We start from the raw sequence: 72,089 nt of genomic DNA, 5'->3' as shown, positions 1-72,089 counted from the left end.
TCACAGAAAAAAAGAGTGCATTTGAGGCCTTGTTGGCTGATGGAATTCATGGATGATAAGGGTGTTAGAAGACTCTTCAGACTGGATGACCAATTTAATATCTCTAGCAATGAGACTCTATTGGAAATGCAAGAAAAACTAGATCTATCTGAAGCTGATGAACTTGAATTCCACAGACAACTCCAAAATCAAATAGAAGAAAACAACAGGAAGCTTGGGAAGAAATCCAGACAGTCAAGGAAATAGAATCATCTGCTCAGACTAGAGGAACGCCTTGATTATGATTGTGAGAACTCTTTGTACACTTTGCTTTGTTCAATTTTCAATAAATTTGTAGCACCTATCAGTTTTATCTACTACATTTTAATCTGTACTTTTAGGGTGTTTTGTTATCATCAAGTTTCTCTTAATTTATGGCTACAATTTCAGTAGACATAAATTAGGGGAGATTGTTAGGAATATGTTATGAACTTCATGATAAGTTAAACAAAACACCTTAGTAGATTTAACTTAGTGAAATTTATAGCTCTCGATGGATGATCTAATATAGTCCCGACAGATGAACTTTATAGTCCCGACGGATGACAATTTGACATCCATCGAGAGTGTAGCTTATGTAACAAATAAGTACTGTAGCACATTTCTGCAAACAACATATTTTAGTCTGGTAGATTGTGTAGGGTTCTCTGAGTCATATTGACTACTAGATTGATATGCATAATAGGTTGACTAATTATAAATATGAGATGTCTTATAATTCTGTATAAGTGAAATAGAGTCAAGTGGCAGATAGACTCCCGACAGATGATCTACAAGACTCCCGACGGATGACCTGAAAGGAATATGTCCTAAGTCCAATCATGTATTAGGATTTAGGAATAACTTTTATGTAATCTGTTTTGATTTCATTGATATTAATAAAAGACTTGTTTTGTTTTTATTACGGGCTCTATCTATTTAAGTGTTTAAATAAGATATACCATAGTTTAGAGTAAAGCTTTTATGGATTATGATGAGATCATAATAGTGAGACCTAAAAGATGATAACTCTAAACTTAAATAGTTCCTGATCATAGGATTACTAACTGGTAATTAATAATCCGCAAAGATCGGTACATACTATGCTTGCTTCATTATGAAGGATGTCTGTTCTCATAGACATTTGTGTGGTGATACTATAGCTAGTATGTAGGTGCTTATTATAGAATAAGTTCACTGAACATGACTTGCACAGCTGAACAACTGATGGAGTTCACTCACGTGTCAGCAGTTGTTCACATAGTGATAGTTGTACAAGTATCCTTAGACTTGAGGTCATCATAGTCATCTTGTGTACACTGAACTATGCTTTGGTTTAGTTCTTAGTCTCCAGGGATAATTATTAGGGCTCTACTGGGTATAGGAATTTGTACACGAAGATAGTGTATGATCAATAAAGGATCTACCCCTTCCAGTGAAGGAAGCGAATGTTCAAGGCTGATCCACTTATGCTAGTTCAGGAATCTCTGGCCAGAGTGAATGAAATTAGAAAGGAGTTTCTAATTTGCATAGAACTAAGCATAGTAAATGGTAAGCAAGTGATTAAATTAGATAGGCTTGACACAAGATCCATGCCTTGTATTTAATCAGGACATTGTAGGGTAGAAGGAGTTTATTGTACGGTAATTATTCACTGAATAGGTTCTTGGTATTCTAAGCAGTGAATTCGTATTATCCGGATAGTCGCGATATGCTGAGAAGTATCCCTCACGATGTAGAATAAATATGATTAATTAATTAATCATATTTAATAAATTAGAGAAATTATATAAATAATGATAAAATAGTTTTATTATTATTTATTTCTACTACCGGCTTAATATTGAACCTACAGGGTCACACCATAAAAAGAGAATGATTTAATGGTGGAGGAATTAATTAATAATGGCTGATAATTATTTATTTATGAAATAAATAATTAATTGGCAAATTTAATAATTGATTAAATGTGATTTAATTGATTATAAATTAATTAAGAAAAGTTCTTAATATTATTAATTAAGAATTTAATTTTTGGAAATTAAATCAAGAGAGAGAATTATTTCTAAAGTGTTTAGAAAAAGGATTAATAATTAAAAGGTGCTTTAATTATTAATGAGAATAATAAATGGGTTAATAATAATAATATTTTATGGGAAAATTTCAGCTGAAAATTTTGCCTATAAATATACTATTATAAACCCTATTTTTATTCTAACCCAAAAATTTTAGAAAAACCTAATTCTCTCCACCTCCTCCTCCTCCTTAACGTCGTTTTCTTGGTGGATACCGGTGGAGTGCTTCACGTTTGAGGGGCAGCTGCTAAGGATCTCCGATCGTTGCTTTTGGATCGCTATTAAAGGTTAGTAATCGATTCATATGTTTTCATCACGATTTATATGCTTTTATTTGGATTTTATATGTGTAAAAGTGTTTTACCATGCCTCCGCTGTGATTAAAATCCAACAATGGTATCAGAGCTTAGGTTGTATGCATATAGATCTGTGGTAAAAATTTCAGAATTTTATGTGCTTGTATGAATTAATTATGATTTTTACAAGTTATATCATGGATTAATTTTGTCTGATGAGAAATTGTTTCTCAGAATAATTTTGAATGTTGATCTGGGTTCTACAAGTATTGTAGATTGTCTGGGTATTTTTTTCATAATTTTATGATGTATAGATTTTTTATTATGAATTTTTGAAGTTGTTGCAATTAAATTCGTAATTAAATAATCATATATATATATATATATAAATTGTAAGTATATATATATTATGCATCTGCTGCTTGTCTGCAATTACCTATTGAATGCACGGAAGACAAAGAAACAGAACTGTCAGGTGCGGCGATCGAGAAAAGACGGCGGCTGCTGCAGGCGCGTGTGGCGCACGCGCGCGCGGGGGGTGTCGCGCATTTCGGGAATGCGTTACACCCTGTGGCGCATTCACGGAATGCGTTACACCTTTTAATGGCTTAAAAGGGTTGTAACGCATCACCGGAATGTGTTACAGAGCTAGTAACGCGTTCCTGTAATGCGTTACAGCCCATCTGTATTTTTAAATTTGATTTCTGGGAGTTTCGTTACATAAGCAATTTCATGCCTTATGTGCAATATATCGTTGGATTCGTTTTTCCGAGATGTATCTAATGGTGTGATCAAATTTTAGTTTATATAAAAGTTTTGAACTGATTATATTCCATGAAGCGTTTTAAAGATGTTTTTGACTGTTTTAATTGCTTTTAAATGCTTCATGTGATACATAGAGATGTATAATGCTTAGACCAATATGCTAGATGATGTAACATGCCTACCTTGATGTTTATTCATGTTGATATATGTGATATATGCTTAGTTTATCATGCGATGATAGATTTAGGTGAACTTAAATGAACATAAGGCATTTGTTACACAACCTAGTATAGTGAAATTGTTTCATAACCTTAATAATAATATTATGAATACAATCAAGAGATTCTTGTGTTTATGAAACATGTAATTGAATATGAATTTTCGATATGAGAGAAAGGATGATTCTGTCAACAACAGATTTCTATCTGTAAGAAAGGGTTATTAAGTGACGCCTCTTGACAATGCTCCACCCGATCTGGGAATCATCTGATTATTGATTATTGATTTGAAATATTTAATTTAAAAGGAAGAATCTCTTTATAATATGATTATGATTGTAACATAATATAATCCCTCTAAAATTAAATAATATCAAGTAGTAATTGGCCAATGACACAACGGGCTTGTGTCGGTCATAGCCTTCCAACATGATAGAAAAGTAGTTCTTATTTTTGAATCATTGTCGGTTCGTGCTACAGCCGAGGGCTTTGATTTCGAAATAAGAAATACTTGTCTATTACATAGAGATGTGTACATTGAATTAGAATCTAAAGGTCGGTACGTGCCACAGCCGTGGGCCGTTGGAGACTGATTCAATTGTACGGAATGTTGGGTTAGACTTGACTTAGAATATTGAGTTTGTCGTGCCACAGCCGTGACTCAATTATTCAAGAGGCTAAAGTTTGATTAGGGAATAACATAAGATGTAATTGACAAGAGTTGTCTGCCTATTGAACATTACATAGCGGTTCGTGCTACAACCGGGGTTGTGTAATGGAATGTAGGATCCCTATTCCCACTAGCATTATGAATGCTTAATTTTTCACGTAGGGGGTTGAATAAATTAGATAAACTAGTGGGAGCCACTTATGAATAAAGTCCCGATTTATATAGTGTTTTAAAAATGAAATCGAATATTTGCTAAGTGTTGTTATGTGTTTATCATTTACAGATTTACAATATACATTATATCTTCTGCACTATCACTCAGGAGCATACTGGATGCTCACAAGTTGACTGGTCCTAATTATGCTCACTGGCTTCGAAACTTGAGAATTGTTCTCAGGATTGAGAAGCTGGAATATGTGATTGACTCACCTAAGCCTACTGAACCTGCTATTGATGCACATAATGATGAACATGTTGTGTATCGTAAGTGGGTAGATGATGCAAATGTTGCTCAATGCATCATGCTAGCTTCCATGAACATTGAGCTACAGAAGCAACATGAGCATATGGATGCTCACACTATCCTCATGCATCTACAAGAGTTGTATGATGTGGCAGGGAGGATAGCTCGATATGAGATATCGAAGGAGCTGTTCGGTTGTAGGATGTCTGAGGGATCATCTGTGAATGACCATGTACTTAAGATGATCAATTTGATTGAACGTCTTGGACAACTTGGTTTTGCCATGGATGGGGAGCTGAGCCAAGACCTGGTCTTGCAATCGCTTCCGAGTTCGTTCTCGCAGTTTGTTGTAAACTTTCACATGAATAAGTTGGATGTCAGCCTGCCTGAACTCCACAACATGTTGAAGACTGCGGAATCGAATTTTCCCCCTAAGAAGAGTTCTGTTCTTCTAATTGGTGAAGGTTCCAATCCTAAGAAAAGGAAGAGGAACCCTTCCAAGAAGAAGAAAGTAGGTGAGAAAACGCCGGTTCCACCAAAAGCTGAAGACCCCAAGAGCAAAGTTGTTTGCTTTCACTGTAACAAGGTGGGGCACTGGAAGAGGAACTGTAAGGTTTACCTTGCAGAATTGAAGAAGAAGAAGGGTAGTGAGACTACCGCTTCTGATTCAGGTATGTTCATGATAGAAGTGAATATGTCATTAAATCAAATTTCTACTTGGGTATTAGATACCGCCTGTGGTTCTCATATCTGCAATTTGTTGCAGGGACTAAGGAGAAGTAGGACTCTTGAGGAAGAGGAGGTGATTCTACTGATGGGAAATGGAGCAAGAGTTGCTGCTAAAGATGTAGAATCATTTCATTTACATATGCCTACGGGCAAGACTATTGTTTTAAATAATTGTTATTTTGTTCCCTCGATTGTGAGGAATATTATTTCTATTCCCATGTTAGACTTGGCTGGATTTTCATTTATTATTGAGAATAATGAATGTTCTATTCTTAGAGATAATATTCTTTATGGACGTGGTACTTTAAATAATGGTCTGTATAAATGTGACATAATTTACTTCAGATTGAACAAACTAATAAAAGAAAAGGGATGATGAAAATCTCACTTCATTGTGGCACTGCAGTCTCCATTTAGTAGACATGGAGAGAGGGATTCAAATTTGCTAGGAATGGTACACACAGATGTATGTGGACCAATGTCTACGCAAGCCATGGGTGGATTTTCATACTTCATTACTTTCATAGATGATAGATCTAGATTCGGATATGTGTTTGATGAAACACAAGTCTGAAGCCTTTGAAAAGTTCAAAGAGTATAAGTATGAAGTGGAGAAACAAACCAAACATAGTATTATAATTCTTCGATTAGATCGAGGTGGTGAATACTTGAATGGAGAGTTTCTGGATTATCTCAAAGTAAATGGTATAGTCTCCTAGTGGACGCCTCCAGATTGGTATCTGAAAGGAGAAATCAAACTTTGTTAGATATAGTTCGGTCCATGATGAGCTATGCAAATCTTCCAGTATTCCTATGGGGTTATGCATTGGAAACCTCAGCATATTTACTGAATAAGGTGCCTTCCAAATCTGTTCCTCAAACTCCGTATGAGATATGGAAAGAAAGGAAACCGAGTCTTAAACACGTTAAGATTTGGGGATGTCCAGCTTATGTCAAGTAAGTTGACCCAGATAAGCTGGAATATCGATCCGTAAAATGTAGTTTTGTGGGATATCCTAAAGAGACTTTAGGGTATTACTTTTACACCGATCATCGGGTGTTTGTATCCAGACATGCTACCTTCTTGGAAAAGGAGTTTATCCTTGAAGGAAACAGTGGGAGCAAAATTGAACTTGATGAAGTTCAAGAACCACAAACTACTACGGATCAAGTGGAAACACCTGTTCTGACTCAATAACCTTCTGTGGAACAGCCCATTCGTAGGTCAGGGAGAGTGTCTCGCCAACCTGAGAGGTAATATGGCCTTGTCATTGAGAATGACAATGAGTTATCGATCATTGATGATGACGACCCTGTGACCTATAATGAGGCTATGAGTAGTGTTGACTCAGAGAAATGGCATAGTGCCATGAAATTCGGAATGAAATCTATGTATACGGGATACAAAAGAATGATTAGAGCAGATGGCCAGGTGGAGACCTTTAAGGCCAGGCTTGTGGCAAAAGAATTCAAACAAAGGCAATGGATTGACTTTGATGAAACCTTTTACCTGTAGCCCTGTTATAATCAGGTTCGAATTTTGCTTGCGAATGCTGCTTACTACGACTATGAGATCTGGCAAATAGCCAGATGGTTTTCTTTCCAAGAGAAATGAAAAACCTAGTGTGTAAGCTGCTGCGAACCATATGTGGTTTAAAGCAAGCTTCTCGTAGACGGAACATCCGTTTTGATGAGACAATCAAAGAGTTTGGTTTTATGAAAAATGTAGATGAACCATGTATCTACAAAAGGGTTAGTGGAGCGTGATAACATTTCTTGTGTTGTATTAAAATAGAGTTGACACACATAACAACATAGCAGACCCACTCACAAAGCTACTTTATGAAAGTCACTTTGATCGTCATAAAGACAAGATGTGTATTAGATACCAGAGTGATTGGCTTTAGTACAAGTGGGAGATTGAAAGGAATATGTCCTAAGTCCAATCATGTATTAGGATTTAGGAATAACTTTTATGTAATCTGTTTTGATTTCATTGATATTAATAAAAGACTTGTTTTGTTTTTATTACGGGCTCTATCTATTTAAGTGTTTAAATAAGATATACCATAGTTTAGAGTAAAGCTTTTATGGATTATGATGAGATCATAATAGTGAGACCTAAAAGATGATAACTCTAAACTTAAATAGTTCTTGATCATAGGATTACTAACTGGTAATTAATAATCCGCAAAGATCGGTACATACTATGCTTGCTTCATTATGAAGGATGTATGTTCTCATAGACATTTGTGTGGTGACACTATAGCTAGTATGTAGGTGCTTATTATAGAATAAGTTCACTGAACATGACTTGCACAGCTGAACAACTGATGGAGTTCACTCACGTGTCAGCAGTTGTTCACATAGTGATAGTTGTACAAGTATCCTTAGACTTGAGGTCATCATAGTCATCTTGTGTACACTGAACTATGCTTTGGTTTAGTTCTTAGTCTCCAGGGATAATTATTAGGGCTCTACTGGGTATAGGAATTTGTACACGAAGATAGTGTATGATCAATAAAGGATCTACCCCTTCCAGTGAAGGAAGCGAATGTTCAAGGCTGATCCACTTATGCTAGTTCAGGAATCTCTGGCCAAAGTGAATGAAATTAGAAAGGAGTTTCTAATTTGCATAGAACTAAGCATAGTAAATGGTAAGCAAGTGATTAAATTAGATAGGCTTGACACAAGATCCATGCCTTGTATTTAATCAGGACATTATAGGGTAGAAGGAGTTTATTTTACAGTAACTATTCACTGAATAGGTTCTTGGTATTCTAAGCAGTGAATTCGTATTATCCGGATAGTCGCGATATGCTGAGAAGTATCCCTCACGATGTAGAATAAATATGATTAATTAATTAATCATATTTAATAAATTAGAGAATTTATATAAATAATGATAAAATAGTTTTATTATTATTTATTTCTACTACCGGCTTAATATTGAACTTACAGGGTCACACCATAAAAAGAGAATGATTTAATGGTGGAGGAATTAATTAATAATGGCTGATAATTATTTATTTATGAAATAAATAATTAATTGGCAAATTTAATAATTGATTAAATGAGATTTAATTGATTATAAATTAATTAAGAAAAGTTCTTAATATTATTAATTAAGAATTTAATTTTTGGAAATTAAATCAAGAGAGAGAATTATTTCTAAAGTGTTTAGAAAACGGATTAATAATTAAAAGGTGTTTTAATTATTAATGAGAATAATAAATGGGTTAATAATAATAATATTTTATGGGAAAATTTCAGCTGAAAATTTTGCCTATAAATATACTATTATAAACCCTATTTTTATTCTAACCCAAAAATTTTAGAAAAACCTAATTCTCTCCACCTCCTCCTCCTTCTTAACGTCGTTTTCTTGGTGGATACCGGTGGAGTGCTTCACGTTTGAGGGGCAGCTGCTAAGGATCTCCGATCGTTGCTTTTGGATCGCTATTAAAGGTTAGTAATCGATTCATATGTTTTCATCACGATTTATATGCTTTTATTTGGATTTTATATGTGTAAAAGTGTTTTACCATGCCTCCGCTGCGATTAAAATCCAACATGACCAACATAATCCCCGATAGATGACCAACATAGTCCCGACGGATGACCAAATTTAAAATAGCTGTTGACAGTGACAACACAGTCACATGCGTTGGGTGTTTGCAAAAGGAATGTGGTAGCCTGTTAAGCAGGATTTTGAGAACATAAAAGTGATATCATTTCCATGTAAATGTGAAGATATTCAAGGATGCTGGAATAGAGTTGGTAAAGTAGCATGGAGTTAGGCTAGATATATTTTGTTTTATTATCTTATCTTACTATCATGTAACTTGGTGATATATAAACCAAGAGTAGCAAGTAGAACACTTAACAACAAAGTAAGTTTATTTTCAGAGAAACATATCAAGCTGTATTCTGTAAGTATTTATCTATAGTTTATTTGTTCAATTTGTAAAGCAGCTGTGAGTTATTAAAAGCTTCACAGAGTTCGCATTCTGATATATATATATATATATATATGGTGGATACATTCAAATCCACCATAAAGTTTTAAAGCCTTGTGTTTTATTACTTAGTGTTTTGATTTCAATTATCTTTCTATTCTGCACTTCTGCAAATCAATCACTGTTATATGTATTAAGTAAGAACATTTTTAAAATCAAGAAAAGAAGCCAGAATTACATTCAACCCCCCTTCTGTAATTCTTGTTGTATTGTTAGGGATTAACAAAGTGTTTTCTTAGTCTAAAGTTTGAAAGGGGTTTTGACCACTGCTTTAGTTGGAACCCGGTTAAGGATATAAATTGTGGTCTTTAGTGCATCTCCCCAAAGTGACTCGGGTAAAGAAGAATGACTTATCATAATTCTCACAATATCCTTAAGAGTAGGGTTTAGCCTCTCAGCAACACCATTCATATTTGGTTTTCCTGACATAGTGTACTGAGGGACAATTTCATACTCCCTTAGGAAGTATTCACCATCACGATCAGATCTGACAGCCTTAATACTACTATTTAACTGAAGTTCAACTTCAGCTTTATATTCTTTATATACCTCCAGAGCTTGTGACCTCTCATGTATCAAGTATATGTAACCACATCTAGAATAATTATCAATGAATATGATAAAATACCGTTGACCGTTCCAAGAGGCCGTAGGGAATGGTTCACATATATCGGTATAAATCAGCTCCAGGACACTTGTAGCTCTATTGGCACCTAAATTTCTCGAGTTTGTTTGTTTTTCCTCAATGCATTCTACAAGAACTGAAAGTCACTTAAATCTAAGGGATTAAAAATTCTGTCATTCACAAGCCTTTGAATTATCTATTTAGAGAATGATCTAACCGCTTGTGCCATAACATGGCAGAATTCACAGTTAACTTACGTTTTGTATCTCTTGCACTTGAGTGCAAAATATCATTATTAAAAATAACAGTTTCAAGCATATAAAGATTATCAATTAAAGAACCAGTAGCAAATCACATTTGAATTTAAAGTGATTTTTTTTTATTATTATTTCCAAAAGAACAAATGTAGCCATATTTGTACAAATAGGAAATATAAATAAGATTCCATCTAAAAGACGGTGCAACAAATGTCTCAAACAAATCCAAATAAACAACAATTTTTAATAATATTCTAAATGTTCCAACAGTTTCAACTGAAACTTTATTGTTATGGCCCACATAGATGAATTTTTCAGTATCAATTGGCGGTCCGCTCCAGATGCAACCCTGCATTGATACACTTATGTGAGTAGTAGCACCATAATCTACCCACCAAGTATTTTTAGGTATAGAATCCAAATTAACTTCAGAACTAACAAAAACATGAGTCTTAACCTTCTTCACACACCAAGCAGCTTATTTGGAACACTATTTCTTCATGTGTCCATCCTTCTTACAGAAGTAGATGGTTGTTCCCTTATCCTGCTTCTCTTGCAACTGATGCTTGGGTTTTCCACTTGCAATATCCCTACCTCTCTTTCTTTTGTTATCATGAGAGCTTGATGCCAAGTGAACAGTCTCAGTCTTCTCTAACAAAACCCTCTCTTCCTCTTGCACATAGTGTGAAATGAGCTCATTAAGAATCCATTTTTTCTTTTAATTATTGTAACTCACCACAAAGTATCCAAACTGAGGAGGTAGAGAAATAAGAACTAAGTGAAAAAGTAACTCATCTGAAAGTTCTAACTTAATTTCCTTGAGTTTTCCAGCAAGATTAAACATCCCAATGATGTACTCCCTTATGTTCCCCTTTCCCTTATACTTCATGGTCATGAGTCTTGACAGAAAATTACTCATTTCTACTTTCTCATTCTTAGCAAAATATTGCTCAATTTCAGAGAGAAACTTCTTGGCACTTTTGCTCTTAGCAATAGAGCCCCCAAAACTAGTTGACATCGTTCGCTTCATGATCGCCAAACACATACGATTAGAGCATTCCTATTACTCAGTTTGATCCATTTTGGGATCATTCGTAGCGGGAACTGGTTGCTCTTTTCTTAGCGCAAATTCAATATCCATAAACCCAAGAACGATCTCAATATTCTCTTTCTACGTGACATAGTTTCTCTCATTCAACATTGGAATCATGCTCAATTGAGCAGAAGCAGAATTAACGGAAACAATGACTGAAATAGAAAATAAATATACAACATAGTGCTCAAAACTGGTATATATAATAATGTGATAAATTTTAAATATTGTCAACACCATCACAAGATACCAAGAGCAACATTAAATTTTAGTTTTTTGACATAAAAATTAATTTACAACTGGTACTCTTCACACAATAATCAAGTATTAACAGTTAACTTATGTCAAATAATATGCATTTCTATGAACTGACTTATTATTCACATGAAAAAATTTAATATTGTTATATACTTATTATCACAAGAATATATTAATTTTGGCCAAATATTACCTTCCTTTGAGTCGATAAAATTTGCATAAAATCAACATATTCAATCGTCTTAACAATATATTTAAATCAATTAATCTAGAAAAATGAGGTTACTTTGGCAACATATTATTTCAATAAATTAACTTAAAAATATTATACCACTTATGTAAATAAGTTAATATTAATTTATCTTAATTAAATTAACTCAAAACACACATGCATTCTTTATTCGAATATTAAATATATAAGCGAAAGAACACATGTAGCTCTAGAACACCAGAAGCATTTCCATGTGATATTAATATAGTAATATGTCAAGTATCTAAAATCCTATCAAAAACTTTTATAGAGACAATCTCAATTAACAAGACATGTACCGTACTAATATCAAAATAATGGTCATGTCTCATGATTGCTTTATCCATTTGACATAGAGAATTGGTTTATGATTTATACCAAAATAAAATATATCAACGATTACTTTATCTGTTGTAAACAAGAAAGAAAAAAAGAAGAACTAACTTGCATACTGAAACATAACTGACATATACAATATATAGTTCATCTCGAAAAATAATAACCGAATGGATTCAATCATGTATAAAACAAATCGAATGAATCAATACCCGATAACTAAATATGAAGTGGCTCTGATGCCAACTGATAAAATCTAACAATTCTATAAACACACAATTCTCTAGAATAGAGACAAGGATCGTAATTTTTATCTAATTATCAAGATTAAACTGAAAGTGGAAAAATACCTGAATCCATAAGGCGATAATTATGACGGTATCTGAATCACATAAATGTTTTTGATTATTATCTTCCTCAATCAAATACTCCTTAGGGTTTCTCAATAGCTTTATCTGATGGGTAGAAGATAAGCCGTGTAACGTACTTGATATATTGAAGACTATAACCATTTTTTATACCGCCTAATTAAATCTTTCATTATAATTTAATTGGGTCTGGTATTGGGTATTCACTTATTTAGTCCATATAAAAAAATTAAACTTTAATTGGGTATGAATTTGGCCACTTAATTTAATCCAATAAGATAAATAGCTAAATTTAATTGATATATAAATATGTAGCCCATATAAATTATTATTATTATTAAAATACTAATAACATTAACCTCAATAATGTATTATTATATGTTAATATATGTAAATATATATATTCGTATTTTCCCTCAACCTCATCCATTTCTTCTTTTTTCGTCAGACCCGCCTCTAACGACCTCTCTCCAGGTGGTTCCCCCTCTCTTCTCTTTCTTGTCCATATATACACTCATAGTTGGTAACTTGCTGTTACGAGTCACTGAACGAAATGAGTTAATTAATATCTCAATTAACATTAACATCATTAATTTTCCACCGCCTTCAATTGATTTTATTATTTTTTACCCTTCTTTTGTACTCATACTTTTTTTTGAATAATTTGAAAACTCAAGTAGTATACATACAAAAATTTATTGGAATGAATGTGAACTTTGCTGCCATATCTTATATACGTAATTACTCCTTATTAGAGTAGGCACTCTACATTTCACGTACACGTTGTTATTTATAAAGTATCATAATTTTTCGAGATCATGCGTAGCGTATGAATGCAATATGTTGTTGATGTTCTTATATGTAAATTGATTCGATATCTAGATTTTCATGACATAAAGATACATTAATTAGCATGACATATTTAGTTAATAAGACACTTAGTTTGTCGTGTTTGCTTAGTATTTTGGTCACCTCCATCCTGGATTTAACAATTTGGCCGTTCTTTTCTTATTTTAGTTATATATTAATACTTTTGTTGGAGGGGATACATATTAATACTAATGTAATCTACATGATGTACGCTAAATTTTCGTTTAGACAATATTAATGCATTTATGATGAATTGTACAATAATAATTTATATCTAAATATTTATGTTAATAATGTGTTAATTTACATATAAACATTAATATAGTTGTCTAAATGAATAGATATTAATGCTAAAAAGAATCTTTAATGAATGCAATAATGATTAAATTTTGTTATATAATAATAAGTTAATTAATGTGTGGAAATAAAATATTTTATGAATATTCATTAGAGTATTTATGATTAAATTTGCTCAGCAAATGTCCCATATTGTTGTATTATATATATAATAGATAATAGATAATAGATAATAGATAATAATCCCTCCGTCCCCCTCATTTTTCACATTTTTCATTTTGGGCCATCCCACCAATTCTTTACATTACCTTTACTAGAAACTTTTATATACTAAAATAAAGGAAAGTAATATTATTATAATAGACAAGTTGATAGAGTTGATAATGATTAACAGTGGGGTAATACTGATAATTAGTTTAACTCCAATTTTATTCTTTATATGAGGGAGCTTGTTACTGTTATTGCCACCATTTTTTAGTACATCGGTCATACAATTATGTAGAGATAACCAAATGTAATTTAAAGTAGAAGGTTCCACTCCTTCATATGCTTCAATCACTGCATCGACTAGCTCATGGACTATTTTAGGGGCTTTCTCGTGTTGTAGCCTTGTATAATTCTAAAGAAACCCAAATAATTGAGATTCAAATCTGGACTATTAGTCGGTTGATTATCCAATGTTATGTTAAACCCATCATATTTTGCGGCTTCCATGAACTCCAAGTCATCACATTGATATGAGGCTTAACATTATCTTGTTGTATAATGATATGTTTAATGTTGTCTTCTGGCCATTTGGCATTAATATCTGGAAGGATTTTTTCGATTATACATTGTATAACCACAAGTTTATTTATATTTTCTATAGGCTTGAGTTCGATAAAATCCTTTACACGGTTCTTACTTGTTCTAACAACGGGTTCTTCTTTAGTGAATGGAAATATGCCTATTTTTCCATCAAAAATACAATTTCCATCTTGGTCAAACCTAGGCCTAGCTACTACACTCTTAAACATAACTTTGGTAATAAATCTCTTGGACTTACAAGTTCTATATGGTTCCGTTTCACTAGGCAATAAGTAGTACTTTTGTGAAGTTCTAATCTTATAAAACCACTTATCATCTATATGAACTATAGAAAATATTTCTATATATGTTGGGTTTGTACGAATTGTAGATGTTTCAATATATTGTAGACAAAATCTCACCCTAGTTTCCATATTTGTAGGAGTTAAATATGGCTTTAAAGTATTTGAATGCGATTTAGTACTTCACTTTTGAATCATTCTATGCACAGTAGACTTACCTGCCTTTAATTGACAAGCTAGTGTTCTAATATTAGGTTTTAGATGCAAAGGTATGGATCTTACCTTTTTCAAGTTGAAATCATATTTTTTGTTGCCACCTTTATATTTTATGTCCACATTAGGTAGCTCCTTCTTTCCATCTTTAATTGATTGTTGAACATCTTTCCATATATTGGAGATAATCACTCTGCTCACTTTAAAGTCACTGGAAATCTTGTTAATTGATCCACTCTGCAGCTTGTTTTTGCTAAAGTTTTATGACAACATGTGTATTATTTCCCTTTTTTGTGAATTTGACAATTTTTTGATTTTTGCAAATGATGACAGTGTAGAAGTGTTGATATGCTCCCCATTTTAGCCTCTCCCCAAATCTGGAAATATAGACCCTCTTTCCATTATTTAGTCTGCTGTGTTTTGTAAAGTAGCTAGTCATATTTTTGTATAAAGTTGGTGTTTTATAGTAGCAGCGTGTGGGTGCATATGGAGGCAAATCTAAAACTTTTGTAATCAGAATTAAGTTAGGCGGGTGTTCTTAAACCTTTTTCCCTCCATACTTTAATCATATGATGTAAACTTTATTTAATGCCATGTGAAACACATAACTTTATTTAAATATTAGTTCTCTTACTAGCTTATTTTCTTTTATAATATTCCTTGGTTTTTGTGTAAAAACACAATGTAAAGATATCACAAGGGACGGGACAGAGGGAGTAGATAGATTTCAAGAAAACATAATATACATCCGAATTAAAAAAAATGCCCAAAAAAATGGGTTACAAAATGTCAATTACTCTTTAAGTTATATGACTAACACTGTTAGAGTTTATAATCAAAATTTGAATTTTTAGATTAAAATCGTTGGAGATGGCGTTAGAGAGTTAGTTACAGTTCAAATTCAACTCGCCTAGTTCTAATATTATTATTCGAGGGTTGATTGGTTGTACACTTGTAGATATGTCACATTAGACAACTATAGTTATGTGGGAAGAAAGATGAGATTTAAATGTTACCATACTCATAGGTGTAATGAGTCATATATTTAGCGAGCTATTCGAACTTAACTCTTAAATATTTGAATTTGTCCCGGTAATAATCTAGTCGTACTCGATCCGGAGCTATTCGAATTTTTTACCCGAGCTCGAACTTTAAATTACTCGGCTCGTGACGTTTGTGAGCCTTATCGAGTCTCTATTAATTTTACTTTATATATATATATATATAATATTTTATTTATATTTTATGCATTTAATCGAATCGAACTCGAGCCGAACTGATCATATTTCGAGTTTTTATCAATATTTAGTCAAATTAATTCGAGTTTTCGAGCCGAACTCGAGCCTATTAAATTTTTTTACGAGTCGGGTTTCAAACATGAAATTTAAGACTCGATCTAACTCGAGTTCAAGTTCGAGTCTGAACTTTTTAATCAAGTTCGATCTGAGTCTGACCATGTTCGACTTGGCTCGGCTCGATTACTATAACTATGGTAATGATTCCTACATAAAAAATTGAAAAAAAATCTGAGTAAATCAGTTCTTAGAGAGAAATGAAAATTTTTGGACTCTTTGCAATTAAATTAAAAAAAATAATAAGTGTAACAAGATAGTCTAGCAAAAAAATTTATTCATATTCGATTATCCGATAAAACATTTTTGTCGAAACTAAAAATAAAAATTAAACATAAGGATGGAGAAGTAAATGCGAGACAGAATCATGGAAGAGATTTGATTCGCAGCAACTATGATTATATAATATTGACATTCGTTAATTTTGACATGTAAAATATATTAAACAATTTTTTTTAAATAGTAAAAGATTTCATATAAAACACATATTAATAACCATTCACCCACTTAAATAAAAAACACACATTATATTTTTTAAACTGAAACTGAAATTGAATCCGGGCTACAAAATGTCAATTGCTCTCAAAAAAACAAAAAAGAAAAAAGAAAAAGGGGGATATTTAAAGGAAGGGGAGAGAGTGTTGAACCACAGGACTGAGAAATAAAAACGGACTCTCGTTTCCTCTCCCCTAACAAACATCCTCATCCCCCAACCGAACTCTTATTATTTCTGTATGTAAGTTCCCCTCTCATATTTTTCTATCCCCCCCCTCCATTTCTTTCTACACACACTCACACACACACACATAATTCTATTGCTTATAAATCTCTCTACTTTTATTTCTATTGCTTTTAGTCATTCAGATCCATTTCTTTTATGTGATCCGTTAGATTAAATTATTATAATATGTAATTATCATCGATCTGTTTGGATCTGAGAGCTTTTATTATTTGTCAGAATTTAACTGTTTTTTTGGCGATCGATTAGATGGGATTTGTTCAAAAGGTCCGTTATTAGGGTCCTCTCTTTTTTTGTTTGTTTGTTTTTTCGGGTTTTCCAAGATCATCGTTGTTTGTTATTGTTAATTTGTTCAGAATGTGGTTGTTTCTTATTATGTTCATAATTCTACACGCCTGAATTATTGTGGAAAATGTCTGTTTGTATAGATTCGCTATGTTGAAAATTGTTTGCGTAGAATTGTAATTCGAGAGTCAAATGTAGACAGGTAATTTGGTAGGAAATCGTTATTTTGTGTATCAGTGTGACCACTTTTTATAAATGCTAAAGGCTTGAAAGATTGATTATCGATTTACGTTTAGTTGTAACCTTTCGAATCCTATATTTCTGGAAAGGATAATGCCCATTTTTAAACTTGGTAATATTTTGAAAGTTTTTGCATTTTTTGGTTCCCGATCAAGAATCGCGTGTTCATTCAATGTTCGAGTGTCTGACTTGGGTACACAAGGTGAAATGTGGAGTCGGGTCAACTGTCAATGTAATCGGAAATTGTTGAATATTCCTTTTTTGAGCACATGATTTTTGCTGAATGAGTAACCAGATGCCTAGTAAATTTTCCCACTACACTATTCCTAGGATTAATCCTGTTCTGCTTCGACTTTATTTCATTCCCTTGTCCTGTTTTTTATTTGCTTAACTTAAATATAAGGTTTGATTTTAATTACTGGCCTAAACAGATATTAGGAAAAATGGGTTTGTCTTTCACCAAGTTGTTTAGTCGGTTGTTTGCAAAGAAGGAGATGCGTATACTTATGGTCGGTCTCGATGCTGCTGGTAAGACCACCATATTATACAAGCTCAAACTGGGAGAGATTGTCACTACCATCCCCACAATTGGTATGTTTTTTCTGTTTGTGATCTATTCTGAATAACTGCTCTATGATACGTTTTTATATTGGGAGTTCTACTACAGCCTTTATCCTGCAAAGGGTAGTAGAATATATATGAAAATAAAAGCTCCTCGGCAGCAGAAAATTTTATATTTTTAGTTGTGTAGTTCTGGTGATTAAGTTAACCTATTGATTGCTATCAATATATTAGTAATTGAATTCAATTGCATATTTGCACAGGATTTAATGTTGAGACTGTAGAATACAAGAACATCAGCTTTACAGTTTGGGATGTTGGTGGTCAGGACAAGGTAAACGGTGTTTTGTTTTAATTAGCTAGGAAAGTTTCCTTGTGCTACATGTGCTTGTTGCGATCAACATTAACTACTATGACAGTGGTTAAAATTGTTATGATTTTGATGTATGCCTTGCTCATAATTCATTTGCAAATAACATATATCACTGAACGTGTTTACGACATAATGATAGTGCATAACATTCAGGTCTCTTTTCTTTACAAATATATATGTATAAATCAAAAACTTCAAAGATCAAACAAAATTATGCTTGTAAGCGGGATTAGTGAATTGTATACTTATAGAATTTCAGATATTTTCTAACTGTATCTTGTTTAGATTATATGTTTCCTATTTTTCCCATGATGTTCAATTCTATAAATTGTAAAGGTTTGTGCTGCGTAGTTTGATAGTCTTAGGCCACTTTTTTTAAAAAAAATCATCTTTATTCTTGTTGTTATACCAATTTTCAACGTTACAAATGTGCATTGCTAATTGTTTTAATTGTAACCGAAGGTTGATTAAAAACTTCTAGTCTAAAAAATGTTCAATGTGTAATGTGTAATGCTTGTGTAGATCCGGCCCTTGTGGAGACACTATTTTCAAAATACCCAAGGCCTCATCTTTGTGGTTGATAGCAATGATAGAGATCGTGTAGTTGAGGCTAGGGATGAGCTTCACAGGATGCTGAATGAGGTAAACATACATTTAACTTTGATTCCTTAGCCTTTTCCTATGTAAGAGTTCCATTCCTGGAGTGATAATGGATGATAGTTTTATTATATTAATGTATCCTCAAAAAATGATCAAATTTAATTATTAATATTCGGAACTTGTCCAGTCATGTACGTGGATATGCTGATACTGGGAAATTGTGATGAATAGTTACATATGCTTATGCCAGAGCATGCTTGTACAGAGTAGCAACTCCTTTATTTTATTGCAGTACATATTTTTTGCAGTCACATCATAGTCACCAACTTGTTCACATTCATAATACTTTCGCATTCTAAATATATACTGTGACTATTTTATTGATAGGATGAGCTGAGGGATGCTGTACTTCTTGTATTTGCTAACAAACAAGATTTACCAAACGCCATGAATGCTGCTGAGATAACTGATAAGCTTGGTCTTCACTCCCTCAGGCAGCGTCACTGGTATCTCTCCCACTCTTGATCTGTTTATGCACTGTCATGCTATTTTCTGCATGTTTAGTACTTTCAGTATTGAATCATGTTGTATTTTTCATTTCTTAGGTACATCCAGAGCACATGTGCGACATCTGGAGAAGGGCTGTACGAGGGTCTGGACTGGCTCTCCAATAATATTGCTAACAAGGTATGGAGATGTAATGATTTTGTTTTCTATGTCATTTTGTTTTGGAGGTTCTATATACATATAATGTTTTCCATTGTTGCAGGGTTGATGACATCTTGAGTGGAAGCTGTCGGATAGGATTCACAACCCTTTTTCTTTTGGATTTATGTTTTGTTCATGTTACTTTCGTGAATGATCTGTTTGGTTTTCAGCTTATTGTTTATAGCACTATTATTGTATAAGTTTTGACCTTGGCATGGTTAGGACAAGTGTTGCCTTTTAGTCCATGAGTTTTTTCAAACACTAGTTGTATCAAGGTTATTATCAGTAATGAAACTATGCTTATGGATACCATTTACATGGTAGAAAAATGACATTAAGATTTAAGAGGAGGGTACTCAGTAGGCTGCACATGTTCTGTAATATGACCTATCAAATTTTATGGGAAAACACATAGATTTTGTTGGAAGATTAGCCATGGAGCAATACTCACAATTGTGGATAGTTTTAAACAATACTCTCATACCACTGTTCATAGCTTTGGACGACCTCTAATAACTGTTATACATGAATGTTAGATTATTTGTGGTCTGAATCTATCACTGGGCATGTGCAATTGCATCAATGATTCATCTTCATTTGAGACCTTCCTGTTTGTAAGCTGTTGATTTTGATTTAGAACTAGTCTAGATTCTTGTCCATGTACTTGACAACGTCAGCACAAGTTTTTCCATATATTTCTTTCCAGAAATTATTTTTACAAGATAATTTCCAAACCGACCACATATCACCTTTTCCTAAACAGATGCTATGTACCCTACCAAATAAAAAAAGTTCTCGGTCAAGAACTTTAATTTTTTTAAATAATTTCAATTTAAAAAAGTTCGTTTTAGAACATCTGTTCATTTTGATCTTTTTTATAAGAGATAATTGCACTTTACACCATCTTATTTTGTTTCAAAAATAAATGTGTATTACGACTTTTGATAATTCAGGTTATACCCCTCAACTTCAACAATGCATTTCACTAAGCACCCCTTTCCCCGAACTCCAGTTAAATCATTCCGTTACCCTTAACTTTTAAGGGTAATTTAGTCTTTTCCAGATGTAAAAGAAATTAGCTTTATGTATTCTGCCATTGCTAGCCGGTTTCTAAGCTGCAAGCTACATATTCAGGCACTCATTGCTAGCCGGTTTCTAAGCTGCAAGCTACATATTCAGGCACTAGAACTAGAGAATTATCATCTGGAAGATGGTAGCTCGGCTAACTTTGATGCCTGATGTAGAGGTATGGTAGTTCGGCTAACTTTGATGCCTGATGTAGAGGTAATAGATTGTCATGGCGATGGATGGTCAGTCGTGGAATGTGTATGAGCATTTGATGAGATGAACCATCATTTCATCACTTTATTTGTCAGTATGCAAGCTCATACGCAAAGGGGATGGCACTTGCATAGCATATCAATAAGTTCAAGAGACAGGGTACAGATTTTGCAATATATCAGATAATAAGTTCAAGAGTCTGTCTGGGTATAGATTTTGCTACATAGCAAATGACAAGAATGAGGTTTAGCTTACCTGTGTGGCTGTGTAGATTAAAAATATTGTGGAGTTGTGGTATCTATTTATCTTGGACAAGTTAAAGAGTACAGATATTCAAGATATGCGATAGTGATGTATCACCTCAATTATAACGGGAGCAATATTTGCTGGTACATTGCTTTTTTACTTCTAAAAAATCAAAAAAAAAATCTTATTTGTTGAAGATTCTTTCCAACATTTCCCGGATACAAGGCATGGGTGTTCATATTTTACGGAGATTGTACTGTTAGTTCTGCTTATGGTCCGTGCTTAAGAAGAAACTAATGGTTTCCGGAACACTACAGTTTGAAAGTTAGGCTTCTGAGTAAAATTCTAAGATTTGATTTATATGTAGTATGCAAATTCTAACATGGCAAAGACCTTCAACTTCAGATATCATGAGTCCTACTTACTCCTGTAACCCTGCGATGGATCATGGCAGCAATGACTATTCGATCTCGGATAGTTCTTTTGCTTCTTCCTTACCATCACATCATCAAATATCTTCCAACTTCTATGGGACAGAGTCTTATATGATTGCTGTAGGGGATTCAAAATATCTGAAACCAACCCAGTCCCTTCTTGAAGAAGCTATTAGTGTTTGGTGGAAAATTAGTCCAAGTGAGCAATGAGGAATATATCAAATAATTACCTCCCATTGACAAAAAAGGGTCCTTAGGGGTTTCTTCTGAACTAAGATCAGACTTGCTCAGCAATGTGTTATCCTCGCAGAAACCACAACTTGAAGCTAAACTATCAAAACTCATTTCTTTGTTGGAGGAGGTGTGTGTTGAAGCACCAAGAGAATTACCTATTTTGAAATATTATATAGTATTTTTTAGCACGTTAGTTTTTAATTGAGGGAAGTGATGATTATTCCCGGTATACCCCTGCAGAATTTAACATTAACCACCGGATTTGACGGAAGGGGTGCACAGTGAAATGATGGGTTGAAGTTGTAGGGTGCAATCTGAATACGCAAAGTCCTGATATACATTTATTTTTGCAACAAAATAAGAGGGTACAAAGTGTAATTAACCCTTTTTATAATGTCAAATTACATGAATTCAGTAATCACTGCATGTTAAAATATACATACAAATTTGTTATTTGTTATTATGTTTCATTAGCAATCTAAGAAAAAGTTATAATACACAGAACAATAAAGGATTAAACTTCAAATTTGCAAAAAATAATAATAATAGTATATATATTGATCATCATTACAAGAACTTTCAAACGGGTAATCCACACAAAACAAACCATACAAATTAATATTACACTCATAGGCAACGAGCATTGTAGGTCTTCCCTCTGAAAAACTAGAAAGACAAGATCAATACAATTAACATGACATGTATATGACATAATACTCTGTAAACTATGCAGCCCGAGGAGCTGAAACCAGCTTAGTAATTCGGGCCTTGGACAAAGCCACCTGGATCTCTGCAACGCTTTCATCATCCGCAGACGGGACAGGGTTCGGCTTGAAATCCAAGGACTTATCATCATAAATATCCCACCACATTTTAACTAGTATCTTGATGTCTCTTCTGTACATGTTCTCTTCTTCTCCGGTGTACCTCCACGGCTTAGAGCCAGCAGCACAATAATGCACAACTTTCACATTATTTAGCTTTATGTTCTCGGGATGGTGCCATAACATAGCCAAAACCAAATTATAGTCTGATGGAATTGGCCTGTAAATATCCCTGAAGAATATGTTGAGAAAATCCTGCTCAGCAAAGGAAGTCGGAGGGGTAGTTTTCAGAGAGGAGAGGAGATCATAATAAGTGGAGAGATTGGGCTCATAAACAAACATGTTAGAAAATTAGGATTTTAGAGCTTAATTTAATTATGTTCTTGATATTAATCCTAAAATCTAATGATTGGAAATTGTTCAATGATACTTGAACTTAAATTTTCATGTATGGTTTTAAGAATTTTCTTAATGAAATCCATAGAGAAATAGAGTTGAAACTAGTAGCTTGTAAAAACTTAAAATGGAGAATGTGTAATTTGTCCCACATTGAAAATAAATAAAGTGAGGATTTTATTTATTTGTGATTTAATTTTTTAATTAGAATTAATTTATCAGTCGGGCTGGGTTATTGTCTCTGTTGGGCTTGATCACTTTGTAAGTGGGCTGAGTCAGATTCAATGAATCTAAACATGTAACTGATAAATAAAGATTCATAATTAAAAACATTAAAACTGATTTAATGTGTGGATTAAATACAAAAACTGTTACATTTTATTTAAATTCAAAATCAGCAGTTTTGATTTATGTATTAAATGAGCAGTTTTGATTTCTGATATTAATGTATATTAAAGTCAATTAATGTCAGGGTTGTAAGTTACACTTAGCCTCTCCTATAAATAGAGGCCTAAGTTGTTGATGAAACAAACCACACAACATTCTCTTCTATTCTCCCTCTCTGCATTTTCTCTCCCAAAAACACAAGTTCGAAATGCTGTAGGTTGGTTTTCCGGCGACTGAGGTGCTGGTCGAGGTGGAGGTTTTGTTGCTGCTGTTAACATCAACTCCGAGCTGTTTTATCCTGGTGGAGATATTGCACGCATCCCAAACGCAGCAGGTAGGGGGCAATATTCTCTTCAAGAACAGCCAGGACTTCGAGCAAGGCCTGGTGACTCAGCTGTGATCATTTTCTTGGCATTTTGTATTTATGAACCTTTATTTCAGTCAATGTTGAAAGCTATGGTTTCGGGTACATCTTTGTTTCTCTCTTCGTTATTTCAGTTACTGATTTTGTTTACATGCATGCTTTGTTTTGTTGACTGTGGTCTTGGCCTGGACTTGCTAAATTCTTTATACATTTGCCTCTGTGTTGCAATATTTGTTTGTGAAATTTACAACATTCTTGAAGAGAATATTAGTTATTTAGAATTTAGCATAATGGTTAACGAAAGTGAGGTTATCGTTAGTGGTGGTAGCGGATCGGGTGCAACTACTGGGGCCATTGATTAGACCACCTATAGTTTCCCACAAGCTGTTGAACTAACCGGTTTACCGGAAAAATTCAACGGTGGCATTGGTTTTTCTCGCTGGCAGAAAAGGATGAAGTTGTGGCTGACTATAAAGGGTCTGTGGCCGGTTGTTGAATATGAGAAACCAGTAGTGGATCAAGAGAAGGCTGACACAGTTAAGGCTTTTGCGAAGTGGGCTGAGAAGGATGGAGTGGCTAGGGCGGCCATTCTGGCGGCACTAACAAACACTTTGTTTGATGTCTATTCTTCTGATGCCTACTCTGCAAAACTCTTATGGGAGAAGCTGGACCAGACACATAATACTGATTCACAAGGTCTAGAAAAGTATTCTGTGGCAAGGTTCCTCGAGTTCAAGCTGGTGGACAATAAGTCCATGACTGAGCAGGTGCATGAGTTCGAGATGATAGTGCATGCTTTGAAGGAGTCTGGAATGAATCTCCCGGAGAAGTTCAAGGTGATGAGTGTGATTGAAAAGCTCCCGAAGTCTTGGGAAGAGTTCTCTCTCTCCCTGAAAAGACAGAAAGAAGAGATCACGTGGACCAACCTTATGCTGGACATCTCGGTGCAAGAACAACACAAGTCCAAACAGGGACATGTGATGCCAACTGAACACGGTACCTCGAAGGTAAACATAGCAACTGTAGGACAGAAGAGGAAGGCTCTTGCTAAGAAAGCTAATAGTAATAAACCTAAGAGTGACAAGGACAAGGCCAAGAAACCCAAGGAAAACAAACCATGCTGGTCTTGTGGGAAGGTTGGACACTGGAGTAAGGACTGCCCTACGAAGAAAGCGAAGAAAACCGAGGTAGCACAAGCAAATGTTGTGCTTGGAACCGCAAGTGGGCCTGTAGTGAACATGGTCGTTGGTGAGGCTACGGCTTTTGAAACCGACGTTGACCAGTATGTATCCTACAACCCTATGATATTTTCTACCTATCTGTCAGATGAATGGTTGATAGATACTGGAGCTAATGTACATATTTGTGCTGATATTAGTTTATTTGTATCTTATCAAAAGAGTCATAGCCTGACTGTGAAGATGGGGAATGCTAGTGCTGCTCAAGTACATGGAGTTGGAAACGTGGATCTGAAGTTCCCTTCAGGACATATTCTATCTCTGACGAGAGTGCATCATGTTCCCGACATGCGTAGAAATATAATAAGTGGAAGCTGTTTAGTTTCTAGTGGTTTTGAAATTTCGTTCAAATGTAATAAAGTAGTTCTTATTCACACTGGTACATTCTTTGGCAAGGGTTACTTGTCAAATGGTTTATTTGTTATTAATACGGATCCCGTTTTGGAAAATTTGAATAATAATGTTATTCCTTCTGTTAACTGTATTGAATCCTCGAATATATGGCATGCTAGACTAGGTCATTTAAACTTTGGTGCTCATAAGAACATGATGAACTTAGAGTTGATACCAAAACATATCATAGAAAAGAATTCTAAATGTCAAGTATGTGTGTCTGCTAAACAAATAAGGAAACCTTTTCATAACGTTGTTAGGGATTCAGACTTGTTAGATTTAGTACACACTGATATTTGTGAATTTGGTGGTGTGTTGACCAAGGACCAGTTTAGATACTTCATTACTTTTATAGATGATAGTAGAAGATACTGTTATGTTTATTTACTTAGACATAAGGATGAAGCACTGAGTAAATTCATTATATATAAAACTGAAGTAGAAAAACAAACTAGTAAGTTACTTAAAAGGTTGAGATCTGATAGAGGTGGTGAGTATACGAGTAATGCTTTTAATGAATTTTGTGCAAAAAATGGTATAGTTCATGAAGTTACTCCACCATACACACCTGAGTCTAATGGGGTTGCTGAGCGAAAGAACAGAACATTTAAAGATATGATTAATAGTATGCTTATTAACTCTGGGTTGCCTAAATACATGTGGGGGGAGGCTCTAAATACGGCTTGCCATATTTTGAATAGAGTCCCTCTGAAACACATGGATAAAACACCCTTAGAGTTATGGAAAGGAAGGATGACTAGTCTTAAGTATCTTCGTGTGTGGGGGTGCCTTGCTAAGGTGCTTGTTCCTGAACACAAGAGAAAGAAACTAGGTCCAAAGACTGTTGACTGTATCTTTCTGGGCTATCTTGAAACCACTACAGCTATGAGATTTTTAGTGTTAAAATCTGACATAGATGGTATAGTGGCAAACATGATAGTTAAATTTCGAGATGCGACATTCTTTGAGGATGTCTACCCTATGAAGACTGGAATACCTGAAATGACTTCTGAGGAAGATCCTACTGATACATCAAGTTCTATTCCTGATCATGTGGAAAAGATGACAAATGTAGGGGCGGAACCTAGTAGTAGCTCTATTCCTAAGGAACTAGAGGAACCAAGGAGAGGTAAGCGTGCAAAGGTAGTCAAGGATTTTGGAGGTGATTTCATCACTTACAATATCGAGGACGAACCTTTAACTTTCCGACAAGCTATGGATTCTTCTGAGTCAAGGCACTGGAAGGGCGCTGTGAAGTGTGAAATTGACTCTATTGTTTCTAATGGAACATGGGAGTTGGTTGATCTCCCTCCTGGGTGTTCTACTATTGGGTGCAAATGGGTCTTTAAAAGGAAGTTGAACCCTGACGGCTCAATAGACAAGTACAAAGCTAGACTGGTAGCTAAGGGTTTTAAGCAAAAGGAAGAAATTGATTACTTTGATACATACTCTCCGGTTGCAAGAATGGTAACAATCCGAATGCTTATAACATTGGCTTCAGTCCATGGTCTTATCATCCATCAAGTCTTATCATCCATCAAATGGATGTAAAGACGGCTTTTCTTCATGGTGAACTTGAAGAAGAGATTTATATGGATCAGCCTGAAGGATTTGTTGCATCAAGCAATGAAAGGAAAGTATGTAAGTTGATCAAGTCCATCTATGGCTTGAAACAAGCTCCCAGAGATTGGCATAAAAAGTTTGATGAAACTGTATTGCCTTTCAGTTATAAGATTAATGAAAGTGATAAGTGTGTCTACCCTAAAGTTAAAGGTAATGAGTGTGTTATTTTGTGCCTATATGTGGATGACATTTTACTGTTTGGAACCAATATTGAGATTATTAACGAGACTAAAGAGTTCTTGAAAAGGCATTTTGAAATGAAGGTTATGGGTGAGGCAAGTGTGATTCTTGGAATCAAACTGATTCATTCCACTGAAGAAATAACCTTGACTCAATCTCATTATATAGAGAAATCTATACTTGAGAAATATGGTTATTCACAGTGTAGAATCGCTAGTACACCCTATGATTCGAAAGTTGCCCTTGTCAAGAATACTTCAGGAGTGTCTGTGTCTCAGTTAAGGTATTCTAAGATTATTGGGAGCTTGCAGTATCTTGCTAACTGTACTAGACTAGATATTTCATATTCTGTGTCTAAATTGACTAGATATACAAGCTGTCCAAACAGAACTCATTGGGATGCTCTTGATAGAGTACTTAGATATCTAAAAGGCACAATGTACCTTAGTTTACACAACAGGAGATTTCCTGGTGTGCTTGAAGGGTACAGTGATGCAAGTTGGATAGCTAAGAAGTCTAGTTCCAATGGAGTGACTGGATACGTGTTCACCTTGGCTGGTGGAGCAATATCCTGGAAGTCAAGCAGATAGACTATAGTTACTCGGTCTACTTTTGAGGCTGAGTTGTGTGCACTTGATGCCACAGGGACGAAGGCTGAATGGTTACACGGACTTATGTCTGCAATACCTGTAGTAAGCAGACCGCTTCCTGCTATTGCTATTCACTGTGATAGTCGAACAACTATCGACAAGATTAGCAGTAAAAAGCATAATGCTAAAACTAATAGACACATCCAAGTTAGACTCAAGTCTATAAGGGGTTTAGTGACTGATAGGATCATAGCTATAGAGTTCATAGGAACTCAGAATAATATAGCTGATCCTCTTACTAAAGGACTGGAACCTGCAGTGGTCCTTAAGTCAAGGTTGGGGATGGGACTGTCAACCCATCATAATTCATCAACAGTGGGAACCCAATACACATGAGAGGAGATCTCTCGAAGTGTATTCAATGGGTAATAACAAGCTGTAAGGATGAATTGGTAGTACCTTTGCTACATAGTTGATACTATAGTATTTGAGTCTATCCCCTGTAAACCTAGAAGGTACTGACACTGCTAGAAAAGCAAGAGTGTTAAAACTCTGAATGGGGTCAAGTCATTTGACGAGATAGAAGCAGTATATCTCTGGAGATGCCCAGCTAAGCGAATGTAATTGTGTGGTCGTAATTAGAGGATAGGGTTAATCCTTGAAGCATTCGACGAACAGGATCGAGACATGACCATTAATGTCTCAAAGCCGTAGATTGGCACCATAGCCTTTGACTTGTCGTCGTCTATGGAATATGGTTATACTAAACGGATTAAGATTCAAGGTGAAACATTCCATCTGAATCTGATAGCCATTGAAGTAGATGAATTAGGAGGGTTCAAACCCGAAAGGGTACCGACTCTGGAAAACAAGTCATGATGGAAAAATTAATCGCATTTCCGTATGGATTTGTGGGGGATTGTTAGAAAAATAGGATTTTAGAGCTTAATTTAATTATGTTCTTGATATTAATCCTAAAATCTAATGATTGGAAATTGTTCAATGATATTTGAACTTAAATTTTTATGTATGGTTTTAAGAATTTTCTTAATGAAATCCATAGAGAAATAGAGTTGAAACTAGTAGCTTGTAAAAGCTTGAAATGGAGAATGTGTCATTTGTCCCGCATTGAAAATAAATAAAGTGAGGATTTTATTTATTTGTGATTTAATTTTTTAATTAGAATTAATTTATCAGTCGGGCGGGTTATTGTCTCTGTTGGGCTTGATCACTTTGTAAGTGGGCTGAGTCAGATTCAATGAATCTGGACATGTAACTGATAAATAAAGATTCATAATTAAAAACATTAAAACTGATTTAATGTGTGGATTAAATACAAAAGCTGTTACATTTTATTTAAATTCAAAATCAGCAGTTTTGATTTATGTATTAAATGAGCAGTTTTGATTTCTAATATTAATGTATAGTAAAGTCAATTAATGTTAGGGTTGTAAGTTACACTTAGCCTCTCCTATAAATAGAGGCCTAAGTTGTTGATGAAACAAACCACACAACATTCTCTTCTCTTCTCCCTCTCTGCATTTTCTCTCCCAAAAACACAAGTTCGAAGTGCTGTATGTTGGTTTTCCGGCGACTGAGGTGCTGGTCGAGGTGGAGGTTTTGTTGCCGCTGTTAACATCAACTCCGAGCTGTTTTATCCTGGTGGAGATATTGCACGCATCCCAAACGCAGCAGGTAGGGGGCAATATTCTCTTCAAGAGCAGTCAGGACTTCGAGCAAGGCCTGTTGACTCAGCTGTGATCATTTTCTTGGCATTTTGTATCTGTGAATCTTTATTTCAGTCAATTTTGAAAGCTATGGTTTCGGGTACATCTTTGTTTCTCTCTTCGTTATTTCAGTTACTGATTTTGTTTACATGCATGCTTTGTTTTGTTGACTGTAGTCTTGGCCTGGACTTGCTAAATTTTTTATACACTTGCCTCTGTGTTGCAATATTTGTTAGTGAAATTTACAACACATGCCGGCATTGAAATAAAGAGGTGGCTTGGGCCCTAAGTTAGCAGGCCACTGGACTTTGTTCGGGCACTGTTGACAATACCCAATCTTGTATTGTGGGCTATCACTCCATGTTTTCTCACAGAAACAGTCCTCCACAGCATAGAAATATCAATTTGGCATGTCAAACAGATGGTCTATGTTCCCAATATATATATTGACTAACCTCCCAGATGCGGAGTTTGGAAGAGTTAATGACATAGTAAGCCATGTCAAACTGCGTCTGGTTGTTGGGAGGGTAGACGGGCTGAATGTCGCGGATCATACAGCCCTGAGAAAGCAGCTTCCGGCGGTGATCATGAGGTACATCAGGCAAAACAGCAACAACAAGAGGAAAGGCAGACTTGACCTTTAGCCAAACCAACCACGCCTTTCCAGGAGTCACCATTACCAGCCAAGAAAGTAACGTAAGCACGGTTTTGCAAGCTAGCTGCCTTCACTAGAGTGGTATTAATAGCAGTAGTTCTGCTAGCCATATTTGTGTTTCTTAGAAGAGATGCTAAATCAATGTTGAAAACCCGAACTTGAAGAAGTATAAAGAAAGGTAATATATTGTTGTATTTGAGTTTGTGATTGGAGCATAGGGGTTGGGCTGCTTATATAGGCCATGGTGGGATATATCGAGCTGTAGTAGGATTCGGAGTAAGAGTGGGTTTAAATAAATATTAATAGGCGGACAAGGACAACATTCAAGGTCGGAATTTTCCTCTCGAACTAAGACAATAATTATTAAGGGAATAATCTTTAATTTAGTAATAATTTAATAATTATTATTCAACTAAAATTATTTTTAAATTATAATGAAAATATTTGTATGAATTTTATCTTGAAAATTATATTTAATATAGAATCATACTTACACTTGATTTAAATTATTATAATACTTTTTTAGTGTTCGAATAAAATTTCTCTAACAATTATATTAAAAAGATTCATCGGCTTTGGACCATACACTTTAAGATCTAACGATAAGTTCAGCTAAGTCGGATTTGCGCAGAAAAAATTAAAAACCCAAAAATAATGAAAAAGGTAAAAAATTGTATTAAGATAATCATATAACTATAAAAGTGTTTCCCAAATTCACACATTAATCTCGTTCTATATATATAGGGGTCTGTTCAAATAAAAACTATTTTAAAATAAAAACTAAAAAAGCCCATTAAAATTTATGTTAGCACCCAACAACATTTCTTTTGTTAGTCCAGTACCCTCTTTTATTAGTAGTCGTGACATAATACATATAATATATATACACAAAATTAATCAGCTGCTCCTTCATTCTTCTATCATCGATTTATCATAATTAAATCTAAAATTACTCAATCTTTATCATAAATCATCGATTTACACAAATTATTCACCAACTATCTGAGATTAAACCGAAATCACTATTTTATATTACACAAATTACTGAAATATCGGGTAAACGCTAAAATCACTAATTTATCTTACAGAAATCACTATTTTCTGCTATAAAAATCACTATTTATATAGTAAAAATCAATAAAATTTGATACAGAATTACTACATATTAAACATACCCATTATAACATTATTGCCTATCTCACTCACTACATCACCTTGAATCAGTTCATCACGATTACTATGTGTAGAAAGAGGCGAGAAAGATAGAAAGGTCATTGAAAAAGAAAAGTTTAGAGAACATAAATGGAGAAATAAATGAGGTAAATCGAGAGGAATGAATATGTACGGTGGTTGCGACGAAGGGTGATGGTGGTGATGGAGGTGGATGTGATGGCGATTGTACGGGTGGGGTAACGAGATAAGTTGAAGTGTGTGTCTTTGAGAAAGAGTCGGGGTTAAGTACTGGGAATTGAAAGAGAAGTGGGTGGATAGTAGTAAATAAGGGCGTTTTTACTTTTTATTTTAAGGTCGGTTTCTATTTGATCATTTGCCTATATATATGTATGTATATATATACGTATATCTAAATATATATATATATATATATATCGATGATTTTCATCTATTTAATTATGAACTCATCTTATTCGTAGGTTTCATTCATCAGAGTACAAATTAAAATTAATGATTTTTTTTTGTTATTTAAGGGAACAACATTGAAAAAGAGTAATATGTACTGTTTCAATTATTTAAGAACTAAAGTGGTATGTATTTTATTATATAATACTTGCATGTACTCATATACACACTATTAACTTAATTTATAACATTCACTTCTTTATATATTTAATTTATTATCCAAATACTCCCCAATTAATCCAAGCAATTGTAACGAGTAGGCTCACGGTGTTCAAACTGAGTTTCAATATTTAGAGCACACGTTCTGCAAACTTTGTTATTTTTCGGAAACTTTTGTTATTTAACATGACATCCATGATCCAATTATACTTTATATATCATGTGCTCTCTCGCCTCTGACATGAGCCGAGGGAAAAAATTATTGTATTAGACATCTCTCTTCTTGTAACCAAGAATTTAATTAGGTAGACCAGCCGTCAGAGATTTTACCTAGTGTTTAACTATTTTGTGTAAATTTATTAATTTAAAATTATTTAAATAATTAAATTTATTTTAATTTTTGAAATTTAAAATATAAGTGTTATATACAAAATACTGTTTATTATTGATTAATGTGCTATTGACATGATTTGAAAAATAATTTTTCGTTATTTAATTTATTTTGAATTGAAGTTGTCATTATCTGGTATCGAGTCTCGACCTTTGATAATATTTTAGAATTACCATTTTTACTCGTATTATATATTATACATAGGTTGTAATTAGGATATCTATTAATTTACAATATATTTAAAATATAATTTGAAACTCTCTATTTTATAAATTTGAATACATGCTTTAATTAAAATATGTTTTAAAAAAATCAAACTCTTCTCCTTTATAAATTAGCATACCTTATTTATTTATAAATTTCAAATTATCTCTATTATAACTTAAAATACATATTCTACTTTAAATATGTTAAAATACATTTTAATTATCAATTTTTCGATCCTATTACATGTAGGATATAATTGTGTTTATAAAGATAATCGATATGTTATATTAGATTTGAAGAAGTGCTTCATGAGTTCAAAATCTCGACCTTTGATAGTACTATACAATTATCTCTCTCACTCGTATTGTACATAAATGAATATGATATAATTTGAATATATGCTCTAATTAAAATATATTTTAAAAAATTAAAATCATCTCCTTTATAAATTAGGATACTTTATTTATTTATAAATTTCTTATCTTCTTTATAACATAGATTACCTATTTCACTTTAAATAGTTAAAACATATTTTAATTATCAATATTTCTGATCTTAGTACATGGGAGGATATAATTATGTTGGTAAAGATAATTGATATGTTAAATTTGATTTAAAGAAGTGTTTGATGACCTTAAAAAGTGACTTTTGGATGTATTTATAACATTATGAGAATGCTCATATATAAATTTAAAAATTTTATATTTTCCATTTTATCGAGAAAAACCAAATATATCTTTTTTGCCTTGCAACCAAAACTAATATTTTAATGCTTGTTTAACATCATATCTCATTTATCACTCACATGCTTTTCATCTCACGCATATACAAATATCTGTTTAAATTTCTCCATAATCGCTGTTATGCATTTTACTCCTCCTTATACTAAATTCAACTTTTCCAACATATATTTTGTTAAACCTATTAACATCTTCTTCTGATTCAAATTCAAACCATACTTTCTTATATTTCATTAGTCAGTTAAACCCATAAGCATCTTCTTCTGTATCAAACTCAAACCCAACTTTTGATATCATACTTTCTTCTATTTCATTAGTCTTTCTTGGAGTAGTAGTTACTTCAATATTTTTGAAAATGTTATTATCAAAATTCAAGTTCCATGGTACTAGAGGAATAGTGATCATTTTTTGTTATAATATGTATATACATAATGAATATTATCATATTCTAAAATAAAAACAAAGCAAAATTTACTAAAACTTAAATGAACTAAATATAATAATACAATTTTGCACATAAGTATATATATATATTATGACAATATAATTAGTACTTGTGGAATATCTGCATCCTTGATAGTTCTGATTTAGCTAATTGAGAATTGGATCGAGAGCTTGTTATGCAAAGGTAAAGACTCTTGATATACCACAGTTTTACTGATACACACGTTGTCTAATTAATTTATTTGTATTCTCTAATAATATCTTAAATATATATATATATTAAACTATAATAACCGGAATATGATATAAATTGGTTCAATCTCCATTTTGGTTATCCACTCTCACGATCGGTAGATCATCTTCATAAAATGATCGGAACTGTTAGATCAAAATATTAAAATAATATAATATTAATGCTTTCAGGTTCGAATCTCCCCAACGATAAATGTATATATTAATATTTATACAAATTCAAATAAGTTCTCAAGTTAGAATCCACTCAATAAATTTAATTCAAATATTACATATTGTCAATTTAATATTTAATTTTATGTATTAAATTTTTGTCAAATTATTTATAACTTAATTGTAAATATATAAACATTAATTAAAATCCGTTCATCGTACGTAATGTAAGTTAGTATTAATAATTTAAGGAATAAGTAGATATCACATGAATGTAATAACTAACCAACAAATAAAAGGACATATTAGAGGATATGATGAGGGAATAGAGGATTCGGTCTCATTCGCTTAAAAAATACAACCCCGTTTTTAGGAGAGATAATGGATCACTTATTTAATATTTTTAATAATAACCATTTTACTTTCCATTAATCTTATTGGATAAAAATTATAACTACCAAAAGTTTTTTATCCTGTAAATCTCATGTTACAGAATATACAGCCCAACAGGCCCAAAAGGAATCAGCCCAAGTACAAGATAAGTTTAAGTCAACAGTGTTAATCAAGGAGAAATGGCGTCAAAAGTTGTAAGAAGCTAGTTAGGAATCAAAGAGAGTCAAGTCTGTATAGAAAGAGAGAGATATTCGATGAAAAAGTTATATTAAAAAATGAGAGTAAAAATATATAGAACTTCATATTCTTCATAATAACAATATAGTTCTTCATCTTATTGCTTGTTTATATACACAACTTAGTACTATAATATATATTCTTGCTTGTAATTTGACATCTCTCTCCTATGTTTTCACATCTCTTTTGATCAAGTATCTTGCTTTCAGTAATTGTTTCATCAAAACTACACAACACAACATATTTTACCAGAACTTATTCGGAATAAATATTTTTGTTTGAAAACAAACATGTTATAGGAATTCAAGTGGAGTCAACATTTTGAGTCAATATTGTAAAATTAGAGTCAATATTGTAAAATAGTCAAAATGCTCATATTAGTTGTTAAGATGCTTTTGAGCGGGAAATTCTGTTTCAATGAAAAACATAAGGACTTGTATTACTAGCCACATTGTATATCATTTTAGTTCTTATGAAATAAAATAATGAAAATTTTCAAATCTCTCATCCCTCTTCTTCCATGTTCTCATCTCTATCTCTCTTAGTGTAGTTGAGTTTTTAATGATTTCTTTATAAAGGTTGAATTAACATTTATAATTGGTATTAGAGCATCTCGCTTCTTAATCGAATAGATAAAATTTCTCCGTATGCTGGCTAAAATGAGGAAAGCGGCATCCATAAAAGATCATGTCAAGGTTCTAGACAAGAAGCTTGAAACATACAATCAGGAAACAAGATGTTCAGAATTGAAAGGTAGAAGATACATTAACTATAATGATAAAGTCAATAGATGAAATTAGGTCACAATTGAGGGGGCCAAGGACATCTCGGAACAATAGTGACGTTCATAACAGGGACAATGAGCAAATTCTTAATCCAAAAACAAGTATTAATCGATCTTTTAAGTTTACTCTAAAATTAGATTCCCCCAAATTTGATGAATTAAACTATAACGACTCGCATATTTTTCATTATTTTTATTATTTCAAAGTGTAATAATTAAATAAAATATGTGTATTGGTTTTGACAGCAGTGTGTTGATTTTTATTAATTATCTGTGATTTATTGGTGCAAAGGATTGAAATGTATAATTAAATATTGAGTTACATTGTTGTGTTATGCTTTTAAAAGCTGTTTCATTGCAATTTTAAATCCATAAATATTTGGATTGTCCCTAAAATTTATTTTATAATTTTATAATTCCAATAATTATTTTTAGGATTTTATAAAATTGAGAAATCAATATTTCACTAATTATTTCTCTTTATATGATTTACTGATTTGATTTATTTGTAAAATCTGTATTTAATTCCAGAATTCTTCGAAAATTATGAAGCCCATATTGTATGAAATTTATAATATTCCGAGAATTTTCAAATTATTTTGGATTTTTTTGGGATTAATTTCACCCGCGTGATGATTCGTTTAACTGTTAAAAGCGGGTATAAACTGCGTTTCAAAAATTATTTTAAAATTTTAAAATTTATGTTTTTATAAACTTCAGGATATTTATGATATTTTAAGACTATTTTCGTAATTTTCTGAAGTTGTTATATGTGCACCTCAATTCGTTAATTTCAAAATTTGAGACAAATCGAGTCACAAAACCTTCGTATTTATCTTAAATGCTACGTGTCAATTTTATATGCAGCAGGGGAAACGTGTTATATTTTCTTTTGTAACACCTGTTAGCAGCAAAATAAAAAAAATAATAAACCCAATACCCCCACCCCTTTACTCGACTCTCTCTCAGTTCTTTTATTCTCTCTCTCTCTCTCTCTCTATCGTTCCTCTCGAATCTCTCTTTATCCCTCTATTTTCTCTCGCCCTTGTTGCTTCCTTCTTATGGTAAATTCTTATGCCACCTGCTCTCCTGTTTTGTTGTCGTTTTCTTTTCTTTTGCCACTGTCGCTGCCGGTTTCTGGCGTGGTGGCAGTGGTGAGGGTGTGTGCTCGATTATACGTATATATATACGTGTATGTGTATGATTATATGCATATCTGTCTGTGCAATTATGTGTGAGAGTGTATGTGTGTGTGAGTAGTATGTGTGTGTGGCGCGTGTGTTGATACGGCTGTACAGTGTTTTGCGGCTGTGTTTTTGGTTTAGGCTTGGTTCTGTTGGGCTAATAGTTGTTGGGCTTTGCAGTTTGGGCCAGATTGTTGGGCCTTTTGTGTTGGGCTGTTTGTGTGTTGTTGGTTTTGGCAATTGAATTCCTTTTATTTTCGGGATTTATTGATTAATATTCGTGATATTATTTACTCGTGTTGAAAATGATTTTTAAAATAATCGGTAGAATTTACGTTGGAAACACGAAATTAATCGGGTACCCGTGAATTTTACCGCCGTTGATGATGAACTTCGGTGAGTCAACGGTGGACGGTGATGAATTGATTATGAGTCCTAAATTCAATAAATAAATAAAATAATTCGTATAATCGGTTTCATATGTAAATGATTTTTGAAATTTAAATTTCCATTACGAGTTGTGGATTGTGACTTGTGAAATTTGGACGTCGAATGTGATCGACGGGTAGGCTTATAAATAGAAAAGTTGCTGCCAAAATTTTCTAAAAATTTATTTTAAATACGAGAAACGTACTTTATTATACAAAACATTTTATCCTTATGTAACTATAGACTATGTGATTACGTGTATAATTATTATACGAGTCGGGTTATCGAATTGGGTTATTAGGATTCGAGGATATCAAGCATGCCGGTATTACTGATTAGGGTATTCTATTATTGTAGATCTGAAAGGCATATGTCATAGCCTATTTGTTTATTCGAGGATTTAACTCAACTCAAATAAGAATGTAACAAGTAAATAGTGGTTCCATCGTCAAAAAGATCTCTCAAAGTAACATATGTCAAAGGATTAAGAAACATTGTTCATCTACAGACTTGAGGAATTAATTCACTGGAAGAAGTTCAAGAAATTGATCAATCCTCAGTGATATAAATCAAGATTGTGGATTTAATCAAGTGACAGAGATCTTGTCAGGGTATCAATTAATTATAGGGATTTAATCTGAAGAAAATCAAGTTATTAAAGTCAAGACATGAAGAAACGTCACGGAAGTTAGTCATTCATGAACCAGACAGTACATCGAGTGTCAATATTGAAGTGGTGGAATTGATTCATAATTTTCAGTGATTTTCAGAAGATTGTCAGAAGAGTGGTTGCTGTTCAAGAATAGTATTAATTCTCTATTAATTAATTAAGTCATATAATTTAATTAAGAAAATAAATTATATCTGCAATGATTAATTTATTGATTAATTGAATTAATTGGTTAATTAATTCTGAATTAATATTATGTATTTTCAGAATTGATTTTGAATTAATATTCAATATTAATTCAGCAAGACAAACATTTGAACTGGTATGACAATTCAATTGTCATACCGAAAGTCTTTCCAGTTCTTTTAGATTGTCTTGCCGAAAGTCTCTCCAGCTCAAAGGATTGTCTTGCCGATAGTCTTGCCAGTTCATTCAATAGTCTCACCGATTGTCTTGCTAGATCAAAGGATTGTCTTGCCAGTACAATTCAATTGGATTGATTGATTACTTAAGTAAACAAAAGCAGATCATTCAAGACATAACATTGGATATTCAACCAACTCAAGAACAGAGAAAGAAAAGAAGCAGATAACTTATTATCTTCAACTGCAATATTTCAGGACATTAATTTCTGGTATTTATTGTTAAATCTAAACCACTAAATCCTTCTCTTTTTCTTGTGTAACTATCTAGCGGATCATAATCCCTAGAACTTAATCTCAAATTGCTTTTAGCATTTGATCTTTTTATTTCAAAAATAGAAAAAGTTCATGTCGAATTTATTCTAGATTTGGAATAATTTATTTGAGATTAATCCCTTGTAAACGATACCGTTGTTGTAACACCTTTTAAGTTTAATAATAGTTTTATTTAACTTGAATTTTGTTTCAATTTTTATTCCGCACTATATTCGATTAAACGGTATTTGTATTCAACCCCCCTTCTACAAACATATTGGGACCGAACAATTGGTATCAGAGCCTTCTGATTAACGAACAAATCAAGATCCTAGACTTTTGTGATACTTCCACTCCTTGAATTTTTATTTACTAAAAAATTCATAATGACTACACAAAAAGTTGGAACCGTTAAAATTGCACTGTTCGATAAAGAAAATTATATTATGTGGAAGAAGAAGATGCTCTTGTTTTTACAAGTTGCAAATCCCAAATATCTGGACGTGTTAAAGAAGGGTCCAAAAATTCCGATGGTTATTGAACCAGAGGTTATAGAAGATGATGTTGTAATTACCAAAGCTAGAACCTATGTAAAAGATCCTGAGGATTTTTCTCCTGCTGAAAAAGAAGAAGCCTCCTTGGATGCCAACCTTCAATTAATTTTAGTTGATTCCCTTGATCCCTTGATGAACAGACATGTGATGAACTGTAAAAATTCCAAACACATCTGGGAAACTATTGAGGTGATTAATGAAGGCACAATGGAAGTTAGGGAGAACAAGTTAGAGATCCTAACCTCTGAATATGAACATTTCAAATCCAATCCAGGAGAAGGAATTACTGAAGTGTTCGAGAGGTACAATGCTTTGATCAACAATCTGAACATAAATGGAAAATACTATTCAATCAGGGAGGTCAACAAAAAGTTCCTTTTAACACTGCCAATTCATCTTGAACATAGAATCACTGCCATAAGAGAAGCAAGAGATATGCGTGAGATTTCTTTGGAAAGGCTCTATGGTGTGTTAAAAACCTTTGAGTTGGAGCAGATTCAGCAGAAGGAAGTCTACGGGAAAGGTAGAGTGGTCAGCACGTCTACTGCTCTAGTAGCTGAAGAACAACAACAATAACCACAACAACAACAATAATCTCAACAGTCAGAGAGAATGGTACAGTCTTCCCAGGCTGAGGAAAATGTGATAGTAGCAGAATTTGATCCTCCTACTACAAATCAATCAGGAGATGAGTTTTACTCCTTGGAAGAACTGGAGCAATTTGAAGATGAGTCAATGGCACTAATTGTCAAGAGGTTCTCCAATATCAGATTCAAGAGGAATCCCAAGTTCAAGTACAAGTCCAACTACAATAGATTCCAGAAAGGTGGATCTTCATCCTCTAACACCAGCAGTGGTGGATACAAAACAGGGATGGTTGATCGGAGCACCATTCGATGCTTTAACTGCAATGAACTGGGACACTTTGTCACAGAATGTAGGAAGCCAAAGCAAGTAAGGAAGAACTCTTATGATTCTAATCAGAAGAATAAATCTGAAAGGGCTTACCTGGCAAAGGGAAGAAGTTGGGATGATACTGACAGTGAAGATGAAGAAGTTGGGAATCTTGCTCTTATGGCTATTGATGGAAACTCGTCATCGTCAAGAAAAGAGGTAAAATTTACTGATGCTGATTTAGTTTATCATCTAGGAGGCTCCTTAGATTGTGCTCATCGTGATAATGAAATGTTAACTCAACAAATCAAAGACCTTGAGAAAGAGGTCAATGAATTAAGACTTCTGCACATTAATCAAGACAAATTAAAAGAACAAGTATCTTTTCTAGAGAATAGAGTTGACTGTTATAGACAACTCGAAACTATTCTCAAAGACAAGATCACCGGTCTTGAGACTAAGGTTAAAGCTTACTTTAATTCTTGCTCTAAGGCTAAAGAGTTCTACAATAAGCAATCTATTAATCAAACATCTGGAGTAGGTTATGATTACAATGTTGCTATTGGAGAATTAGGCATAAACTCTCCTCCTCATGTTTGTGCTAAAGGTAGGGAAGTACCACATGTGCTTAAGGGTGTTGATAAACCCCTCTATAAAGAATCAATTGCTGAACCATTTGATGAGACCTCCTTTATTATTCAAGAAGAAATACGTGCTGAAGATCTTGCTAATGAGAAAGTTGTTTCCAAGCCAAGTGTGTCGAAAGTTCCAGTCAAAGTTGTGAAAGCAACTAAGACTAACTCAGACACACCTGAGTTGGATAACAAAAATGCCATGCCTACCATGCATAATTTTCCTGTTGTTAATTCGTCTCATAAAGTATGTGGTGTTCCTAATTGCATGTCTTGTGCCTTTAATTTGATGTATGCTTATTTTAATGGTAAGCATGTTTCTAGTGATAAGACTACTCCTCGTCAGCATGCGAATAATAGGAAGCATAATAGGTCTAAGACTGCTAGTCCTCCTAAAGCTAGAAAGGAGACATTTATGCCTAAGCCTAAACAGAAATTTGTCAAGGCTGTTTACAAGGTCAAATGTCCAGTCGTTGAGAAAGTTGAGAACATAAAAGTTAAGAATGTTGTTTTGCCTGATAAAGGCCAATTCTACAAGTATGTCGGACCCAACCAAGTTTGGGTTCCGAAGAAGGTCTAATTCATTTGTATTGCAGGGCATTAAACAGGTGGAACCGGTAGTGTGGATTCTTGACAGCGGATCATCAAGACATATGACCGGAGATAGAGCCCTGCTATCAAATGTGGTTGAGAAAGCTGGCCCAGTGGTTACCTTTGGAGATAACATCAAAGGTTTAACTGAGGGATATGGCTGTTTGCAAGCTGGAAATGTTATCATTGAAAATGTGTATATTGTGCAAGGACTTGAACACAATCTGCTTAGTATCAGTCAGTTCTGTGACAAGGGCTACTATGTTTTATTCGACAAGCTAAAGTGTCAGATCCTGCACAAGAAAAGTGAAAAACCCTCCTTGATGGGAATCCGGAAAGGAAATCTGTTCGTAGCTGACATAACTCTGGAAGCAGTCCTGAAGTCAATTATTTCTATGCAAAGGCATCGTCAAATGAGAGTTGGCTACGGCACAAAAAACTTTCCCATCTCAATTTCAAAGCAATGAATTCTCTTCTTAAGAGAGAATTGGTCAGAGGTCTGCCTCAACTGGAATTCTCCCCAGAAGGACTGTGTGAGGCATGTCAGAAAGGAAAGTCAAAGAAAGCAAGTCACAAAGGCACTGACACATCTTCCATAACTGGTATTCTTCAATTATTGCACATGGATTTATTTGGACCAGTTAATGTTCTTTCGATGTCAAAAAAGTGTTACTGTCTTGTGATAGTTGATGACTATTCCAAGTATACATGGGTTTTATTCCTTCACTCTAAGGATGAAACACCACAAGTTGTGATTGATCATATCAAGTTGATCGAGTTAGATTCGAATGTCCCTGTTAGAGCAATAAGGTCAGATAATGGAACAGAATTCAAGAATTTACTTCTCAATGGATTCTGTACAGACAAAGGGATTACCAGACAATTTTCAGCTCCTAGAACCCCTCAGAAAAATGGAGTGGTAGAAAGGAAGAATCGTACATTGTGTTAGATATATTTGATAATGTCATGTCTAATATGATTTATATTTAGTTTTCAGATCTTACTTAAACAGGACAAATCAGTACTTAACTGAAATCAATACTTATACTGAGGTCAGAACTTAAGTCATTAGTACTTAAGGTTCAGGAGATATTTATCAGAAGATAATATCAGGACTTAAAGGAAATGTTCAGATAAGGAAGGCGGCTGATTGAAAGGAAAAGAAGATCAAGACAAACATAAGAAGAGATATGCATGAAGAAGGAATTCTATGAAGAATAGAATACTTGGAAGAAAAGATATCTGATTGATATATTTTAGGAAGCAAAATTATATTCCATATCAATTAGCGATTATCTTGTAACTGTGTAGTATATAAACACAGACATAGGGTTTACACTATAAGTATTATCATTATCGAGAAGATTATTCATTGTAACCCTAGCAGCTCTCGTGATATTTGTTCATCACTGAGAGAGGACAGTTCAATACTGTAACAGAGTTTATTGTTTTGAATAAAGTTTGTTTTCTGTTACTTGTGTTATTAGAATTCGATTTGATTGTGCTATACACTGTATTCACCCCCCTCTACAGTGTGTGTGACCTAACAAGTGGCATCAGAGCCTATCTGTTAACACACAAATAGTTTAAGATCCAAAAACAATCATGTCTAAAGTAGAAACTCCAACTAAGCCCACCAAAACTGAAGAACCTCCAAATACACAAATCTATAGCTGATATGAGGCTATTAGAGTTCCCATATTGAGACCATCTGAATATCCCATATGGAAGGTGAAGATGACTATGTTTCTGGAAGCTACTGATCCAGAATATCTTGATAGAATCAAGGAAGGGCCTCACAAACCAACCAAGCTCGCAGTTGCAGTCGCAGGTGAAACATCAAAGTCAGTACTAAAGGAGAAGAGTGACTACACTGCTGAAGATATCGCATCAATTGCTAAGGATGCTAAGGTACGACACTTACTGCATTGTGCTATTGATAATGCAATGTCAAACAGGGTAATAAACTGCAAGACTGCAAATGAGATATGGGATGCCTTGGAAACAAGATGTGAGGGAACTGATACGATTAAGAAGAACAGGAAGACAATACTCACTCAAGAGTATGAACACTTTGACTCAAAGGCTAATGAGTCATTGACTGATATATATGATAGATTTGTCAAACTCTTGAATGATTTGTCACTGGTTGATAATGAGTATGATCTTGAAGATTCAAACCTTAAATTCCTGTTGGCTCTTCCTGAAAGCTGGGATTTGAAGGCAGCAACAATAAGAGACAACTATAATCTTGATGAAACAACTCTTGATGAAATTTATGGGATGCTCAAGACTCATGAACTTGAGATGGAACAAAGAAGCAAGAGGAAGGAGGAAAGTCAAGGACAGTTGCTCTTAAGGCTGAAGAAGAATCCCCCAAGGCACCCACCTCAAGGAAAGGCAAGGGTAAAGCGCTCTTCACAAAGTCTGATACTGAGTCATCAAGTTCTAATAGTGATGATGACTCAGAATCTGAAAGCTTGCCTGAGACGGATGCTGATGAAGAGATGATGAAGCTGTGTACCCTTATGGTGAAAGAAATCAAAAAGATTGCATACAGGAAGTTCAGGAAGGGAAAGAAGTTTTCCAGGAAAGGTGCAAGTTCTGATAAGAAGAATTTCAGAAAATCTGAGGGCAAAGGAGGAAAGTCTGAAAGAGGAGATTATACAAATGTCAAATGCTACAACTGTGGTGAGAAAGGCCACATATCTCCTGATTGCAAGAAAGTGAAGAGTGACAAAGGCAAGGCTCTTATCACAAAGAACAAAAGCTGGACAGACACCTCAGATTCTGAAAGTGAGGAGAATTATGCCTTGATGGCAAATGCTGATATGGCAAGTGGTGAAAGCAGTTCTGAAGCCGCTGAGTTAAAGGTACCTCAAACTACTTATGCCTTTCATACTGATGATATTAATGAGTTGAGAAGATATCTTAAAACCATGTTCATTAGCTATAGAGATCAAACTTTAACATATGAAAGATTAACTTCTGAAAATCTTGCTTGCAAAAAGAGGAATGATTATTTAGAAAAAGAGTTAGTCATGTTCCATCAAACTCAGAAAGATAGAGATGATGCTTTCTATGTTAGGGAGGAAGTGCTTAAAATGAATGAATCTCTAAAAGCTGAGTTAGAAAAGGAAAGAGAGATTATCAGGACTTGGACTAACTCTGGCAGAAAAACTCAGAATTTGTTAAGTAGTGAAAACTGGAAAGAGGGCTTAGGTTATGGAGATGATAAGAATGATAAAGGAACTATAGAAATTAAGCCTATAGTTGTTAATCAAAAATCTAAGTTAAAGCCTGTTAAGTTTGTAGCTGTAAAGTCTGATAATGAGAAATCAGAAGTTAAAAAGGAATTAACTTCTGACAAACTAAAACAGGAAAAGACAACTGAAGTAAACGTAGGCTTAATAACAAAGGAAGCAGCTTAAGCATAAGCTGAAAGAAGTTAAGAATGCAAACAAGGTAAAATCACCTAGGAAAAACAGGAATGGAAAGGAAGGTGTGAATAAAAACAATGATTATAAGCCTGTTCCTGATGCTCCTAGAAAAACATGTCATAACTATGGAAGTTCTAACCATCTGGCTTCTTTTTGTAGGAAGAATAAGAACATAAACTCCTTACCTTCAAAGTCAGGAGTTAAGAGTCAGTCTGTTAGATATAAGCCACAAAATCCTTGTTTTCATTGTGGTAGTTTATGGCATTCCATTTATACTTGTAAGGAATATCATAGTCTGTACTATGATTATTATCAAATAAATCCTTCTTTAAAGAAAGTTAGCATTGTTCCTTCTAGTGTAAGTTCTGATTCAAAGTCTGATAGTGTAAATTCTGATAAGAAAAATGTTAACATAAACTCTGATGCTAAATCCGCTGCAAATGTTAACAAACTTAATAAGCCCAAAGGATCCAAGCAAGTCTGGGTCCTTAAAACTAATCATTAGTGGTCTTTGTGATTGCAGGGCAACAGGAAAAACATCCTAGTTCTGGACAGGGGATGTTCAGGACATATGACTGGAAATAAAGCCCTGCTATCAGACTTTGTGGAGAAGGCTGGCCCAAGTGTTTCTTATGGAGATGGTAACATTGGAAAAATGTTGGGATATGGCAATATCAATCTTGGGAATGTCATCAATAAAGAAGTAGCTCTGGTCTCAGGACTTAAACACAATCTGCTGAGTGTTAGTCAAATCTGTGACAGAGGTTATCATGTGGATTTCTTTGAAGAACACTGTGAAGTTATTAGTAAATCTACAGGCAAAGCTGTTCTGAAAGGATACAAGCATGGTAACATCTATGAAGCCAAGCTTTCAACAAGTACTGATGGTTCTGCAATCTGTCTGATGAGTAGAGCATCTTGAAGAAAGCTGGAATTGGCACAAGAAACTCTCTCATTTAAATTTCAACAATATAAATGAACTAGTCAAGAAAGATCTTGTGAGAGGACTGCCAAAGTCAGTATTTGCTCCTGATGGCCTTTGTGATTCTTGTCAGAAGGCTAAACAAAGGAAATCCTCATTCAAGAGCAAGACTGAATCATCAATTCTTGAGCCTTATCACCTACTACATATTGATCTATTTGGTCCAGTAAATGTCATGTCTATTGCAAAGAAGAAATATGCTATGGTCATAGTGGATGAGTTCACCAGATACACATGGGTGTATTTCTTGCACACAAAAAGTGAAACTACATCTATCTTAATTGATCATGTCAGGCAACTGGATAAATTGGTCAAAGATTCTGTGAAGATAATAAGAAGTGATAATGGTACCGAGTTCAAGAATTTGATAATGGAAGAGTTCTGCAAAAACCATGGAATCAAGCAGGAATTTTTTGCTCCTGGAACTCCACAGCAAAATGGAGTTGTTGAAAGAAAGAATAGAACTCTCATTGAAGCTGCACGTACAATGCTTGATGAAGCAAAGCTTCCAACCTATTTCTGGGCTGAAGCTGTGCAGACTGCTTGTTTTACTCAGAATGCAATACTCATTAACAAGCAAGGAAAGACACCATATGAGATGGTGAAGAAAAAGAATCCAAATCTGAAGTATTTTCATGTATTTGGATGCAAATGTTTTGTTCTTAAGACTCACCCTGAACAACTATCCAAATTTGATCTAAAAGTTGATGAAGGAATCTTTGTTGGATATCCACTTTCCACAAAAGCCTTCAGAGTCTATAACTTGAGAACAAGAGTGGTCATGGAATCTATCAATGTCTCTTTTGATGATAAGAAGATTACTGGACTTGAAGATTTCAATGATCATGATCAGCTGAGATTTGAAAATGAAGACTTAAATTTTGATACTGAAAATCCTGACAGTCTAAATCCTGATACTGCAAACTCTGATGGATTAAACTCTGATATTATTGAAACTGTGGTGACTATGCCAAAGGAATATGCACCTATGCAGGGGGAGCATACTCAAGATACAACCACCTCTCAAGAAGCATCATAACATACAACTAGCTCTTCAAGTTCTGATTCGTCAAGTTCTGATAAGCCAAGTTCTGATAGTTCTGAAAACTTAAATTCTGAAGGATCCAACTCAGAGAGCATAGTTTCAGGGGGAGCATCAGAAAATGTTGATGAAGATAGCATGGATCATGGGGGAGCATCCAGTTCTAGGGAAAACCTTCCATCTGCAAGGAAGTGGACTAAATTACATACACCTGACTTAATTATTGGAAATCCTGATGCAGGTGTCAGAACTAGAACAGCTACTTCGAGTGAATGTCTTTTCAATTCTTTTCTTTCTCAGACTGAACCAAAGAAAGTGGACGAAGCTCTTCAAGATGCTGATTGGGTGCAAGCAATGCAGGAAGAGTTAAATGAATTTGAAAGAAACAAAGTCTGGACCCTAGTGCCAAGACCAAAGAACAGATCTGTTGTTGATACAAAGTGGGTATTCAGAAACAAAACTGATAGTGATGGCATAATTACAAGGAATAAGGCAAGGTTGGTTGCAAAAGGATATTCTCAACAGGAGGGAATTGATTATCATGAAACATTTGCACCAGTTGCTAGATTGAAAGACATAAGAATATTTTTGGCTTATGCTGCTTACAAAAAGTTTACTGTCTTTCAAATGGATGTGAAAAGTGCTTTTCTCAATGGAGAATTGAAGGAGGAAGTATATGTTGAACAACCTCCAGGCTTTGTAGATCCCAAATATCCTAATCATGTCTACAGGCTTGATAAAGCACTTTATGGCCTTAAGCAAGCTCCAAGAGCATGGTATGAGACTTTAGCTCAGTTTCTTCTGGAAAGTGTATTTAACAGAGGAACTATAGACAAAACACTGTTCTACCTCAACCATAGAAAGGACTTACTTCTGGTTCAGATATATGTTGATGATATCATCTTTGGTTCTCCAAATGACAAACTTTGCAAGAAGTTTGCCAAACTGATGCAGTCAAGATATCAAATGAGTATGATGGGGGAACTTAGCTATTTTCTGGGCCTTCAAGTCAAGCAGAATGAAGAAGGCACTTTTATTTGTCAAACCAAGTACACCAGAAATTTGCTGAAGAAATTTGGAATGCAAGATTGTTCAAGTGCATCCACTCCCATGGCCACTGCAACAAAACTGGATAAGGATACTGGTAAATCAGTAGATATTACTGATTATAGAGGTATGATTGGCTCTCTACTCTATCTAACTGCTAGTAGACCTAATATCATGTATGCTACCTGTCTTTGTGCAAGATTTCAAGCAGATCCAAGAGAACCTCACTTAACAGCTGTGAAAAGAATTTTCAAGTATCTTAAGGGAACAACTGATCTGGGATTGTGGTATCCCAGAGAATCAGATTTTAAACTAATAAGTTACTCAGATGCAGATTTTGCAGGTTGCAAAATTGACAGGAAAAGCACAAGTGGAAGCTGCCAATTTCTTGGAGGCAGATTGGTTTCTTGGTTTAGCAAGAAACAAAAGTCAATTTCCACATCAACTGCAGAAGCAGAATATATTGCCGCAGGAAGCTGTTGTGCACAGATTCTTTGGATGAAGAATCAGTTACTGGATTATGGGTTAACATATTTTAAAATCCCTATTTACTGTGATAATCAAAGTGCTATTGCTATGACAGGTAATCCAGTTCAACACTCAATGACAAAGCACATCAGCATTAGGTACCACTTCATAAGGGAACATGTGGATGAAGGTACAGTGGAATTGCACTTTGTTCCAACAGATCAACAACTAGCAGATATCTTCACAAAACCACTGTGTGAAGCTACTTTTACAAGATTGGTAAATGAACTTGGAATGGTTTCAGGTTCTTTCTCTAAATCTGCTTAGATTTTATTCTGATCCATCAGACTTTATGATCATTATTTACAGAAATTACTCTCTTTGTGTATTCTGTGCTTAATTGAAAATTGCTTAAGTACTGATTGTTGTTTGATGTGAATTTCTAAACTCTGATAGTGAACTGACTGTTTCTGTGACTATTCAATCCTATGAGGATAACTGTGCTAGATGCTGACCTAGTAGTCTTTAACATACTAGAGATCCCATGTTAGAAGTAATTATTTATGTGGAAATCTATTAACACAAGCAAATTCTGATATTGAGCTTAGTCACGTTTACTTTGTCTATCTTATTACTAAGTTAAAAACTAGAATAATGCTTCTCATCTGTTAAGTTCTGATGTTAGTAAATCTGATGGATGTACTAAGTGCTGATAAACCTCACTCATCAAAAGAAAAAGTAAAAGAAACAAGGAATAAAAATCAGGTACTCCTTTGAGATCTAGAGTAAAAATGTGGAAGGGACGACCAAAGTGCATTGCTGGTATTAAGTAATATGCATCAGAAAAGCAAATAATTATTTTTCTTGGTGACTTTTCACACTCTATGATTACTGGAGAAATACTCTGATAAAAGCATAAATTCTGATAAGCAGTCGTGACTCACTTACACTGAGAAGCCACTGTAAGATGGAATTTCAAAAGATGCATAAAATAAGCACAAAACAGTTGAGGTGGACTCGTGCATGAACTCATTCAAAAGTAAACTTCAGAATAATGACAGATTTTTAGTAAAGTTCTTAGTTATGCCTTATTTCTAAGATGTACTGAAATGAATCAGACTTTACTCTTTGTTTGATATTTTGCTTAATGCACACACTTACACTCCATATGAATGATGAAAATTACTGTGGCGTTCAATGTTGTTTTAAATGAACAATTTATGTGTCAAATTGCATAAATTCTGAGGACAAGTTCTGATGGAAGTTCTGATAAATAAGTTCTGAAGAACTGAAATCAGAATTTGTGTGAAGAATCACAGAGATAGGCATTCATTTTTCAAGTTAAGAAATCATGTTCTGATGACTGTTAAGTTCTGATATAAGTCTAAGTGCTGATATTAAATTCTGATCCTCTATTTGACTTATTTGTGGTTAAAATCTGAAACAGTCTTATTTTAAATCAGAATATGTACGGGTGAGATATTAACAGTCAATACAATTAGGGTTAGTGGAACACGTACATGCACAATAATATTTACTTGTTTCTTGTGCACATTAAACCCTGTTTTACACTTCCAATGACTGTTTTTCTTCTTTCAGTCTAGGGAGATGAGGTAGAATTATTTCTACATGTAAGCATTAAATTTCCTTGCGTCTCCTGGCATTCTATTGCCTATATAAACCAACACCTCAAATCAGTCTACACATCATTTCTTTTCTCACATACTCACTCTCTTTTCCTTCATACCAACACAATCATGGTCAACTACAATATGTTTTTGAACTATGAGACCTTCAACATGGAGTTGAGCTGTGAGGACTGGCAGCAGGAATGGCACGTAACTGTCATTCCTGATGAGATTTGGGACTCGGTTCCCCAGGAGGTTCCCACACATCTCCTGTTCTTTTACATGGACTACCATCGCCATCTGGAGCGATTGGAAGAAGAAAGGCTGGAAACTCTCCGCCAACAAGAGCGAATCATTCGTCTCGCTATTCTTTTTTAGAGAGTCGGAAGAAGAAATAATTTGTTTTCTTCTTCCTGTTTTTTCTTCATCATCAGCTTTGTCTAGCTTCTTAGCAAAGGACAAAAGCTGTTGATGTTGGAGTTTGTAGGTTAGGACAGTCTTGTAATGTTCTGATGCAAATTTCAATTTCATGAATGTATTCTCTTAATATATTAATGGAATTTTATATTTTTGCAAGATTTTGTCTCTGAGATGTTTTAAATTCTGCTGCATTTTTAAATCCTGATATATCCATACTCTGATGACCATTTTAATTACTGATATAAATTAAGTTCTGATTTTAAAATATCAGTACTTGTTTACTTGATTTATTTATTTTGGTCGTTCTCACACTTGAATATTTTTACAGAATATTGGTTTTGCAGTGAAAATGATTAAATAAGTGGGAATAGTTTACATTTTGAATTAAAACTTCCTTACCTCAATTAATGGGATTACTTGGTAAGTGGAACGGTTTTTCCTTGAAAAACTGCATGTGATAAGTAATGATTACTGTTTTCCCGTGCCCATTAACTATTCATTATTGCTGCATGTCTGACAGGTGTCCAACGGTTATTTTTTAACCATGTATAAGTAAGAGAGAGAAGATTATACAATCTTTTATTTACTTTTACACTTTATCTCTCTTTCTTTACTTTTACTCTCTCTCATCTCCTGACGTTGGTTTTCATATAGACATTTTATCAAATATCTTACAGGCAACCTTAATTCTCAATTTTTTTTCATGGCACCTAAGGATTTGATTATAGATGGAGCCAAGTTCATTCCCAACAATTATGCTGCCATCTTAAATCATGATGAAGCTCCGTCTGAGTTGCACTTTGTGCAAGATCTTCTTGCACACAGTGAAATTGGGTATGCATTGACCCAGCCACCAGTCTTTTCCAGCCAACAAGTTCTGACGTTTTGGCGGACTGGGCATTTTGATAATGGTGGTGCTACTGGTACTCCCAGCATTGTTTTTGAAGTGGATGATTTTGAACATGTGGTAACTCCTGGAACAGTTCGCAAGGCTCTACGTTTACCAGCAGGCTGCATTTTCTCAACACCGGAGGAACCAGTTCTACCGCAGCTCATGGCCAATTTGGAGTATGAGAAGAGTTTGGCTAAGCTTGGACAGTTGAAACTAGCTCATATCAGAAAGGAATGGAGCTTTTTCTTCGACTGCATCACTAAAGCCTTCGGGAATAAGTGTTCCAACTTTGATGCCATTCCAATAATGAGTCAGCACATCGGGTATGCTATTATTAACCAAACTCATTTTGATTTTGCAAGTGCTGTGCTAGGTTTTATAGGGGGTAGGATGACAGAGGATAGGAATTTGCCTACTTTGCTAGATTCTATCAGCTTATATATAATTTCTATTGTGCTGATGAACCCCAACCTACCACTGACTTATTTCCACCCTTTAAACTTGCAAAACGGGCTTTTAATGACTTGGTAAATGCTGACCTTAAGAAAACGGTGGTTAGACCTTTACAGATTCCTCAGTCTGTAAAACAGATCCTGGTAAATGCTGATCCTCAAACCTATAGATCTGTTAATCCTGATGTACAACCTACCACCACATCTCAAACACCACAACAACCATCAGAACATACCACTCATACATCTATACCTCAATCCACTATCAGAACACATCTCAAACCTTCACAGATAGCTCAACCTTCATCATCAACACATACTATGAAGCCTTCATCTTCCAAGCCCAAGAGGACAAAGACTGTCCCTCAGACACCACAGAAGAGAAGGATGATTGTTCTGAGAGATGAGTCTGATAGTGAGGAACATGTTTCTGCATCAGAATCTATTGTTAAAGAAGATGAGAAGGTCCCTTATAAGAAGGATTCTATAATTGGGGGATCTAAGCTTCTCAAAAGGCTTAAAAAAATGACTTATGGTGAACCTCCCAAGAAATCCCCACCTTCAAAGAGATACAAGAAACAGAGAGCTAAAAGGCCAGCTTCAGATGATGAGGAAGCAGCAGCTAAGGAAGGAGATCAGGAATCTCTGATCTCAAAAGAACCAGAATTTGCTGAAACTACTGCATCTCCTTCTCCATTGTCCCCAACTCAGGAAGCTGCTACAGACAAGGCAAACACACCATCTGTGTCTCCTGTACATGAAACTTTATCTCCTGTAGACCCAAGCACAAGTGTTGAAATTGATATTCACAACCTGGTTGTGCCTGAGGTTCTCTACTTAGAAGCTCCAACAACAATTAATCCATCAACAACACCTTTTACTGATGCTACTCAAACTCCAGAATTGTCTACAACACCTTCTTTGCATCTAGATGTTGATGATCAGAATATAGGTGAGCATCAGGATATGGATGTTGATCAGAACTTGGAAACAAATCAGCATTTAGAGGATGATTCTGAAGCCTCAATTGCTTCTCGTACTGTTGTTTTATCAGAAGATGTTGATTCTGTCAGTTCTGATGCTGCAAATGCTGATACTACTGGTGATGCTGCTATTAATGCAAATGCTGTTGAAGCCGGTCTTTCAGGACATGCACCTCAACAAACTGTTCATAAATCTGAACTAGTTAAGAAGTTTGTTACAAGAGCAGCACCAGTACCTTGGAATGAAACTCCTAGAGGACAGGAGTGGAATAAGGAATGGAACTCAGTTACCTTTGTTCCATCAGAAAAGATTCTTGCTGAGCACTTGGCAAAAGCTGATGAAATGTTAATTAATGATGATTTCAAGACACAGCTTCGAGTCACTACATTGAGTACTAGACATCTGCAAGGTCTCCATTCAACAACTCATGCAGAGTTACATAAAATTCAGGAAGAATTGCTCAAGCAAGAAACGGTTAAGAAAATTGAAAAGAAAAAAATTCTTCCAACCACCTTTGATAGAGTTGCTTACATTGAGAAGACCCAAGAGAAGCAACAGTCTCAGATTGATGATATTTTGAAAAATCAAGCTTCTCAGCAATCTCAACTTGATGAAATCTAAGCCTCGGTGGAATTGCTTGTCTCTCTTCTCTTACCTGCTGATGCCAAAAAGGAGGAGAAAGTAATTAAGTCCAAATGCAAAACTGATCAGACACTGAAGGGGAAGGATGATGAAAAAGATGACCAGGGAAACTCTGGAATGGGTGGAGGTCATGTTCAAAGTAGAAGTTTCTCATCAAGAAGAGCTGAAATTACAAGTCACAGGACAAGTTCTGATGCTGGAAAAATAATTACTTCTGCTACTGGTAAAAGGATAAGTTCTGATGAACTTTTGGATCTTGATGAAGAAATATCAAGATAGCTATTTCTGAAAGAAAATCCAGGAATGGACTTTGAGAGTCTAATGGAAGAAGAAGCTAGACTTAAGTCAGAAAAAGTCAAATCTAAATATGAAGCTTCTGTTAGTAAAAAGAAACTTCCAAAGGCCAAAGGCATTGTGATAAAAAAAAGAACAAATCCTGAAGCAACCAAGGATAAATCACAATTGCAGATAGATCCAAGGTCCAAGGGCAAAGAGAAAGTTGGTGAACCTATCAAGGTTTATGTGCCTCCTGTGGATGAAAAAATTACTGTTGAAGATGCTGATCTTGCTTTGACTTCAAGAAAAATTTCTAAGATAGCCTCTGACATGGCTCAAGTTGTTCAGAGTCAAGATATAGTTAGTTCTGATATTTCAAAGAAGCAAGTAACCTCTGACATAGCTCAAGTTAACTTGATATCAGAAGATAAATCAAAGGAAACCTCTGACATTGCTCATGTTAAACCTTCGAAGATACTCCTACCAGGATTCACCAAAGTCAAACAGACTCAACCTTTGAAGACTACTGTAAGTGGTTTTGAAGCAAGAGTGGTTACTGGAAAGGAAGCAAGAGATAAATCTGGATTGGGTAGTGCTGATGAAAGAAGAATACAAAACACAACCAATGATCCAACTTCCTTAAGTGAACCAGGTATTGGAGCAACTCCTGAAAGATTGAATCAACTAGAATCTGTACAGATGGTTTACCAGACCTACTTGAAAGAACACATCTTGTTGTACTTCATGACAGATGGTAGGGTTTATCATATAAGGGAAAATGCCATTCCACTGAAGTATTTTGAAGAATTGGAACATGTATTATTCTTACTTCAAGTGAATGACAAAATAACAGAAAGTGCTGCAAACTATTTGAAGAGTCAAATTCAGAAATGGAAAAGGCTTTATTCTGTAAAGTCTGACAGCACATATCTTCCAAAGTACAGAGATCACAAAGGTGATATTTTTGAGATGAAGCCTAACTCTGCTAAGATTATAACTACCTTTCTGGGTTACAAGGCTGTGGAATTCAATCTTGAGTCTGACAAGGCGTATTTGATCAGACTGGATCAGGACATAAAGAAAGCTAAAATTAATGATCTCAGGGCTGCAATCTTTCAAACTGGTGAAGATTCTGCATAAATTAAAGATGCTAAAAGGAGGATGATTGATGAACTCAGATATGCTGAGAGATGTTTATTAAAGAATTATCTCAGAACAACTCCTGACATTAGAGAGATCAGAAAGTGAAGCCAAGTCAAGATCTACAACTGCTTAAATTTTGATATGTATATAAACTGAAGTTGTTATCAGAAGTTAAAGTTGGTAAAGCTTTAAGGACTGTAACTTGTAGTTATCTAGTCAAATTCTCATGCATTTGTACTTAATATTTTTGACATCATCAAATATCTGTTAAACTTGTATATTATGCTAATTTACAAGTTAGGGGAGATTGTTAGATATATTTGATAATGTCATGTCTAATATGATTTATGTTTAGTTTTCAGATCTTACTTAAACAGGACAAATCAGTACTTAACTGAAATCAGCACTTATACTGAAGTCAGAACTTAAGTCATCAGTACTTAAGGTTCAGGAGATATTTATCAGAAGATAATATCAGGACTTAAAGGAAACGTTCAGATAAAGAAGACGGCTGATTGAAAGGAAAATAAGATCAAGATAAACGTAAGAAGAGATATGCATGAAGAAGGAATTCTATGAAGAATAGAATACTTGGAAGAAAAGATATCTGATTGATATATTTTAGGAAGCAGAATTATATTCCATATCAATTAGCGATTATCTTGTAACTGTGTAGTATATAAACACAAACATAGGGTTTACACTATAAGTGTTATCATTATGGAGAAGATTATTCATTGTAACCCTAGCAGCTCTCGTGATATTTGTTCATCACTGAGAGAGGACAGTTCCATACTGTAACAGAGTTTATTGTTTTGAATAAAGTTTGTTTTCTGTTACTTGTGTTATTAGAATTCGATTTGATTATGCTATACACTATATTCACCCCCCTCTACAGTGTGTGTGACCTAACACATTGATTGAAGCTGCAAGAACTATGTTAAGTGAATCAGGTCTTCCAATGTACTTTTGGGCTGAAGTTGTCAATACTGCATGTTATACTTAGAATTGAACTCTAATCAACAAGGACCTCATGAAGACTCCTTATGAGATTATGAATGAACAGAAACCTTCTATCAAATACTTTCATGTGTTTGGTGCCAGATGCTTTGTGCTCAAGGATGGAGATGATCGTCGTGGTAAATTCGAGGCAAAGGCATATGAGGGTATTTTTGTTGGTTATGGAAGAAGATCATACAGGGTGTATATCATTGATCAACACAAAGTAACTGAAAGTGTCAATGTTACATTTGATGACACTAAACTCCCTAGTATCCAAACTGAAGATCCTTCTGAGAAACTGAAGTTTGATGATATGTCAGATTCAGAATCAAAAAATGATCAAGAATTTGAGGTTGTTGCTGGTGAAGAACCTGTTAATCATGATGATACTCAAGGTAATGGTGATGGAAACATTGGCAACAATGGAGATACCACTGCTACTAACGGAGAATCATCAAGTCAACCTGACAACAACTCAGGGGGAGATGCTGAAGGATCAACTAGTAGGACACAACATCCCAATGTAATTCAAGGCGAATCATCAAGATCAAATTTTCCAAGACAGACTGTCTGGAATAAAGCTCATCATTTTGAGTTGATTATTGGTGATCCAGATGTTGGAGTCAGAACTAGACGTGCTACTCAAAATGAATGTATGTTCTCAGGATTTCTTTCTGAGATGGAACCTAAGAAGATTGAGGAAGCACTGACTGATCCAGATTGGGTGATTGCTATGCAAGATGAACTCAATCAGTTTGAACATCAACAAGTCTGGAAACTGGTACCTAGATCTACACACAAGAAAGCTGTTGGTACTCGGTGGGTATTCATGAATAAACTAGATGACGATGGTGTGGTTACAAGAAACAAAGCAAGACTGGTAGCTAAAGGATATTCTCAAGCTGAAGGCATTGATTATGATGAAACCTATACTCCAGTGGCTAGACTTGAGGCCATCAGGATATTTCTGGCATTCGCAGCATTCTCGAACTTTAAAGTTTATCAAATGGATGTCAAGAGTGCCTTTCTGAATGGAAGGTTGGATGAAGAGGTATATGTAGAGCAACCTCCTAGTTTTGAAGATCCAGATCATTTGGATTTTGTCTACTTTCTTTTCAAGGCTATCTATGGTCTCAAACAGTCTTCGAGAAAATGGTATGACACTCTTTCTGAATTTCTAATTGAAAATGGCTTTACTAAAGGTATCATAGACAAAACTCTCTTTTCTAAAAAGCATAAGAATGATACTTTATTAGTCCAAGTCTATGTGGATGATATAATATTTGGGTCTACTAATGATAGTCTCTGTAAGAGATTTGCTAAGTTAATGCACAACAAATTTGAAATGAGCATGATGGGAGAGCTGAAGTTCTTTCTTGGATTACAAGTAAATCAAAGGTTAGATGGAATATTTATTTGTCAATCCAAGTATCTCAAGGAACTCCTCAAAAAGTACAATCTAGAGGATTCTGCATCAGCAAGGACTCCGTCATCTACAGCTGTCAAGCTTGGACCATGTGAAAACTCCATTAAGGTAGATGTCACAAGCTACAAAGGTATGATTGGCTCGTTACTCTATCTTACTGCAAGTAGACCAGATATTATGTATGCTACATGCTTATGTGCAAGGTTCCAATCGGATCCTAGAGATATTCATCTCGTTGCTGTTAAACGAATCTTGAGATATAGTAAGGGAACACCAAATCTAGGTATTTGGTACCCTAAAGAATCTGGTTTTAACCTTGTTGGATATACAGATTCAAATTACGCAGGAAGTGTTGTTGATAGGAAAAGCACCTCAGGGAGTTGTCAATTCCTAGGTAGCAGGCTAGTCTCATGGTACAACAAGAAACAGCAAATAGTTTCCAACTCAACTGTCGAGGCTGAATATATTGCTATTGGAAGCTTCAGTGCTCAGATCTTGTGGATTAGGAACCAGCTACGGGACTATGGCTCTGTATTGAACAAAATCCCTATTCTATGTGATAATACAAGTGCAATAGCCATCACCAACAACCCTGTGTAGCACACAAGGATCAAGCACATTGACATCAGGTATCATTTTATTAGAGAGCACATCATGAATGGTACTATTGAACTATTTTTTGTTCCAACAGAAGAACAAATAGCAGATATTTTCACTAAACCACTTGATGAATCCACATTTACCAGATTAGTTGGTAAATTGGGTATGTTGAATAGTTTTAGTGATTAAACTAGTTAATATCTGAGATCTGTTCTTGAATGAATTTACAAATGAATTTTTCATCCATGAAAAATTCATTTGCAAATTTATTTTATCATGTTTACCATATTTCTTGCTTATTTCTATGTAATTTTTATTATCTTATCTTATTTATTTATTCAACTTGTTAATTTCAATATCTCAGAATATTTTATTTTCTCTAAAAATATTTTTCTATGAATTTTATTTGCTAAAATTCAAAAAAAATCTATTTTTGGACTAAAATATAATTATTTCTGAATATTTTAATTTTGTAAATATTTTCTGTATTTGTAAATTCTGTTTAAATTTGTTTTATATCTGCAATGACAATCGGCAAGACTTTTGAAATTGTCTTGCCGAAAGTCATTCCAGTTTAAATGTGTTTAGTTTAATTTTCAGTATAGTTTTATACTGGCAAGACAATCGGTATGACAATCAATTGTCTTGCCAGTTATAAAACTTATATTATATATATTTCCAGTTTTATTTTCTACTAGAATGACAATCGGTATGACTATCGATTGTGTTTCCAGCTTATTCGGTTAAAATTCATGTTATTTTATACTGGTATGACAATCGGTATGGTTATCAGATTGTCCTTCCAGGTATTTTTAGTTTCTTTTAAAAATCAAACCGTTTGCCTGGTATGACAATCGGTATGACAATCCCGGATTGTCATACCAGTTGTGGTACTTAGGCTCAGTTGTTGTGTTTATGTACTTTCATCAGTTCACAAATCTATTTCAACAATCTCCTTCACTCTCTCGTCTTCCAGCAATCACAGCCTCCTCGTTTTTTATCAAAACCACCATTGTTACTGCATTCCTTGCTCGAGTTTTTACTCAGCATCACTAAAACTTCACTCCTGTTATATATACATAAGTGTGTATACATACAGAAGTGCTGTCCATTTTTTTCTCCTTTAATTTATTTTCGGTTTTGTCAATTGCAATTGGGTATTTCTTTTTAACTTTGTTTTTATATTCAAAAACCCAATCTTTTTTTACTTAAATCTGGTATTGTGTTTGTGTGTTAGTGTGTGTCTGTTTGTATTTGTTTTTAATGGCTCTCAATTTCCAAATTGTCTTGCATAATCATGTTGGTTATTTTAATCCAGAAAAGTGTGATGTGGAAAAATTTAAGCCATGCAGTAGATTTTTAAATGACCATTCGATTGTTAGCTCTGCTATTAAATCAAATGTTCTATTAAATGTCGATCTGCTTAGACTGATTTGCACAATCTCTACTGTGGCCGCTGATTCTAAATCTTTTTCATTCATCATGGCAAACACACAGTATGTAGTTGATGAAACAGTCATCAATCGAGCGTTAAATTTTCCAATGGACAATTTCTGTAATTTACCCTCTGACAATGAGATTTCAAACTTTTTCCATGCCATTCACTATCAGGGGGTGATTATTTTAACCAAGCTGTCTAAATCCAATTTGGTTTCTGAATGGGATATTTTCTTCGATACACTTTCCAAAGTGTTTGCCAACTGCACTAAATCCAACTTTCACAACATCACTTCCACTCTGCAATATATTGGTCTTGCAGTTGTTTTCAATCAAAGGATCAATTTTGGCAAACTACTTTTACCCATTCTTCTGAGACATCTTACTGCAGCTTTGCGTGATCATTCTACGAATCGTAGGGTGTCGTGCTACTACGCTCGTTTTCTTATGCTTATAGCAGAACAACTTCTCACACCTGAGCGTAAGGCTCTTTTTGCTAACTCATCAGTAGCTGAACCCCCTCCGGTAAGCAAAAAGATCTACACACGCCAAGACACTACCTTCAAATTTATGCAAGTTCCAGTACTTGTATCTGCTTTCATGGCCACTTTCATTCCTTTACCAATTTTCAATCTTCCCGGTCATGAACAGCAAGCTCAACCTCCAGTGGTTCAAGCCACCCAGGCACAAACATCTGATGCTCTTCCACTGCAGGTAATAATTCCATACTCTCAAACTATTCCTACTTCTGTTGAAAGACCCCTAGTGGTTGATAGGGATGACCATGAAATTGTAGAACCGCAGCTTCAATCCCAGGTCATCGAGCCAAACACAGAGTCACAACCTGTCTCAAACTCTCCCCCACTGTCAAAAATGTTACCGAGAAGGTTAGTAGAAGTAGTGTGTTTTTGAATGTGAATGAACCCTCAGCTCTGCCTCCTCCCAAGAAAAGAACATTTACTGAGGCATCTGAAAGCCCATCCTTGTCCTCCCAACAGGACATGGAATTTGAAATGTCCAATGAACAGTTACTAGAGACATTCTCTCAACAAGATGAATCTATTGAAATTAGCCATAGGGCCATGACATCTTGTACTGAGTCAAGCACACTTCCATTACTCACAATGGAAGCATACATACCAATAGATTATACTCAGGACACAGAGAGAGAAGTGCACATTGAGACGGTTACAGTGCCTGCCATAGTTACGGCAGAAGAGCAGTCACATGCTTCAGAGGGAAAATCTGACTCTCAGCCACCTCTAATAGAGTCATTTTCTCCCCTCCCAGATCCAACACCTCTGGCTCCCTCACAGGATTCTCCACTCGCAGATTTATCTGGAGAAAGTGGAGGGCAACTCGGTCAATCTATCCCTGAAGCAATTCAGACATCTATTTCACATGAAAAGATAGATTTGATTGAGGATCGGGACTCGCGAATTCCCATTGCACCACCACTGACCTCTCTTGAAGAGGCTAGGGTGATTTCAATTGCAGGTACAGAAGACCAGCAACAGGATGGCTCCTCACGAGCACTTATATTGAGAGAAACACAAGCACGTGAGATGAGTGATCCAGGAACGAGGGTTATTCAGGTGAGCGCACACACAGGCACAAACACTGAAAACCTGTTAGCTCAGATTGCTACTCTGAAAGAACAACTTGCTAAAAGGCAGGCTGAGGCTCAAACATTCAAAGCACAAGTGGTTGAACGGTCTTCTTCTTCCACCTCTGTCAACAATCAGCTGGCATTCATCAAGAATGATATCTCAGATTTGAAGACCACTGTGATACCAAAGCTTAACTCCATTCAGGAATCTCCAACTTTATCAGCCGAAGACATCTCAAACCTCTACTCTATCCATACAAGAATGAACTCTCTTGAAGATCTGATTGAAATAAACCATTCACTGGACTCCTCCAGATTCCTAAAGATAGAAAAGGGCATGGAACATCTCAATGAAGGGATAAAGCACTTGTATTTTATGATTAAAAATTCTCACTGCCCTAATGAAGAGCAAATGGCTTTCTTTGAAGGGCCGTCTGGTGGAGGCTCAGGCTCTGAAGGTAATGGAGGTCAGGAAGGGTCTAAAGGAAAATCTGTAGAGGATTACTCAACTAAGGGGGAGAAGCAGGGAAAAAGTGCAAAAGGAAAAGAAAAAGATTCTTCTGCTGGAGAGACAAGGAAGGCTGATGATGTCTACTATAGTGGAGAACAAGATGACTTCGATATTCTTGGTGTTCCCACTGAACCAGTCTTGGAAGATAAAGCTGGTTTCTTTGAAGCTGAGGAGGAAAGTAATTTTGAAGAATGGGAAGATGAAGCTCAAGTGGATCCTGTTTTTGAGAAAGAGTTCCAACAGCAACAGTCAGAGTTGAAGAGAAAAGAAGCTGAACTTTAAAAGATATCTCAGATCATTGATATGGGGAAAGAAATCCAAAGAACAGAAACTCTTGAAAAGTAACGTCTTCATGACATTAAAGCTGAAGCAAGAAGAAGAGATGTCACTCTGAAGATTGGTGAACATGGGATGAAGCAAGAAGAGTTATTGATATGCCTCAACTGAGTACAAACAATGATAGGGAGTTTCTACATCTTCTCAACAGGCTAGAAATTTCTAATCCAAACAATGACGTGTACATGAATGCTATCAAGACTGAAATCTCAAGGATCTCAGCTACTTTTGACAGATCACTAAATGAAATGAGCATATAAGTATATTGTCAGAGTGAAGGATCTTTCAAGGTATCACTTCATCTGTTTGAGAATCGTTCTTTATCAGAGATTTGGGTTCTTCTCAACAAAGTCAAAAGAAGCTCAGAATTCAATGAAGTCCTTCGTGAAAGACTAAAAGAGTTTGCTAATAGGGCTAGTCCTCAAGTGGTCAACTTACCCTTTCAAGTAAGATTCTTTAAGTCTGACTGTCTTCAAATCTGCCATCTCGATTCACAATCTCTTAAAGACTACTCTGCTAAGCATCTTGTCTGGATGGAACATCACTTTAGAACTACTGGATACTCATCTGACTTGAAATCTAAAGCTGCTGATCTGATTCAAGCTTACTGTAAAAAGAACATTAAAAGGTACAATCAGTTGAAGAATAAGCTAAAGTCAGTTGGAGTTCAACCAGTTAGACTAGACAGTTTCACTTCAGAAAGGGATCGTGTCTTTGACAAGGAGTTGCTGCAAGAATTAGAAGAAGGTGAATTTGGAAGGGAAGACAACTAAATTCGAATAGCTCAAAACTTAATATAATATGCTTAAAGCTTTTTGAATCAAGATAGACAAATGTATTCATATGTTCAGTCTAGAGGAACATCTATCTTGTATTCACTTGTAAATTTCTTTTGGAATCTGGAAAATGTTAAATATAATTCAGAACTTTTCTGCTATTTACTTTACATTACTGTTTATTTCTTTTTTCTTATTTGTTAGTTGAGTTATCCTCTAGGTATTTGTTGTTATTGTCTAACAAACAAATAGGGGGAGATTGAAAGGCATATGTCATAGCCTATTTGTTTATTCGAGGATTTAACTCAACTCAAATAAGAATGTAACAAGTAAATAGTGGTTCTATTGTCAAAAAGATATCTCAAAGTAACATATGTCAAAGGATTAAGAAACATTGTTCATCTACAGACTAGAGGAATTAATTCACTGGAAGAAGTTCAAGAAATTGATCAAGCCTCAGTGATATAAATCAAGATTGTGGATTTAATTAAGTGACAGAGATCTTGTCAGGGTATCAATTAATTACAGGGATTTAATCTGAATAAAATCAAGTTATTAAAGTCAAGACATGAAGAAACGTCATGGAAGTTAGTCATTCATGAACCAGACAGTACATCGAGTGTCAATATTGAAGTGGTGGAATTGATTCATAATTTTCAGTGATTTTCAGAAGATTGTCAGAAGAGTGGTTGATGTTCAAGAATAGTATTAATTCTCTATTAATTAATTAAGTCATATAATTTAATTAAGAAAATAAATTATATCTGCAATGATTAATTTATTGATTAATTGAATTAATTGGTTAATTAATTCTGAATTAATATTATGTATTTTCAGAATTGATTTTGAATTAATATTCAATATTAATTCAGCAAGACAAACATTTGAACAGGTATGACAATTAAATTGTCATACCGAAAGTCTTTCCAGTTTTTTAGATTGTCTTGCCAAAAGTCTCTCCAGCTCAAAGGATTGTCTTGCCGATAGTCTTGCCAGTTCATTCAATAGTCTCACCGATTGTCTTGCTAGATCAAAGGATTGTCTTGCCAGTACAATTCAATTGGATTGATTGATTACTTAAGTAAACAGAAGCAGATCATTCAAGACATAACATTGAATATTCAACCAACTCAAGAACACAGAAAGAAAAGAAGCAGAGAACTTATTATCTTCAACTGCAATATTTCAGGACATTAATTTCTAGTATTTATTGTTAAATCTAAACCACTAGAAATCCTTTTCTTGTTCTTATGTAACTATCTAGCGGATCATAATCCAGAGAACTTAATCTCAAATTGCTTTTAGCATTTGATCTTTTTATTTCAAAAATAGAAAAAGTTCATGTCAAATTTATTCTAGATTTGGAATAATTTATTTGAGATTAATCCCTTGTAAACGATACCGTTGTTGTAACACCTTTCAAGTTTAATAATAGTTTTATTTAACTTGAATTTTGTTTCAATTTTTATTCCGCACTATATTCGATTAAACGGTATAGTTTGTATTCAACCCCCCTTCTACAAACATATTGGGACCTAACAAGATCCCAGTCGAGTTTCGCCAGGACCGAAGTCAGCATAAAAGCTACTTTGGGTTTCTGAAAGCGTTGCAAGGCAAGTACCCTGACCATTCTTTTGTGGTTCAGTACGTATGAATAGACAATTATTTTATTCTTGTCAGGGAACAAAAACATTTTAAGTTACATATATCCTGTAGTTATAAATCACTGTTTTAAACCTGTTTTCGGGAAAGTAACTTCGAAAGGTACCTATCTCGAATGAAAATGATTTGTGAATCAGTTTTACGTGTGTTGTTAAAATAAATGATTTTGAAATGAGATATGTACAAGTGTTTTGAAAACTGGATAAAACGATCAGATATGGGATAGATAGGGGCCGAAGTAGCCCTATTGAGATGGCATAAAAGGCTAATTCGGCTGCACGTAATTCATAACCGATTAGTCCAGCAGGTTAGATACCTAGCTAGTCTCTGAGTTCCGGAACAGGTATATGGGATGGCAGTTAGAGCCGTCTGGTGTTGATAGCCTGATCAACTGTTTTCACATATCCGTTACGTATCTGATTTGGCTTGGTATTTCCGTAAGGGTATAAGTAATTGATACAGTGGATTTATAAATATGAATAGCATGCTAAAATTGGACTTTGGTACTTACACAACACACTACTACGTTTATTTTATTAAAGCATGCTAGTTAGTGGTATCCAGTTATCTCAGCTTTTCTTTATTTACTGTTGTTCGAAATGATCTACAGATTTCGAATTCTATTATTATAATTTTGTTCCTATAACTGTTTACATTACTGTTTTGATTTTAGTATTCATATGTTGGTACTACTGAGCGATTATGCTCACCCTTGCAACCTGTTATGTATATATCGCAGATGCCTAGAAGACCGATCAGACCTTGGAAGAACCGTGTCTCAGCCCCTTCAGTACCCGGCTCCACAGAGGTAGTTAGTATCAGACCACGTGCGGTCTGATGAGTTGCTGAATAAGTTAGTGTGTCAGACTTTTTAAATAAATGGTTTGTAATAATGTGTAGCCTGAATCATACTTGAACTTGAATCGTATCTTGGTTTGGGGTCGTAGTAGTTTAATATTAATAATAATATCATTGTTTATATTTTTGTTAGTTGTGTTTAGTGACGTCAACTCCTAACCCCGGGGTTGAGGCCGTCACAGTTGGTATCAGAGCTACAGGTTCAAGTACCTGATTCAGGTTAGGGATTGAGTCAAAAAGGTATAGAGCTATGTCTTAAGGTGATTCAGCAACTCATATAGAGGAGCAAACCCTTAGAGTCAGTCGAGGGTTCTGAGGCATTACCCTGACATCTATTAATGTTTTGATAGAACTGCCTTGACCTTGTTGTGTCTTTCTTGTATATTTATCCTGTTGGTAGTGGCCTATAGTGATTTCCAATTCTCCATCCCGGGAGAACCGATCAGAATCAGATAGTTCCGATTCAGAAAGGACCTTAGACGTAGTAGCTGAGGAGACCCCTTTAGCTCCCTCACCAGTTCCACCATTTATGCCGAGAGATATCCCTGGAGCTAGTGCCCGTCCCCGTTGGGTACGGAGATCAGTATCTGCTGTTAGGGACTTTCCACCAGGTTGTAGTCCCAGTTCCTCTTCCTTGAGACCACCGGTTCCTCCCTCTGCTCCTTCAGGTGCCTCTTCCCCGATTCCCTATCATGTTTACCGAGCGGTGAATAGGTCCCTCATTAAGGAGCAGAGCCTGGAGCTAGCCGCGCATCTTGACCAGATACTAGTTGGGCCTTTCCAAGGCATCCCTTCCCCTTCACCCAATGTTCAGGCTCGAGTGAGATCTTTGACTCAGATTGCTGTTGAGAGAGCTAGGTCTATTGACCCTTTTATTAGCTCAGAGTTCAGGGCCATTCAATACCAGGACTTGGTTAACTAGTTAGTGTTCGAGTTAGGTTCTATCGGTGGCAGTGGTTAGACCAGGGCTGCAGCAGTGAGATACAGAGCTCAGAGTTGGCTTCCAGGAGTTCTGTAGTTGTTTTTTATATATATGTACATTATGTTGTTATAGTTTGTAGTAGGCGGAGGCTTTTATGACAGCCAATTTGTTGTGTATTCAGATGGTTTCTATTCAGTTGGATTTCAGCTGTATCAGTTGGATTCTGTTGGTTGTTATATAGTAGTTGATTTATTATGTTGTTCAGTTTTCATATATACTTGTGTGTTGTTATTATTGTTGTTACTATTATTGTTGCTTCTGTTGCTGGTATTCTAGATTATGATCATTCACTCAGGATGGGTCCAATTATCAGAGGATGAGGATATTATCTTAGTGGCAACACTCTCCTGATACATATGATTAACTGCTTGGAGCAATCCATTTTTCTTATATATGACTGTTATGTTTCAGGAGAATGCCACTAAAGAGGAATTCTCAACCCAACCATGGATCTGCTGGGGATCCCTCCATGAGTGAATTGATAGATTTATTGCATCGACAGTCTACCCAGCTGGTCCAATAGCAAGAACAATTCCGGCAGCAGCAACAACAATTCCAGCAACAGCAACAACAACAATAACTCGTATAGCAACAACAACAACAAATCCAACAGCAGCAGCTGCAGATCCAACAGCAGCATGAGATGAGGGGGACAACCCAAGCTATTAATTTAAAGTCTTTCCAGGCTGTGAAACCCCCAGAATTTAAAGGTGAAGTGGATCCCGTTGCTGCCAGGATATGGTTGAAGGAAATGGAGAAGGCTTTTGCACTCACCAAGGTGAGTGAGGATTTAAAGACAAATTATGCTAGTTATTTCCTGAAGAATGATTCAAACTATTGGTGGGAGTCTACGCGAGCATTAGAAGGAGAAGGTCCTATTCCATGGACCCGATTTATAGAACTGTTCTTGGAAAAATATTTTCCGGATTGTCTCCAGAGTCAGATGGAGATGGAGTTTCTAGAGTTGAATCAAGGAGACAGAAGTGTCACGGAGTATGAAGCCAAGTTCACGGAGTTGGCTCTTATAGCACCAGAATATGTGAGTTCGGAAGCTCAGCGAGCGAAGCGGTTTCAACAAGGGTTGAAGCCAGATATTAGGAGTGGAGTTGTAGCCTTACAACTCAAGATGTATACTTCGGTAGTTCAGGCTGCCTTAGTAATAAAAAGTGACAAGAGGTTAGTTGCTAAGGAGAAAGGTGAGAAGAAAAGGAAGTTCGAAGGTGGACCTGCCAGGTCAGAACCAGAAAGAGTGAGCTAAAAGTTTCAGCATCGGTTTGGAAAGAATAAGGATAGAAAGTTCAGGAGACAGAATTTCCCCCAGGCTAGGCCCAGTATTACCTCAGTTAGTTCTACCCCGACAAGGTTTAGCAAGCCAGTGATCGACTGTAAGACATGCGGAAAGAAGCACAGTGGTCAGTGCTAGGAAAACGTCAACTGTTTCAAGTGTGGCCTGAAGGGTCATTATTCCATTGAGTGCAAATCTGAGAACCAAGGAGTAACCTGTTTCAGCTGCGGCAAAGAGGGGCATATTGCTAGAAATTGCAGATCAGTTACCTAGGGAAGTGTTGGAAGAAGTGTGTCCCAAGGACCAGCAACAATTACTACCCGAGCTAGAACCTTTAAGATGACCAAAAAATCTCCAATTCAGGATTCCGATGTAGTTGCAGGTATGCTTTCTCTTAATTCTGTACCTGTTAACATTTTATTTGATTCGGGAGCGTCCAAATCTTTTATATCCATGAACTGTTTGAATAAAATGCAATTAATATTGGAAGACTTAGATGAACTTTTGACTATAGAGGTGGCTAATAAAGATAAAGTGCACGTAAGTCAATTCTGTCCTAAGTGCTCCCTAGAGATTTCAGGACATACTTTCCCTGCCGATCTAATACCTTTTGAGTTAGGAGAATTCAATGTTATTTTAGGTATGGATTGGTTGTCTCTGTATAAGGAAAATATTGACTGCAAGAAAAAGAGAGTTGTTATGTACACCACAGATAATAAGAGGATCAGCTACCAAGGGCAGAGGCAGGTGAAGAAGTTTCTTTCATTGTTGCAAGAAAAGAAATTGTTGCGGCAAGGATGTGAAGCATACTTGCCACATGTGGTGGATACGAAGAAAGAGACCCCTACCTTGGATGAGATCCCCATAGTAAAAGAATATCCCGACGTCTTTCCAGAAGAATTGCCAGGATTACCACCTGATCGTGAAATAGAGTTTTCTATTGATATGATACCAGGAGCTGAACCAGTTTCTAAAGCTCCATGGTGAATGGCTCCCATGGAAATGAAGGAATTGGCCAAGCAACTTCAAGAGCTGTTAGATAAGGGAGTTATCCGACTCAGTGTCTCTCCGTGGGGTGCTCCAGTGTTATTCGTAAAGAAGAAGGATGGGAGTATGAGATCATGCATTGACTATAGAGAGCTGAACAAGTTGATGATAAAGAACAAGTATCCTTTGCCACGCATCGACGATTTGTTTGATCAGCTTAAGGGGACATGCCATTTTTTAAAGATTGACTCAAGATATGGCTGCCACCAATGGAAGATAAGGCCCGAAGATATCCCAAAGAATGCATTCAGAACAAGGTATGACCATTATGAGTTCTTAGTAATGTCATTTGGATTGAGTAATGCACCACATCTTTTATGGATTTAATGAACCGAGTGTATAAGAAGTACTTGGATAAGTTTGTTATTGTATTTATTGATAACATCCTCATCTATTCAAAGACTCTAGAAGATCACGCAATGCATCTACGAATTGCCCTTCAGAGGTTAAGAGAAAAGTAACTGTATGCAAAGTTTTCCAAGTATGAGTTCTGGTTATCAAAAGTACAGTTTCTTGGACACGTGGTAAGCAAAGAAGGTATTAAGGTAGACCCTGTAAAGATCGAAGCTGTATCCAAGTGGGAGCAACCGAGGACTCCAATGGAAGTAAGAAGTTTTCTTGGACTAGCTGGATATTACCGAAGGTCTGTAAAGGATTTCTCTAAGATCGCATCTCCATTAACCAAGTTAACTAGGAAGAATGAGAAATTCATTTGGACAGAGAAGTGTGATGAAAGCTTCCAGGAATTGAAAAGGAGGTTAGTGACAACCCCATTATTAGCTTTGCCAGATGAAATGGGAAACTTTGGGATTTATAGTGATGATTCTTTGAAAGGTTTAGGTTGTGTACTGATGCAACATGATAAAGTTATTGCTTATTCCTTTAGACAACTAAAACCTCACGAACAGAAGTATCCAGTCCATGATCTTGAGTTGGTAGCTATAGTTTTTGCTTTAAAATTATGGAGAAATTACTTGTATGGAGAGAAGTGCGATATTTATACGGATCACAAGAGCCTGAAGTACATATTCACCCAGAAGGATTTAAATATATGACAGAGAAGGTGGTTAGAGTTGATCAAGGACTACGATTGTTCAATTAACTATCACCCAGACAAAGCCAATATGGTGGCTGATGCCTTGAGCAGAAAAGAGAAGGTGAATATGATTCAGATTGCAGACGAACTAACACGAGACTTAGAAAAGATGGAAATTGAAGTTCGAGTACCAAGTGGAAGTCAAGAGCAACTGTACGAGATTACCTTCCAACCAGCATTGATGTAAAAGATCAAAAGATGTTAAAGGGGAGTTATGGAACAAGAATTAGACACTCTGACAAGAGAAGAATTATGTACCCAAAAGGATAGTAAAGGTATGTTGAGGTTCCCTTCCAGAGTTTGGATTCCTAATGTAACGGAACTGAAGAATGAAGTGTTACACGAAGCGCACAACTCTTGGTTTTCTATTGTTAGGTCACACACACTGTAGAAGGTGGTTGAATACAGTGTTTAGTACAATCTAATTGAATTAAGAACACAAGTATGAAACACAAAATAATCTTATTAATGAAACAATATTACAATGGAACTGTTCTCTCTCAGTGATGAACAAATATCACGAGAGCTGCTAGGATTACAATGAATAATATCCTCGATTAAGATAACACTTATAGTGTAAACCCTATGTTGTGTTTATATAGACACACAGTTACAAGATAAACTTCTAATTGATATCGAACATAAGTCTGCATCCTAAAATATATCAACTAGTTATCTTTTTTTCCAAGTATTCTATTCTTCATAGAATTCTTCTCCATGCATATCTCTTCTTGTGTTTGCTTTAATCTTCTTTCCTTCAATCAGTCGTCTTCCTCATATAAATGTCTTCTTAAGTCCTGATATTATCTCCTGATAAATATCTTCTGATAACTTAAGTTCTGATAACTTAAGTTATGATATCTTAAGTTCTGACTTCAGTATAAGTACTGATTTCCAGTTAAGTCCTGATTTGTCCTATTAGTTAAGATCTGAAAACTAAACACAAATCATTATTAGACATGACATCACAAATATATCTAATTATCTCCCCAACTTGTAAATTAGCATAATATACAAGTTCAATAGATATTTGATGATATCAAAAACATTAAGTACAAATGCATATGAGAATTTGACTAAGTAACTACAACTCACAGTCTTTATAGCTTTTCCCATCCTTAAAGTCTGATATCAGCTTTAACCTGTATAACCTTCAGAATTTAACAGTTGCAGTTCTTGACTTGGCTTCAGTGTGTGATCTCTCTAATGTCAGGAGTTGTTCTGAAATAATTCTTTAACAGACTTCTCTCAGCATATTCAAGTTAATTCTTCATCCTCCTTTTTGCATCTTTAAGTTCAACTGTATCTTCACCTATTTGGAAGATAGCAACCCTGAGATCATTTATTTTTGCTTTCCTTATATCCTGATCTAGTCTGATGAAATAGGCTTTATCAGACTTTAGATTGAATTCAAGACCTTTAATACCAAGAAATGTAGTGATGATTTTGGTGGTATTAGGCTTCATCTCAACTATATCACCATTGTGAGCTCTGTACTTAGGATAGTATGGCCTGTCAGACTTTACGGAGTAAAGTTTCTTCTGCCTTTGAATCTCAGATTTTAAGTAATTGGCAGCACCATCTATTGACTTGTTTTTCACTTGAAGTAGAAATAGCACATGTTGCAATTCTTCAAAATACTTCAAACAAATAGCATTCTTTCTAATCTGGAATACCCTCCCATCTGTCATGAAATATAAAATGATATCTTCTTTCAATACAGAGTGGTAAACCATTTGTACAGACTCCAGTTGATTCAATCTTTCAGGAGTTGTTCCTACTCCTGGTTCACTCAAAAAAGTTGGATCAAAGGTAATATTATTTACCCTCTTTTCTTTAGAACTACCCAATCCTGATTTGTCTCTAGCTTCCTTTCCTCTAATAACTCTTGCTTCAAAACCACTTGATGTAGTCTTCAAAAGTTGTGTAGATTGTTGAGCTTTAGTAAACCCAGGTAGTAGAATTTTTGAAGGTTTAACATGAGCAATGTCAGAGGTTTCCTTTTCTTTATCTTCTGATATCAAGCCAACTTGAGCTCTGTCAGAGGTTGCTTGCTTCATTGTCATATCAGAATTTACTAAGTTCTGATCTTGAACAACATGAGCTATGTCAGAGGTTGTTTGAATATTCTTTTTCTTCAAAATCAGACTAGTATCTTCATCAGATTTTGCTTCCAGATCCATGATTGGCATATATACCTTTACAGGTTCATCAACTTTAGCTTTGCCCTTGGATCTAGGATCAACTTCCACTTGTGATTTGGCTTTGGATTCAGATTTGATTGCCTCAGAGTTTGTCTTCTCTTTAATCACAATGCCCTTAGGCTTTGGAGGTTTCTTTACAGTAATAGAAGCTTTAGACTTGAATTTGTCATTTTCTGCTTTAAGTCTGGCTTCTTCTTTCTTCAGAATTTCAAAGTCCATTCCTGGATTGTCTTTGAGAAATAGTCTTTTTGAAATTTCTTCATCCAGCTTCTGTAACTTGGGGTCTTGATAGTATACTGATGTTTCCTTCCCCTTAAGCTTCAGTGTCTGCATAAACTTCTGTGATTCTTGACTTTCACCCTGTATCAAAACATCAGGCTTAGTCAGAACTTGCTTATCAGAACTTATTCTTCTATCAGCATCAGAACTTGATTTCTGTGTAGAAGTTCCTGCTTTCCTGAATGAAGAACCTTTG

The 72,089-nt window shown here is 35.0% G+C and overlaps 2 protein-coding genes and 1 pseudogene across 4 annotated transcripts; 1 reads left to right on the top strand and 2 right to left on the bottom strand.

The window, feature by feature from the left end:
• Nucleotides 1-16,864: 16,864 nt before the first annotated feature.
• On the top strand, nt 16,865-20,078 carry LOC141665089 (ADP-ribosylation factor-like). Of its 3 annotated transcripts, none has more exons than XM_074471082.1 (7): nt 16,865-16,992; nt 17,956-18,115; nt 18,349-18,419; nt 18,981-19,100; nt 19,446-19,564; nt 19,664-19,745; nt 19,828-20,078. In XM_074471082.1, the coding sequence occupies exons 2-7, from the start codon at nt 17,968-17,970 to the stop codon at nt 19,831-19,833; spliced, it is 546 nt and encodes a 181-aa protein (XP_074327183.1). In that variant the 5' UTR covers nt 16,865-16,992; nt 17,956-17,967; the 3' UTR covers nt 19,834-20,078. The 3 variants fall into 3 exon arrangements, with proteins under 3 accessions (XP_074327183.1, XP_074327178.1, XP_074327174.1); XM_074471077.1 differs by having other exon boundaries at nt 16,866-16,996; XM_074471073.1 differs by lacking the exon at nt 16,865-16,992 and adding an exon at nt 17,213-17,266.
• Nucleotides 20,079-22,686: 2,608 nt separating this feature from the next.
• Nucleotides 22,687-23,127, bottom strand: LOC141687022 (galactinol synthase 2-like). The gene has a single exon (XM_074492191.1). It carries the CDS (start codon nt 23,125-23,127, stop codon nt 22,687-22,689), a length of 441 nt encoding a protein of 146 aa, XP_074348292.1.
• A 6,084-nt stretch (nt 23,128-29,211) lies between these two features.
• Nucleotides 29,212-30,501, bottom strand: LOC141720254 (galactinol synthase 2-like; annotated as a pseudogene).
• Between the last annotated feature and the right edge of the window lie 41,588 nt (nt 30,502-72,089).

Source organism: Apium graveolens, chromosome 1 (genome assembly GCF_009905375.1).
Source record: "Apium graveolens cultivar Ventura chromosome 1, ASM990537v1, whole genome shotgun sequence".
Lineage (NCBI taxonomy): Eukaryota > Viridiplantae > Streptophyta > Magnoliopsida > Apiales > Apiaceae > Apium > Apium graveolens.
This window is presented reverse-complemented; position numbering and strand designations above follow the sequence as displayed.

What these genes read in the sequence shown, in the direction of transcription:
- LOC141665089 (XM_074471073.1), top strand. An exon ending in ATGTTGGTGGTCAGGACAAG is followed by an intron (nt 18,420 to 18,980) that starts GTAAACGGTGTT and finishes ATGCTTGTGTAG; the next exon opens with ATCCGGCCCTTGTGGAGACA. An exon ending in TCCCTCAGGCAGCGTCACTG is followed by an intron (nt 19,565 to 19,663) that starts GTATCTCTCCCA and finishes TTCATTTCTTAG; the next exon opens with GTACATCCAGAGCACATGTG.
- LOC141687022 (XM_074492191.1), bottom strand. Translation starts at nt 23,127, where the DNA reads ATGTTTGTTTATGAGCCCAATCTCTCCACTTATTATGATCTCCTCTCC.